This window comes from Camelus bactrianus, chromosome 22 (genome assembly GCF_048773025.1).
Source record: "Camelus bactrianus isolate YW-2024 breed Bactrian camel chromosome 22, ASM4877302v1, whole genome shotgun sequence".
NCBI classification, from domain to species: Eukaryota; Metazoa; Chordata; class Mammalia; order Artiodactyla; family Camelidae; genus Camelus; species Camelus bactrianus.
The window spans coordinates 7,415,089-7,472,390 of NC_133560.1; the positions used below are offsets into that span (position 1 = coordinate 7,415,089).

At 52.4% G+C, this 57,302-nt stretch overlaps 2 protein-coding genes and 1 non-coding gene across 4 annotated transcripts; 1 reads left to right on the plus strand and 2 right to left on the minus strand.

The window, feature by feature from the left end:
- Nucleotides 1-5,865: 5,865 nt before the first annotated feature.
- Nucleotides 5,866-19,402, minus strand: RGS14 (regulator of G protein signaling 14). Of its 2 annotated transcripts, none has more exons than XM_074350229.1 (15): nucleotides 19,191-19,402; nucleotides 12,459-12,480; nucleotides 12,091-12,269; nucleotides 11,657-11,749; nucleotides 11,428-11,571; nucleotides 10,884-11,027; nucleotides 10,654-10,765; nucleotides 10,230-10,339; nucleotides 9,580-9,783; nucleotides 7,753-7,829; nucleotides 7,382-7,526; nucleotides 7,195-7,276; nucleotides 7,042-7,088; nucleotides 6,848-6,962; nucleotides 5,866-6,566 (listed from the first exon to the last, which is right to left on the minus strand). In XM_074350229.1, exons 1-15 carry the CDS (start codon nucleotides 19,233-19,235, stop codon nucleotides 6,364-6,366), a joined length of 1,722 nt encoding a protein of 573 aa, XP_074206330.1. In that variant the 5' UTR covers nucleotides 19,236-19,402; the 3' UTR covers nucleotides 5,866-6,363. The 2 variants fall into 2 exon arrangements, with proteins under 2 accessions (XP_074206330.1, XP_074206331.1); XM_074350230.1 differs by having other exon boundaries at nucleotides 7,382-7,508; nucleotides 19,191-19,400.
- A 4,148-nt stretch (nucleotides 19,403-23,550) lies between these two features.
- Nucleotides 23,551-39,494, plus strand: LMAN2 (lectin, mannose binding 2). The gene is made up of 8 exons (XM_010946196.3): nucleotides 23,551-23,915; nucleotides 24,084-24,202; nucleotides 33,419-33,536; nucleotides 34,149-34,228; nucleotides 34,366-34,527; nucleotides 34,610-34,724; nucleotides 37,502-37,621; nucleotides 38,811-39,494. Exons 1-8 carry the CDS (start codon nucleotides 23,720-23,722, stop codon nucleotides 38,969-38,971), a joined length of 1,071 nt encoding a protein of 356 aa, XP_010944498.2. The 5' UTR covers nucleotides 23,551-23,719; the 3' UTR covers nucleotides 38,972-39,494.
- Nucleotides 39,495-53,445: 13,951 nt separating this feature from the next.
- TRNAA-AGC (transfer RNA alanine (anticodon AGC)) lies at nucleotides 53,446-53,517 on the minus strand. The gene has a single exon. It is a non-coding gene; the product is annotated as a tRNA-Ala (tRNA).
- Between the last annotated feature and the right edge of the window lie 3,785 nt (nucleotides 53,518-57,302).

Below are 57,302 nucleotides of genomic sequence, written 5' to 3' on the forward strand. Positions count from 1 at the left end.
AGGGAGGACAGGGGACGAGGGGCCAGCAAAGGAAACCGACAGGCTCGGCCCGCATCAGGAGGAGGAGTGGAAAAGCAGATGCCCTGGAAGCCAGGGCTGCCCATGTTTTGAAAGAGACACTGTGGTCAACACGATCAAATCCTGCTGAGATGTCAGGTAATGTGAGAACAGAGCGGATTTGGTGGCCTGGGAGAGCCAAGTCAGGGCCGTGCTGGGGGCGGGGGCGGCTTGCTAGGGGTTGGGAGGAAGCAGGTGGTGGGAGCAGACGCAGCATGGCTAAGGTGAATGGGACAGGCCGACAGACACTGAATTTCATCACACCAAGGCTTTCTCCAGGAGTGGCATGACTGCTGAATGGAGTACAGAAAGATCCCAAGAGCAAGTATGTGGTCCAGACAGGGAGCAAGCTGTGGAGGACGGCGCAAAACGGCTGTTCCCACAATTCTCCGTTAAGATCCATTTGTTCCTTGCATGGAGCAAATCTGCGCGGTTTTCTGCATGTGAGTTTTCTGCCAGACCTAAAGTTTGCCGACAATTAAGGGAGGAAAAGCTAACATTCCAGACCATCTGGTCATGCACTGAATTTTTGGAGGGCGTCTGATTAATGACCGCAACTGGGCTCCCGATCAGCGCAGTTTGAAAACTCCTGCCTCTTCTCATCAACGTGTTTATTGATTCAACCAATATATAAGCCCCGCGAAGACGGCACAGTGCTGTCCGTTGGGAATGTGGCCGTCAAGATTCCGACCCAGCACGACTACGCACCGACATGGCATGAGCGTGCATTGCACACGCAAGGACGCATCCTCGCTGTGTCTGTCTTCAAGGCAGCTGCTCTCATCAGTAGGCTAGGTGACACAGTAAGGGTCATCTGTCACCTCCTTCTCGGGAACAGAGCAATCCCTCCCCTGGCCCTCTGGTCTGTCCTCTCTGAAAGAGCCTGGATTCCAGTCTGAGATGCCAGGCCCAGAGCAGGCAGGACCTTGAGACGTTGTCCCATCCGAGCCCCACTTCCAGAGGGGGAGCCCAAGGCTACGTTAGATCCAGTGGGTCCAGCGCAGGGGCGGCTGACCTGAGGACGCTGTGTCCTTGCGTGGGGGAATAAGTTCCCTGTGTAACGATTAATCCTGGTGGCCCAGGCGCCAGTCACTTATTGACTGATGAGGCCAAAGTGTGCAGCCAAAAGAGCTGAGGCTGCTTTGGGCTTTTCTCAGAAATCACCTCTTCCCTTACAGCTCCCTTCCTTAGGTGGCTCCAGCCCTGTGCCCTTTACACTGGCCTCAGGGACCCGGCCTGAGCATGAGGCTATGGACTCCCAGCTGGCAGTCCCAGGCTCTGGTTTCTGGGTTCCAGACCTGAAACTCTGAATTCTGGCTTCAGGCTTCAGGTCCTGGCCTCCGCCTGGGGTTTGTTTCCAACTTCTGGGGTCCTCACTCTGGTTCTGGCCTCCAGGTGGGCTTCAGGAACTGAGCTGCAGTCTCGGGATCTCCTTTCAGTCATCAGATGTCAAGTTTGGGGCTCTAGTTTCAGGTTCTGTGCCCTAATCTCCAATTTCAGATTCCAGACTCCAGGCTGGGCTTCTGACTCTTGGCTCCAGGTTCTGGGTCTGGGCTTCAGGCTCCAGATCCAGGCTTTGTGCTCCAGACTCCAAGCTCCAAGGTCGCGGTCTGGATTCAGGGTTCCTTCAGCACCTCGGCAGGAAGATGGTGACCTCCTCAGCTGGTGGCATCATCCCTGCCCACCCATCTCAGCCGGCCGTTCCATCCCGTTGGCCAGCACCCTGGGCTGGCCTGGAGGTGGGGCTTTGCTTCAGCGGCACTTCTCCTTGGCTTTCTGCCTCTGCTCTACCCTCCAGACAGTTCTCTGGAGACCAGAACTCAGGTGGTCACAGAGTACCCCTCACTCAGACCCTGAAGGAGTCACAGGACACCTCCACATGTTCATGTTTCCAGCTCTTCTTGGACCCCCCAGGACCACAGTGGACATGAATGGTGCCCCCTGCAGTTGTGCAGTGGGTATGGGCCTGTGCCCAGCTCTGGCTGCATCTGAGTCAATGTAACCAAAACCATGTGTGTTCCTCCCCATCTGGACCTTTGTTTCCCCAGGGAATCTGAATTCCAGCCTCTAATCTCCCAGAAATCTGAGTCACCTGATCACCAGGCCAGGCCCCCCTGCAGGGCGCACCTCGTGCTCCCCCCTGGGGGTGGGGGGCTGCCCCCAGGGCACTGGCCCACAGCTGCGTCAGCACTTGCTGCCCAGCTCCAGGGGAACAGCTGTGCTCTGCCTGCCCCCAGCCTGGCCCAGGGCCCTGGTCACTGTGTGCCCTGTGCTCACGCTGTGCCCAGCCCATACCATCTGCTTCCCCAGCCCCAAGGCTGTCAAGGCAGGTGCGGGGGACAAGAGACAGGTGGCAAGATTCTCTCTTGGAGGCTTGGAGCCACATGGGCCCCATGGGTGTCCTGGAGAAAGTCACGCCTGCTTTCTCAGTCTACGAACTCTGTAAGATGGGGTTGCTGGAGGCTGCAGAGTGGTCAGTGGATGTGTGTCCTCTCCCTGCCTTCACCCTGGTCCTCTGGGTGGACAGGCCAACTCCCTCCCAGCTTCCCACCTGCTAGAAGGAGGGGAAGCAGCTCTGTTAATTTTCCCAACCACCCAGGAGTCCAGCTCTGGGCAGTGGCTTTGAAACAGAGCCCTGCGGGTTGACCAGCTGGTGCCCCTGGACTCCCATCCCTGCAGATGGGGCCTGGCCAGGCTGGGATGGTGAGGGCCCAGGGCTGCTTCAGGGGGTGTGCTGGGGAGGAGGTCACCAGGGGATTGTGGCAGAAGGACACACCCAGCCAGCCAAAATAGGCTGAGGGGGCAGTGGACTGGAGCCCTGGAAGGAGGAGTTGGCTTCCACTTCTGGAGAAAGGGGTGGCAGGCCAGCAGGGACAAAGAAGCGGCCTTGGAGAGTTCTTTGTGATGTTAATTATTTTTAATGGCATCCTTTAAAAAACTGAAGCAAAGGCAAAGGTCTTCTTTGACCACTACCCCCAGTCCTGGTCCTTTTCCCATCTCCCTGTCAGTTTGGTATGTTTCCTTCTAGAACATTCTCTGTCCTTTCTGTACATTTATAAGCACCTGTGTGCTTGTTGTTTATATAAGGGTATCATGCCACATTCGTTGCCCTGCTTTCTTTTCCCGAACAGTAGCACGTCTTGGAGAACTTTCTATGGCAGGACACGCTGTCCCCAGTCCTTCATCTGCTGTGTGGTACAGCAGAGCATGGACACAGCACCCTGTGTTGTGTTACCCCACGCCCCACCCCTGTCCACTTTTGCCAGTTGTCAGGTCCTAGATAACCCTGCAGGGATGCACCTCCTTGTGCCTGGAAGTGAGTGATTCTTTATGGCACTGCTGAAGTCACACAGTTTTTAATTTTTAGCAGAGACCCCCAAACTACCCCTCCAGTAGCCATATCAATGTGCCCTCCCCAGAAAGGGCCCTGGCTCTCAAACAGAGGTTCCTACAGCATCTGGGCCCTCCCTGGAGTGTGTCCCTGAGTCAGACAGCCTGTGCTGGTAACACTCAGATGACAATACCCTGCATGATCCTGGGCTAGTCACTTCCCCTCCTGCAGCCTTCATTTCATCCCCAACAGGAGTGTCCAAAACATTGTGAAGACAAAAATGAGATAAAAAAATAGAGAAGGGTTAACTTGGGGACCTCGGTAGGTGTGAATTCTTCCTTGTGCAGGGCCTGAACTGGCCTGTGAACTTCTTCCTCGCAGGACAATCTTGTTGGTCCCTAAGACTAACAGGCATCGTTGCTGGGAATGGGGATGGGGGTCTGCAGAAGGGTGAGCTTGGCCTGCAGGATATTCCAGTTGGGAAAATACCCCAACTCTCATCTGGTGTCCCCACCTCTCTATCCTGGGGCACATGGAAGGTGTCACAAGGGAGAAGCTCCAGGGCCCAGGAGGTGTGAGCGCGGCTTTGCCGCTAAAAAGGGAAGGGACGTGGGCTTGCCTCCCTACCCCCATCTCTGGCCACATTGTAGCCCTGGTGTTACGTGGTCCCCTGCCTGCATCCTTCACTGGGGCTCTCTGCAGTGACAGCATCATTTGTCAGCCTACAGGCCACAGCAGTGACTAAGATAGACAAGGTCCCTGCTATCAGGGCACATACATCACTCTGTCAACGAACAAGGATAAATAAGTAAACAAAATCATTACAGAGTGGGCTGAGCACAGAGAAGGAAAAAAAACTGGCTAAAATGGTAGAGAACAAAGTTGGGAAGCACTTCATATAGGCTGCCTTAGTCCATTTGGCTGCTATAACAAAAATACCAGTGCCTGGGGGGCTTGTAAACAACAATTTATTTCTCACAGTTCTAGAGGCCAGAAGTCCAAGGTCAGGGTGCCAACGTGGTCGGTTTCTGGTGAGGACCCTCTTCCAGGCTGGAGACAGCCAGCTTACCTCTGTGTCCCCACCTGGTAGGGGGTGGGGGAGCTCTCTGGGGCCTCTTCATAAGGGCCCTAAACTCATTCACAAGGACTCCATCCTCATTACCTAGTCACCTCCCAGAGGCCCACCTCCAAACACCATCACTCTGCGGGTTGTTGGGTTTTCAACATATGAGTTCCCAGGGACACAGACATTTAGACCACAGCACAAGGTGAGCAGGAAAGCTCTTCTGAGGGGTGTAAGTGGAGATCTTCAGTGAAGCGGGACTTTTGTGGGTATAAGTTCTAGAAACCACACTCAGAGTCATGAGCACACAGACTGAAAGAATGTCCTGGCTTGCCTAATGAGAAAGTCTAGGAGTGGCTGACCGGGGCGTGGGTGAATTTAGGAGTTGAGATAATTTTTATCAGGAATCTCCATTTGCCTTTAACTCTCCGGAGCTCTCCTGTGTTGGCTTCTTTCACATGTAGGTTCTCTCCCTGCATGTCCTTTCTGCAAATCCCCAAAGGATGGGAGAAAATGACCAGGACTGGGATTGCCTGTGGTCAGAGGATCGTCCCTGCATCCCGCGGAGTGGCCAGGCCTGGCTCAGGAGCCCGCCCCGCAGCTAGAGGGTCAGGCTAACCCAGCCAAACAAAACGGGCTGAGGGCCCCCCGAGGAAGTCTTATGCTTGACTTCTAGAGAAAGACCAGCACCCCCTACTGATCTTTCCCAGGAACTTCAAGGTGGGGGAGCCAGTTACAAGATAGGGGGCAGGTGGGGGAGGTCCTGGCAAAAGGGACAGCCAGTGCAAAGAACTGGAGTGGGGAAGGCAGCTCGACCTCTTTGAGGTGGTCGAGAGGGCCCCTCACTCCCCAGGTGCCTTCTCAACACTCCCACGTTCCCTTGTTTCCTGGGTCACAGCAGCACGGGGACTGAGTCCTGCCTGCAGGCCGGGGCCCTCCTTCTGGGGTCCTCCCTGCTCTCCCTCCCCGCATAGGCTCCGAGACCAGTGTCCTCCTCAAGGCCTTCAATGCTTCCAATGGAGCCCAGTGCCAAGTCTACAGAGACATATTCAGACCCCAGTAGAAGCAGAGGACGGTGACCTAACACTGGACTCAGAGCCAAAGACTGAGGAACAGCACAATGATACCAGCAGAGGCACAGCTCCCCAGAGGGGTCTGCCCCTCCCTCCCTTTCCTCCCTCCCTCCCCCGCTTCCTCCTTCCCTCCCTCCCTCCCTCTGGCTGTCTCTCTCTTTCACACTCACACCCCACACTCTGTGTAGTCAGGAAGAGAGGTTCTGACAACAGGAAGTTGGGGGGCACATCCTGAGGTCCCCAAGAACTTCCTGGCACTGACCCTGGTGACGGAGGCAGCGCAGTATTTTTTTTATGAGGGGCACGCAGAGTAGCCTGGCACACAAGGAACACACCTCATGGCAGAATAATAATTATTATTATAATAACAATATCTTACATCCAGGACAAACCCAGCTGCCCCAAGCCAACTGCAAAATCTGTATGTCCAGTAGAGTCTGTGGGCAGAGGAAGAGGCTGCCTGCCTGCACCCCAGGCCTTACTCATACCAGCTCCCCGGGGAAGGGCCGGCCCCTCCCACTCCCTGCTGAGGCCTGGCACATGGTGGGGAGGCTGGCACTGCCAACGCCGCCCCTCCATGTTGGGCACACCTGCACCTCCCCCTGGTGGCCTGGCAACAAGGGATGGACGAGCAAGCCTGTAAGGGACCAAGTGGTGGCAGCTGAGGAGTGTCACTCCTCTGAGTCCCCTCCCCACCCCCTCCCAGCTCTTCCTGCGGGCCTGCCCGTGGCAGGAAGGGGCCAGGAACACTCATGGCACAGACAGGGCATGCAGAGCGGGCCCATGGCATGCTTGGCCCGCCAGGTGCCATGCAGCCGGCCTGGACGGGCAGGCAGCTGTCAGAGGGCCGAGTGCACAGAGGAGTCCGAGGGGCCCCCCTTGGGCTGGGGCGCGGATTCAGTCTGTGATGGGGCCTCCTGGGAGTTGGGTCCTTGGGCAGGCAGTTGCAGAAATTCTGGAAGCACCAGGTCCTCTTTGCGCAGAAGGCCCCTCTGGTCGTGGGCTCCACTGCTCTGCACCCGGTTCAGCAGCTCCACCAGCCCTGGGGGTGGCCGCAGAGTCAAGGGGCCAATGGGTGCGGACCCACCTATGCTAGCCCCCCATAGTCCCGTTCTCCTTACTGTGGCCACAGCCTCCCTGACGCCCCCACCAACAACCCCTCCTACCCCCTATCCAGCCTTTCTGATGCCCCCAACCCCAATGGACCCTGTTCCAGCCCCAGTGACATCCAAGCCTCTGCCTCAGCTCAAGCTTCTCCGATGCCACCCACCCTCGCTGGTCCCCTACCCCTCTGGTTCCTAGTTCCCATCATCCCCAACGTACCTTCAATGTCACAAGTCTGCCGCTTCCCAGTGATACTACTAGGCGCCTGGGCCAGCGAGTTCAGGGGCAGTGAAGGGTGGTCGGCGGCCTTGTCCTGGATTCTAGGCTGGCCACCCTGCGAGAACATAGAGTCAGAGCCACAACGGGGAGGGGAGACACAGTGGGCAGAAGAGGGCGCCCCGCCTCTGGCTCACCTGGCTGCGGCAAGGGGGTGTGTCGCCAGCTTCGGGAATCTTCACACCTGCGGCAGAGAGCGCCACCGTTCTTGATTGCCTCCCCCTGAACCCCGCTTCCTCTGGGGTCAGGGCAGACCTGGGGGACCAAGCCCCGGGGCCAACGTCCCCTACCTGGGAGAGTGTCCAAAACCAGTCTCTGGGCGGCCACCGAGCTCACTAGCTTCCCCAGATCCAGCGGCTGCTTCTCTCCTGGCTGCGGGGACAGGTCAGCAGGCCGTGGGACAGGCAGCCCCCCCACCCCGGCCGCCCCACCCCGCCCCGCCCCGCCCCGCCCCTGCCCCGCGGCCCCGCATCTCACCCGGTGCAGCGCCACTTGTTGTGGGCTCAGGCCGTGCTTCGCCAGGATGGGCTGCAGGGCCTCCTGCAGCTGCTTGGTGGGCTTGGCGGAGATCCGCACCACGCGCTCCAGCGCCGCCAGCTCGAGCCTGTACGGGACCCTAACGCTGCACAAGGGCTGAGCGCCGGCCCCTCGGCTCCCCAACCCACCTGGGACAGGCCCAAGAGGGGGTGGAGCCTGAACAGGGGAGGTGGGGCGGCTTGGGGGCGGGGTCTTAGCCCAGGGGGCGGGGTTAGCAGAGCGGCAGGACATGGAGGGAGAACAGCCGCCTGAACTGGGCCCCAAGCGAGTGCTGAGACCCCGGACCCAAAGCTGGGAGGACAGACACTCACTCGAAGGTGATTCTGTTCTCCAGCCGCACTTCCTGGTCCGCCAGCACGGTGCAGTCCTGATCCAGGACCAGGGCCTTCTGCAGACAACCAGGCAGGGTCTCAGAATCCCTTCTCTCCTCCCCACTTCCCCCATCCCCAGGGTCTGAGGGAACCACCATCACTTCTTGCCATGGCTGCCGCTGAGACTCCCTAAGGGTCAGAGGGAAGGGCTAATGGACCGGTGAGCCATAGAGATGAGGATGGAGTAAGAGATCAGGTTGGATGGAAGCCTGGTATGGCCAAGGCCAGGGAGAAGGGTGGCAAGAATGCTGGACCGACATGGAAAAGGAACAGAGAGTTATGGGAAACATGGGGGTGAAGTGGGCATGAAATGGTAATGGGGCTGCTTGGGTAAGGGGCAGGCTTAAGTCCTGAATCATGGGGCCACCTCTTCCTGAGCCAGGTCAGGATCTGCCTCTTGAACAGCAGCTCCTTGTCCCTCAGGCATGTGAAACCCAACCAGACTAGCTGGATGAATTTCCTGCCTCATCACCCACCTTTGGTCAGCCACCCAGGGCTTGCCCCTTTTTTTGACACTTGTCCACTTATCTCCATCCCCACCTATAAAGGAACTTCTTGTCTCCTCACTGCAAGAAGGGCTCTCTTCCCTCCTAGAGAGCTGTGAGGCCAGAAGGGTGTAAAGTATCTAGCACAGTGCCTGGCACACAGTAGTTACACAAACGTAGCTGTAGTGATTACCGCCCTTGAGGCCCTGCTGGGCGCAGCAGCCCAGGGCTGGGAGGCAGCCTCTCCCAGGCAATAGGCCTGGGCTGTGCTGCAGGGACAGGTGGAGTGTGGGCGGAAGTTAAAATTAGCAGACACAAAAACCCATCTGGGTTGCGGAGGCTGCCTGGGCAGCCCAAGAAAGTGGGCAGAGCTCCTCCTACTGCTGCCCTCACACTCCCATGCTCCAGACCCCTGTACATGCCCTGCACTTCTTACCCACCTCTGCCTGGGAGGTCCTCCCCCCACAGATCTGCCAGGTGAACTCCTCCTCATCCCCATCAACTGCTGCCTCTTCCATGAAGCCCTCTGGGACCAACTAGAAATGCCCAGCTTGCCCTAGAAACTCTCTGGAAGTTCACCTCCTTCTCCCTGATCACATCCTGCCTGGCACACCTCTAGCCTTTGGACCTGGAGGAAAGGCCTCAGCCTGGGTGGCTCTGCCCACCCACCTGGTAGGGCCTTAGAACTGTCTACTGGGCAAATGAAGTCCTGAGGGGGTCTCTCTGGGATGCAGTTATGCTTCCTTTAGATTCCCCCTTACTGGATGGTTTAGTTTAAGAGAGTTTTCTCCTAGACTCCTCTTTAAAGCTATGCTAGTTTGTACTCAAAGTAAAGTTTCTCATAGGTTAGGTGCCGTTGGGCAGCCCTGGTGGCAGAGGAGGTGAGGGCTCCCCCAAATGGCCATTTCAGGGATGGGCAGTCTGAATCCTGGAAATGATGGGGGGAAACCCCAACTCTAACTGTGGTTTTCCCTGAATCTACCTCCTAGAGACCATCACAGAAAGGATGATGGATGAAGCTGGAAAAGAGGATGGGGATGGGGCCGGGATAGGATTTTAGTGGGATGAGAGTGGATATCTGAGTTTGAGTGAGGTGTTGGTGCTGGGTTGCTTCGGAGTTGGGTGGGGGCTGAAGTTAGGAAAGGGGTGAGAATAGGGGATGCGGTTGGAATTAGGAATGGAATTGGGGTTGGGTCATGGCTGAGCAGACTCAGGAATGGGATTGGGGTCAGGATTAGGATCAGGAAAGGAGTGAGAGTTGGGGATCAGGCCAAGTTCATACCTGTTCATTGCCCACCAGGTAGACCTTGATGTCAGGCAGAGAGAGGCCTCGTTTCTCACAGATGCCTGCCAGCATGCCGCGGATACTGAGGCCAGGTCGGGCCAGGGCCAAGGAGGCTGTGCCATCAGGCAGGTACACGCAGCAGTACTTCCCTGGCCGGCTTTCGCTCTCACCTTCTGAGCTCCCAAGACTCTTCCGGTGGCTCTGATTCAGAACAGGTGTTGGGGAAGGTGATGTGTACACAAGCAAGGATACACAGACAGGTATGCAGACAGGTAAGCTGACTGAGGCACACACACACGCATACACATGCCCAAGAGCACACCTGTAGGCAGGCAAGACATGTCCTCCTACAGGTATACATGTATGCTCACCCAAACTATGGGCACCCAGAGACAGGTCCACCCACTGACTGCTACATATCTGGACACCCACTCGTGCACACACATCGGCTGAAGAGGATGTGCACCCATGACATGCATGGCCCAGTGTGGTAAGGACAGGAGAAAGTAAGGAGGCTGAGGGTCTGGCCTTGTGGGTCAAGCTGGGAGATGAAGTGGGGCCAGCGACTGGGAATGACAGCGGCCACACAAAGGGGCCTGAGTGGTGGCCCCAGCCCACACCTCGTCTCCCCCCAGCAGTTGGCTCACCTCAGATTTGCTGCTAGCAAAGGCAAGGAAGCCGAGGTCCAGACTGGCCGAGGAGTTGAGGGAGCCCTGGGACTCCCGGCGCAAGGAGTCTGCCGCGCTGCCTCCTAGTTCTAAGGGAGAGGGAGAATGAGAAGACAGGCCCCCTTCCTCCACGCCCCTGCTGAGAACTGTCTCCAGCGGGGCGGAAGTAGCTGGAGCCCTCCTGCGGGGGTCTCACGTGGCTAGGGTTCCTGGAAGCTTCGCTACTGAAGGGGCTTCTCAAACTTCTGGGGTCTCGCGTGGGAACGGAACCACCGGGGGAACGTGGGGGTCACAGTGATCTGCATTTCAATTTTCATAGACTTACGGGCTGCAGGACCGGTGTTCTCAAACCTTGCCCAAACTCCCGCCCCCACTCATCTCTGCGACCGGCTCCCGTCCTCACCCCTGCGGAAGGACTTGCGGAGCGGGCGGCCCCCAGGGCCCTCAGCAGGCGGCAGCTGCCCCAACTCCTCCACGCCCAGCGGCAGCGACTTTCCGGGCTTCAGCTTCGGCTTCTGCAAGATACAGGGAAGGCACTGGCACTGGGACGGGCCCCAGCCCGCAGGCTGACCGTGGGCACAGCCCCGCGGATCTGCACCCGGCCGCCTGCCCCCCACAGCCCCTGGTCCGCACCTTCCTGGTGGCGTCAGGGCTGCCGAGGCGCGCGGAGCCGGGTTCCCGCAGTGGGCGACCCTCGGCCTCCGCCAGGAGGCACTCGCGGTACAGCGGGGATTTGACGAAGCGCGCATAGCTGTCGAACTTCATCAAGTTGAAGATCTGCGGAACCCGCGCCGAGGCGGTGAGCAAGAGAGGGCGCTCTGCCCGCCGCCCGAGTCCCAGGACCAGCTCCCGGGGCTGGGTTTGGAGGGGTCTCCAACCTAAGGAACAAGTCCCTAGCCCCTCCCACCCACCCCCTTGCTCCAGTCCCCGCCCTTATTCTTGGCCACGCCCCTAACCCTCCCTTCACCGCCGCCTTTGGTCCATCACCCTCTGACCCGCACCCCTTCCCGTGAAGTTAGCAGGGTCTCATCATCCAGATTTGCTCTCTTCCTCCTCACCCTACCCACGCCGCCCTGGCCGCTCCGGCCTCGCCCCTGGATCTGGCCCCGCCTCTGCTCCATCGCTCTCCCCGAGGCCACGCCCCTCACCCCATGCCACGCCCCCTGGGACTGCTCACCTGAAGCTGCTGTTCGCGGAACATGTCCGGTCGAGGCTCCGCCAGCACCTCCTCGCCGAGCCAGGCTTGCCGGTCGATATTTACTGGGCTCAGCGCCTGGCTGGACAGGAACTCCTGGTAGATGTTGCGGGCCTCCTGAGCTAACTGGGGTAGGAGGGGCAGGAGAAGGTCAGGGTAATGGCTCAGGCCCTGCTTCCACCTCTCTGCCTCAGCTCACCCTTCTCCTCACCTGCTGGGTGTCGCTGGCTGGGATCTGCTGGAAGCGCTCGCAGGCCTTCCAGAAAGTCACGTTCTCCGCACTGAACTCCTTCTTCAGGAACTCCTGGAGGTGGGGGAAAGGAGGAGGCAGTCAGAGACAGACACCCTGTCAGGGGATGTGGTCAAAGAGATTGATATAGAGGCAGGTCCCAGAGGCCAAGCCAGACAGATAGGTCCAGACAGACAGATGGGGTCAGATCCGGAGGCACAGAGAGGAAATAAGAGGCAGAGAGAAGGAAACTTCCCAGCTGGGAAAAGAGCAGGAGAGTGCCAAAGAAAGGCTGGATGAGGCAGCTGACAGGAGTCAGCCTGAGGCTCTATCCATGCCCTCTCCCCTGCCCCCCTCCCTCCCCCCCCCATGGTGGCCACTGCCAGCCGCCCTCCCCATCCCACCCCAGGGCTTACAGTGAAGTAAGCCAGGCCCAGCGGGTCCTGCAGCAGCCGCTCGAAGGACAGGCCCCAACTGGCCACAGGCTGCTCCTCGGAGGGGAAGGGGCTGCTGGGGCCACTGGGGAGACTGTGGATGCTGAGGGAGCTGCCTCGGCCCTCGCCCTGGCCCTGGGGCCCCGCCGTGCTGCTTAGCTCTGCGGGGGGATGGACAAGTGCAGGTGAGCCTTGTGGCCTTCCCCAGCCCCTGGTCCAACCCCATCTGCCGGTACTTTCCCTGTAAAGACAGCAAGTGGCAGGGGTATCCCCACCCTCTTTCCCTTTACACCCCCTCAGCCCCCACCCCCACCCACAGCCAGGCTTCCTTCACACCCTCTGTCACTTACCTCCATCCGAGACGGCCAGAACCTACAAGAAACCCAAGGTAGAAAGTCAGAGTAGAACTCAGGGTGGATTCTCAAGAGACAGTTCTAGGCTCAGTCCCCAGGACTGGAGCTGTGTTCTCTCCTGCGTGGAGGGCCATGCTGGAAGTTCTCAGCCAGGTCACTGCTTGCTTAGGGTTTTGCTCAGGCTGCCCCTGGCTCCCTTCCATCATGTGCCAACCGATGTGTGCTGGGACTTATGCCAGGGACCCTCCAGTCACCTCCTGGTTGACCCCCAGCACCCACTGGCTTAGCCTGGGGGTAGAGCATGCTGGGTAGGAGCACCAGCTTTTGAACTTGTCTCTGCCGCTTACTAGCTGTGTGACTCTGGGCAAGTTACTTGTCTCCATCTGTAAACAAGGGATGGGGATAATAATAGTAACTTACTTCCTGGGCCTGCTGTGAGGATCAAATCAGTTTAATCTATTTGCAGCATCTAGAACAGGGGCCAGCATGTGGTAATTGCTGTATCAGTGTTTGCTGTTGTCTTTGAGGAAAGGAGAATGTGCCTCTGTAGCTGAGGATCTCCTGATTGCAACTGTTTCCTCTTGGAAACACCCCACCTTGGGCAGGGCATAGGGTGCTATATTTTAGCAGAGAGCAGCTGTTCTCAAACTTCAGTGTGCTTTAGAATGACGGGGGTGGAGGGCGGCACCTCCAAAGAGTCAGGTTCAGGGGGTCCAGGATGGAGCCTGAGACCCTCCATTTCTAACAAGCCCCCAGGCAATGCTGATGCTGTTGGTCACGGACCACACTGTCAATCCCATCCTCCCTGCTCCCCCACCCCAGCCCTTCCAGCCCCACGCACAGCTCCGACTTCTCTGGGAATCCCAACCATTAGTGAAACAGAAAAACCCTCCTTTCAAAATGACTCTTGCAGTGGTTTCCCTTGGGCTTCCTACCTTCCTAGCAGCTCCTCCAGCTTCCTCACCATCTCCTACACACACGAGGCAGCCTCCACCCCTCCCTGACTCTGTCCTGGGCCCTTTCTCCCTCCCACATCTCCCCAGCTTCAAACACACGTAGCTGACTTCCTGCTGACATCTCCACCCCAATGTCCCACAAGCCCTTCCAGCTCAGCCAGTCCCACATGGAAGCCACCTCTGCCGCCACCAAAGCAAGGCACTGAACCAGCTTCCCTGCCGTCGGTTTTCTTCCCATCGCCTGGGCTCCCAACACCAGGGCTTGACTCAGCCCCAATTCCTCCCTCCCTCTCACCTCCTACATTTTCACTAGGCCCTTCCACCACCTGTCCCTTCATCCCATCCCCACTGGAATCAGGTCTGCAACTCTCCTCCCCAGAAAGCCTCTCCCTCCCTCTCTGTTCCCCAGTCCCACCTGGGAGCAGCTGGATCACACATCTGTGGGCAAGAGCTGGCCTGCCAATAGGTGGGACATTATTAATATCAGAATGGGGTTTTTTTTTTTAAACTTTCAAGGGGTTTCCCACATTTAAAAGTCAGGAGTTTTACATGAAACCTCAGCTTTCGGCCACAGCTACCCTAAGCTTCTTCCCAGTGGGGCAACCTTGGCTGGCACCGAGCAGCAACTGCTTCCCCTAGAAGGGACTCATGCTCTCCTCAGAGGTCTCTGGGGCCCGTTTGATGCATTTTTGTTATATATGGAAAGCAGGTCAAAATTGTGCTGTGTGACTTTGGACAGAATACTTCACCTCTCTGTGCTTCACTTTCTCCCTCTATACAAATGGGGAAAATAGTGGTCCTGACTTTACAGGGTTGCTGTGATTAAATAAGTCAGATACATGTAGAGAGAGAACTCAGAGCACTAGCTGGCCTGTGATAAATAATCAAGGACCATTCCCATTATTATTGCTGTTGTTGCATTAGCATTGGTGTCTGACCCTGCTCCGGCTTTCAGCTTTGCCGAGCCCTGCCATAGAGGGAAGAGCATAGGTATCAGGTCTATCAGACCCAGATTCAAATCCTAGCCCTGCCCTTTTCTGGTTTTACAAACTTGGGCCCCTCCCAGAGCCTCTCCTAGCTGGAGCGTGGGGATAAGACCTTGCTGTGGAGCAGGGAAAGCTTGTGCAGAGGGTGGCTGGGCTGATTCCTTCATCCAAGACATTTCCCGAGGCTGCAGAACAAAGTCCTAACTCCTGGGGTGTGTGAGGGGGACAAGTTGAAGCTCAAGGTCCTTTCCAGCTGCTCTTTGCCTTCCTGGCATCTCCCCTCTTGCCCCCACCTGCCTGCCCCACGTTCTTCTTCCCCACGCTGCTCTGCGGCTGTTCCCAGCCTCAGAAGTCACCACCCACTGCCCTCTGCCCAGGTCTCTGGGAACCATCCTGACTTACCTCCCCTGCCCTCCTGCCCTCTCCTGCTGCTAGGTGGCTACCTGGCCCTCCCTCCTCCCACACCGACCGGCCTCTCTCTAGTCCCCCTTTATCTTTGGGACTCAGCCTCTCCCTTGCTCAGAGCTCTCCATGGCCCCCCACTTCCCCCAGGGGGACGGGGGAGGTGCGCACGGGCAGGCCCAGACCCCAGAGAGGGCAGAGGGCCCTGGGCTGGCTTTTACTCCTCTTTGGTTTTATTGTTTCCATCATGTTGAATGCATTGTGTCTTTAAGTGGGACGGGCTCCCAGGCCCTCTGCAGGCCCCACTCCCGGCTCTGGGAGGCAGAGCAGTTGCTGGGTTACAGCAGCTCTGCCTGGGCCTGACTAATGAACCCTTTCAAGCCTCCCCTATTGCCCTCCCCCTCACCTCCATCCTACCCTCCAGCAAGCTTCTATTTCCCCCCACCCCTTAACACTCTTGCTTCCTGCTTTGCTGTTTCCTTGGCCTGGGATCTGCTCCTGCTCCCTGCACCCTGCCACTCTCCAATCCCTGCCCACTGACATCAGTCATCCCCAGACACCAGCCGCCCCGAATCCCCCTGCCCACCACACTTCTGCCCACCCATATCTGGGCCTCTATCCTGCCAGCATGGCAGCTCCTGGTGGGCAGGCCTGTACTGGGGGAGGGAACCAGCCCGAACTCCCTCGTCACCCTGCACCTCTTTGCCCAAGTGCTCCCAAGCAGCCATGAGGGCCAGGCAGCCCTCCTCTGCCCTGGCAGGAGGCACTGGCACTCCTTTCGCCAGGGATGCTCTGCCTCTGAACACCCATCTCTGTGGCCCGCCATTCTTCCCAGGCCCCTCTTGTCTCACTAGCTGTTAACCTATAGAGCTGGGGCTAAGACAGGATGGAGATCCAGAGGCGGGACGGAGCAGTGATGGGGCCCAATTCCAGATCCATTACTCCAGGACAAGTAACTTCCCTTCTCTGGGCCTCAGTTTCCCCCAGGGTAGCATGGGACTCAGCACTCCCAACCTCCAGGGGCTGCTGGGAAGGATGAGCGAGGCCCCAATTGTGAAGGCGGAGAGTGGGCTCCGATCTGCCAGGCTCCCGAGTCTGGGGAAGTAGTGCTGAGTGGTGCTGGCCTTGCCCCATCTCAGCCTGGCCTGCCCGAGGAGAAGTGGTGAGTGGATGGGAGAAAAGGGGAAGAAAGGATGAGGAAGGGTGTGGTGTCAGTGGCACCCCCGACCCATCGTCCTGCCTCAGTTTGCCAGACTTTTTTCTTTGAAAATGGGTCCTGGGGGAACTGCAGGTATTTGAGAATACTAAGGTGAGGGAGGCCTGACATTTCCTGAGCTCCAATTGTGTGACAGGTGCTCTCTGACAGTGACAGCATGCATCTGTGTTCTCCCAACATCCTCACATCCTCATCCTGTGTGGCAGGTATTGTTACTTCCGTTTTATAGATAGGGAAGCCTCGGCCCGGAGAAATCACGCAGCTGAGATGCGGCTGAGCTGAAATTAGGCCTGAAGTGTGCCTGACTCGAGCCTGAGGTCTCCCTTCCACTGAGCTGCCTCCCTGGGTGAACAGGAGACGTACCAGGGAGTGGGGAGGCCCAGGGCCTCAGCCCTTGGGGCAGAGATGGGTAAGGTGGGTTGAGGGTGGAGGGCCCAGGGGCTCCTGGATGAACTCTGCCCTCTGGAGGGATCAGACCTTGAGGAAGGGCTGATTTACTGAGAGCATCTTCTGGGCTGAGCCCTCTATACCATCATCTCATTTCCTCCTAGATTGGGGAGACTGAGGCCCTGAGTTCTCTCCAGGTAAACCCACAGAGAGTCCTGGCTGCCTGGCCCTTCAGCCTGAGTCATCTCTGTGTAGCTGACTCCCGACTCCGAGCTGGACTCCAGGTACAGTGGGCTCTACCTTGCAGGCGTCCCCAGGTAGGAAGACTAGCTGGACCTCGGGAGAGCGATGGTAAACGCCCCTTTCTAGGATTTAGGATCGCCAGCCCTTGGGCCGTGTCCCTGTACACACACTGTTTCCCCATATGCAGGCCTCTCCCCATGCCATTCCCTCCTCCAGCTGGTACATCCTTTCAGGACATCTCCCGTGCCAACAATGCTCAAAGTGAGTGGAAAGGTTTGTCCTCCCTCCCAGATCCTCCTCAAGCTTTCTCTGTCCCTGAGCTGCTGCTCTTACCCAAACCGGAGTTTTATGCCGGTATTCGCACCCGTGCATTTTGTGCCTTGCCAGACTGGGAGCTAGAGCGATGGGCCTGGGTCTTGATGCCTGGGAGGGGGCCAGCACTGAGCAGGTTCTAAGGGGGGGTTGTTGAATGACTGAGTGAGCGAACAAATGAAGTAAGTGGCTGTTGGGACTGTGCGAAGGCATCTCTGGAGGGGGGCTGGAGCCATCTCTAAGTGACAGGTTTCATCGCAACTGTCTGACAAGCTGAGTGGCAGAAAGACGAGGCTGACAAATGAAGCTGCCTCAGCAGGGAACGAAGGTGGTGGCGGGTGGGGGTGGCGGCAGGGGGAGGTGGAGGAGGACAGAGCCAGGCAGTTCTGGGAGGTGGAGAAGCCCAGGCACAGAGTCAGGTTCAAACGTGGGTCCCTCTCCTTACCAGCTGCCCTTGGCATGTCATGACTCCTTTGAGCCTCCCTTGGGAGGTAACTCGTGGAAGGAAGCCTACACCTGGCCCACGTCTATGCACATCCCTCTCTGTCCTTCCCCCTCCCCATTCAGCTGAGTGTGGCCTCAGAAAGCTGCACAATGGCCATCAAGTGGCCTATCTGTGACCCTTGGAATTCCAAGGGCTGGCAGAGTTCAGAACGGGCCCAGGCAGGTTGCTGAGAGGAGCCAGAGTGTCGGTGGGCTTGCAGGGACTCGGGGCAGAGACCAGGCCCCCTCCCTGCTCTGAATGAGTTTTGAGCAGAGAAGCCACAGGTTGACATGGGAAGGGCAGGGGCTGGATCTGTCCCCTCAGCTGTCCTGCAGTTTTGGGCACTGCTGAGAAGCATCAACCCAGCTGCCCGCTTGGGGTGGACGTGAGAGTGGGCGTGCTCCTCCTCGGCCTGGATGCCCAGGGAGGGGTGAGCCAAGTGTCATGCCTCCAGGGCGGGAATGGGAGGCCCATGGGTGTTTGCACTTTCAGAGTTAGGTTGATGGCAGAGATAGTGAGGAGGGGGACTGGGCCCGCTGGGAGGGGTTTGCCTGTCTCCCACCCAGCTGGCCTGGGGCTGGGCACTAAAAAGAAGCTGGAGGAAGAGGTGTGGGGACAGGCCTTGGGGCTTGGGAGGAGGAGTGGGGTTGGGGGTGGCTCAGCTTCTGGGTGAAGCAGAGGATGCTTGAAGAGGGGCTGAGAATGAAGGGGAGGTATTGGGCTGACATTCATGGAGCCCCCACAATGGGTCAGCGGCCTCATATTCATCATTCCACTTAATCATCACAACAAGCCTTTGAAATACATTCCAATCTCCTCATTTTATAGATGAAGAAACTGAAGGTCAGAGAGGACCCTCTTATAAGGGACAACAGAGCTGAGGTTGGAACCCAGGTCTCTCTAGACCCATTGGCTTGGTCCTAAAGCACTAGGCTGGGGCTGGGTCAGAGACTAGAACACTGTCCAGCCTTCCTGGGGTCTTTAGGAGGGGCTGGTGTCCTAGGGAGAGAAGAAAAGCCTGGCGCAGCCGCTCTCATCTGCTGGATGAATAAAGACCCTGGACTGTCCAAGGGCAGCTCTAACCCGGACACCAAGCAGCCAGAGAGCGGGTTTAGGGGGTGGGGCAGCTGCTGCTAGGGGCACCCTAGTGCCCAGCTCCCCCAACTCTTCCTAGTAGCCCGGGAATAGAACAGGCAGAAGCTGTACCAACCTGGTCTGTCCCTGCTGACCCATCCCACGCTGCCTAAGGACAGCGAGTTCTGCCAGGAAGCCTCAGGGTGGGAGTGCAGGTCCAAGAGGAGGGCGGTGACCCAGTAAGGGCTGCCCCTTACCTGGCCTTGGGCATCAGGTCATTGGGCGAAGAGGGGAGGGCCGATCTCTGGCCCCCATAGGAGTTTCCGGGGGGACAAAGGGCGTGCCAGATGTCCCTGCTACCCTAGGATGCTGGCACCCCCAGACGGTGCCAAAGTAGCAGGTAGGAGACGAGTGGGGCCTGGGCCAGAAGCCTGTGCCTGCTCTCCTCTGGTCTCACCCTCAGAGTGGCCCCAGGTCCCCAGCAGAGCCATCTGGAAGGTCCTGGGGTAAGGGCACCAGGTCCCACCACCTGCTGCTGTCTGTCCCCAGCTTCTCCCGCCCGCTGGCAGCATGCAGGCTCTTGCCCAGCCCTGCCGGGTGTGCCTCTTGGGCTCCACCCTGGGTGTGCCCACCCCCTCCCCATGGGCCTGGCCTGGAGCCCGCACTCACCATGCGTCCGTTGGGGACGCCCAGGTGCTTGGGCTTCCCTGGCATGCCGCTGCTGTTCACGGGTCCCCGCTGTGGGGGGTGCCCACCATGGGGACTGTGGGCAGCGCCGCCGGCCAGAGCTTGCAGAGCGACAGGCAGGCGGCGGAGAGAGCCCAGCTCCGCTCCTGCGGGCCCTCACATCCTGAAACACCAGCTCACTACCTCTTTTCTCTGCCACAGGAAGTGTCTCTATAGAAACCGAACCACAGAAAGAAGCAAGGTCTAAGAGCGAACGCTTCTTCCTACACACACGCACACACACGTTCACGCTCACACACTCATGCTGCCAACACACCCTTGGCAGTGTCCCACGCGGGCACCAACACATGGCAGAGGCCTCTGTGTGCCCAGCCTCGTCTGGTCCAGCCCAGAGGGTTCCAAGTTCATGTCTGGGCACACAGAAGTGCACGTTCGCACACCTAGGCACCTTTGTACGCCCTGCAGGGGCTCCTGTGGACGTAGGAACGTGTCCACTGGGACCTGAGTGTTCACTCACGTACGTTACTGAGCCCACACCGAGCCCACACCTGCTGGGTGCTGGGCGTGTGCACACTCAGCACCCCTCCCCCGGCAGTTGTGCACGGGCAGAGCACTACTTCTGTCCCGAGACACCTCCAGACTGTCCTTCCTAGGCCTGTGCCTGGGTGTGCAGACAAATGGATACACTGCACGCATGGTCATGCACACACAGACCTTTCAGGTGTACAGGTCAGAAACACACAGGTTCTCCCTCATCAGGGACAACAGGGCATTCGGTCATATGTATGCACTGTCCCTTGGACTGGTACATGTGACAGGCACACCTGCACACAGGCATGTATGAACTCAGACATCCCAGTGACGTGTGCAACCAGGGATGCACACGCTCACCCACTGGGCAGGGAACAGATCAGGTGCCTCTGTGTCCAAAAGCAGCTGTGCGTTCATAGTCACTCACGTAAAAGTCCCACCTTGGTGTAGTGCTGTTGACTGAAAAGGGGCCCCCTGCCTTCTCAGCCCTGGTCCAGTCCCAGATGGACTCATGCCCTTTAGCCAGAGTCCTCGGTTGGCCTCTTTCTTACGTGAGCGTACGCCTGCTACAGGACTTGCATCTTGCCCGAATATGGGGCTACTTGTAGCCCTCAAGTCGCCCATTGCTCCACTCTGGGCCCCTCTTTCTACAAGGATAAGATGACACCCCATCTTTCATATGCTACCCTCTATTTCACTGCCCCCTTCTTGGGTCATGACCTGAAACTTTAGGAGGCAGAAACCGAGTGACTCTTCACCTCAAATTCACATCCTCTTCCTCCTGAGCACACAGCTAAACTTTGATTTCCCAGCCTCCCTTGCAGTCAGGTGTGGCCATGTGCCAACTAGTTCCCAGCCACTGAATGTGAGTGGAGTGATGTGTGCCGAGGCTTTTAAGCCGTGTATGCCCTCCCCTTTAGCTGGCTGGATGGAGAAGATGAAGTCCTAAAGGATGGTAGAGGCACAAGAAAGAAGGAGCCTGGATCTCTGCATCAGCATAAGGAGGCAAGCCACTCATCAACCAGGAACACCAGTTTTGGACTTCTAAGTAAGAGAGAAATCAACTTCTTGGAGCCATTAGACACCTTAGGGTCTATTTGTTATAGCTACTAGCATTGCCCTAGTTAATATACCTCTTCAACCAGTCCTAACTCACCTCTTTCCAGACACCTTGCTCTAGGCCACCCAGAGAGAGGGATTTGGTCATACTTGGGGTGTATATTGGGGGTTGCTTTGGGGCCTGGCACATTGTCAAGAGGGCCTTAATAAGATGTCTGACAGCGTCAGTATGCCTGTGACAGGTTGATACGGTGTGTGATGTGACTGGAGACTGCCTGCCTGTCTACTGTGCTGTGGATCCAGGCCTAGCTTCATAGGGTCTTTCCCACACGTGACCTCATTTGATCCTCATAACCTCTTTGTTAGTGGTGCTCATTATTCCCATTTTACAGATCAGGAAACTGGACTCTGAGAGAAGTGAGTCACCCAAGTTTAGACAAGTTAGAGATTGCCTTGAATGTCTGTGCTTGGGATATCAGGAGCTGAGCCTGGGCCACCGCTGGTCCCGTCTCTAACAGCACTTCTTCCTCTCTGCAAAGACCCAATCACAGGATCTGCCTGGGAACTCCTCCTAAGCGCATCCTCTCCTGCTGCAGAAGAAGCAGCAGCTGTCGGCCAGCCTCAGCAATGGGTTCTTAGGAGAGACAAAAGCAGCAACCAATCATGGAACAGCACGTTCGGCTTGTGGGCCAACATGGAGCAGAGGGAGGATTTGAGTCGGTGAGCAAGGCTTTCTTCTGCCTCTCCCTACCACTCCACCATGGATGCTAGTTTCAGCTCTGACCACATCTTTACCCCAGGGACTCCAGCCAACCCTGGGACTTACTATCTCATAGCCCTTGTTTAATTTTCTTCACTCCACAGGACACTTCTCAACTTCTCTTTCTGTGGCTTCTCACAGGGAATTAATTAGTTACTGATATCTAGTTTTCCTGTGGGACTTAAAAAATATATTTATTATTTTATTTTTATTTATTTATTGGGGGGGGAGGGAGTAATTAGGTTTATTTCTTTATTTTTGATGGAAGTACTGAGGATTGAACCCAGGACCTCATGCATGCCAAGCACACACTCTACCACCGAGTTATACCCTCCCCCACCATGGGACTTCTGATGACCCTTCCCTGTGGAGACCTCCTTGGGTCAGGCACCACTCTCTCTTATCTGGTCACAGTGACCTCTTATTGGCTCCTTATCTTATCTGGAGCCAGAGAAACCCATATTGGTCACCCCCATGCTTAACACCATCCCATTGCCTTCTGGGAAAAGGCCATGTACCTTAGCTGGGAATTGAAGGCCCTTAGAATTCTGGCCTCAGCCAAACTCTCCCTACCACTCCTCAGCCATTCCAAACTGCTTGCATTCTTTATGCTTTCAAGGATCCCTCCTGGCCTTGGCATTTCCTGTTTTCTTTGCTGAGAGTGCCTTTCCTCTTTTTGACAAACTACTGCTGATTCTTCATGACCCTATTCCAGGTTCTAGAACAAACATTCATTCTTTCACCAATTATTTATTAATCACCTTCTATGTGCCCAGCACTGTTCTAGATGCTGGGGATTCAGTAGTGACTATAGCTGATAAGTATCCAGCCCTTACGGGGGTCTAGTGGAATGCTCATGTTCTTGTTTGCTTAGATATAGACACATCTCTGGAAGGGTATACCCCTTGGGCTTTTGTTGTTGCACGTATGTTACATATACACATATATATGTGTGTGTGTATATATACACATATGTATATATATTTGTTTGTGTTTGTATATAAAGTCACATTTTAAAAAGATGACTCAACACTTAATCCTGAGTAAGTTAATTCACTCAAAAGGGCAACTTTGTAAAGGAACAAGGAACCAACTCTCCCACCTTGTGATCTGTAACAGGAGTCATTAATCCAAGTGGCTAGAGGGGCCAGGCAGGTGCTGTAAATTACCGCTAAGAATGGAGACTAATTTAGAAAAGGAAGGCATTTTCATGGGGGTAGCCCTATGAGCTTAGTGTGGTTGGATCTTCCAATTTTTCTTGGGAAGCTGGAAATTTGAGTTTCCACTGCGAATTTGTCTCCTAATTAAAATATCAGTAGTTAAGTCACTTGCTTAAATAGCATCAGCAAGAGCTCTGTTTGGCTGCGGGCTATCAGTTTTCGACCTATGATCCACAGCCAGCTTTCCTGGACCTTTCACAGACGCTTCTTGCTGCACAGGGCGGGGGCTACAATCGTTTGGATCCGAATGGGTCCCAACCATCACTGGGACAGTATCCCGGTTTGCTCCTCCTGCTGAAACCCGACTGGGTCGGAGGAACTGGAAGTAGTGGACGCCATCAAATAATTGTGGGAATTCTAAATTTCCAAAGACGTGGAGCTGGGGGCGGTAAAGCCGGAGACGGCTAAAAGCTCGCCAGTGAGTTCTAGGCGGAGCGGGAGTTGGAATTCAGGTCTCCGCCTTCGGTTCAGAACTCCTTTCTCCTGGGATTGAGAAAGGTTACTCCAGGGACGCGACCAGTGACTAGAGGCCAAAACTGTTGAAGGCTTCATTCCCTTCCCCGCCCGCACGAGCGGCCCACAAAAACTACAAGTTCCAGCATGCCCCACTCCGCAGACGACCCTCGCACTGCTCGCCGACTCAAATCATCCCTCTGCTCCGCGTTGGCCCGCAAGCCGAACGTGCTGTTCCGTGATTGGTTGCTGCTCTTGTCGCTCGTAAGAACCCACTGCTGAGGCTGGCCGACAGGCGCCTCGCAGCAGCCAAGGTACTTGACTAGAATGGGGAGCTGCTCAACAAATAAAGCCGCCGTCCCATCAGCACCGAGGATTTGCTTTTGCTGGGAGTTCCTGAGAGTTGGAGGGCTTCCGGTCGGAGGCCATTAGATGGAACACCCGGAAGGCGGAAGTCCTAGGACGGAAGTGGCTGAGAGGAACGGAGAATGGCGGCGGCTGGCTGTATTTGGCGCAGGGGCTGGGGCCGGCGGTGCCTGGGGAGGCCTGGGCTTCCCGGCCCCGGCCCTGGCCCCACTACACCTCTACTTCTTCTCCTGTTGCTGGGGCCGGTGGCTGCGGATATAACTGACGGCAACAGTGAACACCTCAAGCGGGAGCATTCGCTCATCAAGCCCTACCAAGGTGAGGCCTGGGGCGGGAATGAGTGCAGTGAGGGAGAGGCTGGTCGGGGTTGGGGAAGGGGTGCCCTTTCTCCTGATCAGAGCAACTCTTCGGGTTTCCTGCCTCTGGCAAAGCCAGTCCTGGCCTGGCCTCTTGTGCACCTGTCTGTGCCCGTGTCTCTGCCCACAGGGGTCGGTTCCAGCTCCATGCCTCTTTGGGACTTCCAGGGCAGTACCATACTCACGAGCCAGTACGTGCGTCTGACCCCTGACGAGCGCAGCAAAGAGGGCTCTATCTGGAACCACCAGGTGAGTGGTTTCCAAGAGACTAGGCAGACCCTTAAGTAAGCCATTACAGCTAGCCTTCAGCAGCCCAGACCTGAGCTTGGTTTAAAAGCTACATCTCCGTCCCCCGCCCCCTTCCCCACCTTGGTCACACGCCAGTAATAACAAGTAATGGCTGTTGGAGTTACCTCGTGTCCGGAGCTGTGCTTGACGCTTTGTACACCATTCTCACTTCATTCCTTCGAAAGCCATGTGAAGTAGCTCCATTTTACTGACTAAGAAGCTAAGACTCAAGAGTTGAAAAAGCCTTCCCCAAAGGCATTTTCACATAGCCAGTTAGTAGTGGAGCTGTTGACCACGTGAACTGAACTCTCTCATTAGTGGGATAAATTAAACGAACGGGATCTTTATTGAGTGTTTTGTGTGTTAGGCACTGACTTTAACATGCCTTATTACGTTTAATTCTCAGACTGTTTGATACTCATGGCTATCGTGACTTTATTCAGAGCTAACATTGATGGTGAATGGCATAAGCAGCAATTAAACCCTGATCTGTCTCATCTCCAAGCCCAGCAGTTCGCTCACTACCCTTGACCCCCGTACGGACAGTGGAGGAACTCCTCAGAAATATTTGCAGACTCAGCCCACTTCCCCAGTGCTTGATTGAGGGTCTGGTCGTCAGTGGTGTGGAGGGGCTGGACTCGTGGGCAGTTTTAGTTTTCTGTGACCTTTGCTGCAGAGGTAAGGGAGCCTCAGGTGTCACGCACGTGTCATACATAAGGAGTGGCCAAGATTAGCTGCTACACAGACTCCACACTGAGAAAGGTCAAGGAAGGGGTGACAGGGGAATAATTGGGGGCAGAACCCGCTCCTCCCCAAGCCTGCCTGATGCCAGTCCTTCCCACGGCTTAAGCTTGGGCCAGTGTCCTAGTTTCCTCCATCACCCTGCCTTTTGGTCCCTTCAGGATGACTTCTGAGAGCCCAGAGTGTCCTTGTGTTGCCTCATCTGTCTGTTCCCTCACCTCCTCTCCTTCCTGCTAGGGGCATCTGGAGATGCTTTCTTTAGCTTTCACCCTTATCCTCAGAGCCTGGGGAATCCTCTAAGGGGATAAACATGCATTATGTCTGGACCGTCTGGCCCCTGGTGCCTGGCATCTGCAGTCATTCGCTGTGTTAATTTTGTTCCAATCTCTCTGGCTGCCTTCTTGCCTCAGGACCTTTGCACCTGTTCCCTCCACTGGGACACTGCCTCCTGGCTCTTCAGGCCTCCTTGGTTCTTTCTTATCTGTTAAGTCCTAACTCGAGTGCCACCCACTCAGAGAGTTCATGAACTACCTTGTTTCCTCCGAATCACATTCTGTTGCATTATTCTGTCTTAGGGGTTTCAGATAATTTTTTAAAATGTTAACGCAGCCTTATATTTTTCAAGGAAATGAGCTCAGCATAGCATTAAAAAAAATTTATTTTAATGAGGTACAAGTAGTGCCGGAACTGTTAGAAATTGATTTCGTCACAAGTCACTTAATTACAGTTGTAGGTCGTTGGTGGTCAGTGATGTCCCAGGGCTGAAAGGTCTCTTCACTTAGCCTCCAACGAATTTTCACCGTCTGAAATATAACTGCCTTGTCTTCCTCCACCACCTGGTTGTTCAGCTCTAGGACCTTTCCCTTTAGGCCCCGCAGATTTCCCCTAAAGGGTTGGATGGAGTGTTTCCTTCTCTTTCCTGAAAGAAATGCTTGGAACTCTTAGGATTTTCTGCCCAGTGTTTCTCAAGAACCACCTTTTCCTTCACTGGGTTGGAGAAATGCTTTCTGGAGTTTTCTCTTTTTTGTCCCCTTCCCTCGCTCCACCTGGGAGAGGCATCAAGTTAGCAAACACTCCCAAGCACCTGCTGTCTTCTAAGCAGCGATAAGACACAGCTCCAGCTGTGGCATGGGCGTGGGAGGAGGGTGCGGACCAAGGGGTGGCCCAGCCTGACTAGAGCTCCAGGTGGCTGACGGCTGGAACGCAGGCCACAAGGGGCTGGGCTCGAGATGGTCTTGTGTGGAGGCTACAGCAGTGGTCTTTAAGCTTTTTTTTTTTATTTAACTTTTAATGGTCTGTAAATTTTTTTGCTGATGTGCTGTCTGAAAGTATATATCCCCTTGAACTTTTTAAGACTTGATACTGAAAAAAAAAACCCCACACAAGACAAAAATACAAAAAAAAAAAGAATTGATATCCAAGATTGCTTATCATAAGTTTAAATATTTGCAAAGGATGCAATTTCCAGCATATTTAAAGTATTGTTTTAGAATAAAATTGTTCAGTACTCAAGCGTACTCAGTGGAATCTACATATAGCAGTTTGATATCCACTCTTAAACACGATGAATAAGCCGAAATTGTACATCAGGTTTTTTAAAATCCAACTTGTATTTTTATTTCATTTCCTGCACTGAATTTTATCCTAGTGCAGTGTATTTATTGCTGGGAAATCTCATATTGATTAGCCCATCATATTTCCTTTGCAACTAAAATGAGGGTAATTTAAGCTTTTTAACTTCATTGGGAGCTTGAAATTAAGTTTTAATATTTTCTTTGGGATTATTATAGTTATCATTGGTAAACAGTTGATCAAAAGAAATGCACTGCACACTTTTTGAATGATTATTACACAAAAGTAAACATGCATTGAAATGCGTCTCATTGAGCTGTCATCTCCCCACCCCCACCCGGATGGACGGCATTGTCAGACTGAGAAGCTTCAACACGACTGGTGTTCTTTGTTTTAATTCACGTGACTGCTGAGAAACTGCTTAAATAGTAGCTGGAGACGGGGGTTTCATTATTGCAGGGCCACTCAATATTTTGAATTTCTTTGGTTTAGCAACCCCAAATCATGTAGTGATCTTTCATCAAAAATTTTGGTGTAGCAGCTGACTGTTGGATTCGCTTTGTTACAGGCCGAGACGTGGAAACCACCTGACTGTAAAATGGGCCGTGGCTGCCAAATGATTGATTCTGATTTAGATGGCCTGAGGGGGCGGCCAGGGCATTAAGATTTCTGAGCTCCCCAGGTTTCTCAGCTGTGCAGCCGGGGTGGAGGATGATGCCCATGTTATGTTCTGCCCCCCAGAGCAGCTCCTGCATCAGTTCCAGCCCGTACTTCATCTGCTTCAAATCCTTCAGAGGTTTTATATTGTCCGTGTCGTCGTAGTATTTCTATCCTCTGATCTGCAGTCTTGTCTGCAGTACGTGGAGACTTTCTAAGGCCTGGATAGTCTTAGAGGTGTGGGTTTCCAGGTCCTCAGCTTCCGTGTGTACTCTTTCCTGAAACTGATCTCCCTGCAAACATGCCAGGGACCTTCCTGTTCACAGTTGCCCTTATGCTGGGAGGCACACCTCATGCGCACCTGCTTGGGGTCTTATCTGAGTGCATTGTTCCCACGCACAGAAAACTCCTGGGCACCAAAGAGGCCATTTGAAATCTTGCTTTCTGGGCTGACCTTTGTGTACATGAGATTTGTTTTCAATTTTTTTTTTTGAAATATATGAAGGCTTTCTAGTTATCTTTATTTTTTAAGTTATTACTGATCTCTGGTTTAATTTCCTCATGGTCAAGGGACAGACTGTGATTTCAGTGCTTGGAGATCTATTGAGACTAGTAGATGGTCCTTCAGAGGATCAGCTTTTTGGGGGAACATTCCATATGTGCTTGCAAAGGATGTGGATTCTGCTAGTTGAGTGAAGGATGCTGTTTAGGTCCTTAGGTCAAGATTGCTGATTGCGTTCAAATCTCTATATCTTTCCTGACATTTTTCCTCATTTTTATCAGTTAGTAGGAGAGGTGTATTAAAATTTCTTTGTGTGCATTTGTCTTTATCTTTCCAGGTGGTCGGTTTCTGCTTTGTATGTTTTGAGACTGAAATTATCCTGATAAAAGGAATCCTTTGTCATGGAGAAGGGTCCCCCTCTAAACTTGATTACTGACACACCTAGCTGCTTGAGCTTGTTTTTGCTTATGTTTGCATGCAGTATCTTTTTCTATCCTTTTCTTTTTCCCATTTCTTTGTCTTTGAGAGTTGTCTCTTGTAAACAGCATATAATTAGGCCTTTGCACAGTTATTTGTTTATTTTTATGAATTTTAAATAATTTATTTTATGAAGCTATTCTCTTCAGTAGGATACTCATTGGATTGAGAAAGTATTTAAAAATATAATGGCCATCAACAAAAATCTGATTACTGTAAATATGTGTCTGCATGAAAAAGAAAATAAAATTCCTCAAACTTTTTCTTTTATTGTGGTAAAATATACATGACATAAAATTTACCATTTTAACCATTTTTGAGAGTGCAGTTCAGTGGCATTAAGTACACTGACCTTGTTGTGCAACCTCACCACCATCCACCTCCAGAACTTTTCCGTCATCCCAGGCTCAAACTCATTACACGCTAACTCCCCATCACCCCTCCCCCAACAGCCCCATAGCCACCGTTCTGCTTTCTGTCTCTTTATTTGATTCTTCTAGGTGCCTCCCATAAATGGAATCATAGAATATTTGTCTGTCTGACTTACTTCACTTAGCATAATGTCTGCAAGGTTCATCATGCTTCATTTCTTTTCATGGCTAAATAATATTCCTGTGTGTGTGTGTGTGTGTGTGTTCGCGCACGCGTGCATGCGTGCGCACACGTGTGTACGTACAGATCACATTTTGTTTATCCATTCATCTGTTGGTGGACACTTGGGTTGTTTCTACCTTTGTGAGTTCCTCTTGCGAACGGTGCCGCTGTGAACATGGGTATACACAAATGTCTGAGTGCCTGCTCTCACTTCTTTTGGTATGTACCTAGAAAGTGGCATTGCTGGATCATAAGGTCACTCTGTTTAACATTTTGAGGCCCACCAAGCTGTTTTCCCCAGTAACTACACCATTTTACATTCCCATCAGCACTGCACCAGGGTTCCAATTTCTCCAAGCCCTTGGAACACTTATTTTCCACTTTTTGGGTAATAGCCATCCTAATGGATGTGAAGTGGAATTTTGTGGTTTTGATTTGCATTTTTCTAATGATTAATGATGTTGAGCAACTTTTCCTGTGCTTATTAGCCATTTGTAAAAATGTCCATGCAAGTCCTTTGCCCATTTTTGGATTGCATTGTTTTTTGCTGTTGAGTTTTAGGAGTTCTCTGTATTCTGGATGTTATCAGTAAATGGCTTGGAAGTATTTTCTGCGATTCTGTCGGTTATCTTTCCGTTCTCTTGATGTTCTATGATGTGTAAAAGATTTTAATTTTGATGAAGTCCAGTTTACCTAGTTTTTTTGTTGCCTGTGCTTTGGTGTCACACCCAGGAAATCATTGCTAAATCCAGTGTTATGAAGATTTTCCCCATGTTTTCTTCTAAGAGTTTTATAATCTTAGCTCTTAATTTTAAGTCTTTGATGTATTATTTTTTAAATAAAACTTTTAATTTTGAGATAAATATAGATTCACATGCAGTTGTAAGAAATAATAGAGATTAAGAGGTACAGACTTTTAGTTACAAAATTAATAAGTCACAAGGATGTGATGTACCGCATAGGCACTGTGGTCTGTAACATTGCAATAACTTTCTGTGGTGGCAGTTACTAAACTTACTATGGTGATCAATTCATAATGTGTATAAATGTCGAATCCCTATGTGGTACACCTGAGACTGATATAATATTGTGTGTCAACTATACTTCAACTTAAAAAAAGATAAAAAGTAATGCAGGGAGATCCTGTGTATCCTTACCAGCATTTATCTACATTTAGTAAAATTACTGATATATTTGGGTTTAATCTGCCATCTGACTATTTACTTTCTATTTGTACTGAGTGTTCTCTCTGGTCTTGACTTCTTCTGGGTTGGTTAATTTTTATTCCACTTTTACATCTACTGGCTTGAAAGTTCTGTGCTTGTTTCCCAATATTTTAGTGGTTACTCTGCAGTTTAAAACACACATCATGTTTTACCAAAGTCTAATAACATGTACTTTCACCTCCGTGCAGGACAGCGCAAGGTTCTTCCAACGCTTTAACTCCTTTTATCCCATTGTTATCTTTCTGTTTTGAATCACACAAAACATGATTGTTTTATGCAGCCAAATATTTACTTCGATTTCTATTTTCATGTTTACTTTATTTATTGCTCTGCCTTCCTGAATCTCTGACTTTACGTCTGGTTCTGGATCACTTTCCTTCTCCCTGAAGAATGAAAGACCGTTTTAAGGATTTTGTCTGAAAATGTCTTAACTTCACCTTCATTCTTTTTTCAGTTGTATAAATTAGCCTACTCGTCCTAGGCCAGCAGTGTTTCACGTGGTGGCGCTCCCGCTGGTCCTTCAGTTCCTTCAGGCCTCTGATGGCGGATGGTACTGAGGGCAGAAGTGGTGCCGTGGGTCCAGGTGCCACCGGCTCCCGTTTTCACGTGGGAATCACAGTGCCAGATGCCCACAGCTCGCCTCTTCATCTTGGTTTTGCCCCAGAAAGAGCAAATGTGGTTGGCGTGCTGGCTGATTTCAGTTTTCTTCCCTGTCTTCCTGAGGGAGGCATCATAACAGGGCCCGTATTTACGGACGGTCCCGACCTCAGCGCATTTAGCCACGTTGGTGGAAACTGGGTCCGAGCCCAGAGAGCACCTTCCTTCTTGAAGGGTACATCTGCTAAGTATAAAAGTCTGTGTTGATTGTTAGCTCCTTTCAACTCCAAATGTATCAGTCTGTTGCCTTTTTACTCCTAGTGGTTCTGTTGAGAATTCTGGTGTTAGGCTAATTGTAGCTCTTTTGAAGGTCATCTGTCTTTTTTCCCTTCTGGTTGCTTTTAAGAGTATCTGGGGTTCTTTTGCTTTGTTTTGATTTTTTTTTTCTCCCTTCCTCTCTTTTTAATGTACTTAGTTATGATATTCTTTTTATTTGTCTCCTTTTGTTAGTAAGACTTAAGATGTGTGGCATAATGTCTTTAAATCATTAAGTGCTTAGATATCTCTTTAAATGTTGTTTGTTTTTTTTTTTTGCCCTGTTTTCTTGCTACTCATTCTGAAACTTCAATTATATACAATGAGGACCCTCTCTCTTTCCTTTCTTTCTTACCCACAGTGTTGTATGTACCATGATTTTGTTTTCTCTGCTTCATTTTGAGTATTTTAATCTGACTAGACTTGAGTTCACTAATTCTCTTTTCATCTATTTTTAATCTGTGATGAAACCTATTCATTACATTGTATTTTTTTAGTGTGATTTTTGAAAATTTCAGTTACTACTGAAATTCTTGATCTTTTACCTCCTTGAATACAGTGAACTAGTTATTTGAAAGGCCAATATCTGGAGTTCCTCTTGGCCTCCCTTCTTCCCTACCTGCCTATGTTTCTTCCTTCCTACCTTTCTCTGTTTTTTGTTCGTATCTTGTCTCTTTGATTCCTGGTATTTTTGATTGTGCACCAAATACTGTGTTTGTAAGACGTTTTGTTAAAAAATGTGAGGCCTAGGTGAGTCTGTTTGGTCTGATTTCAGGGATTGTGAGGACTCAGAGCTGCGCTGCAGCCCCTGGGAGGGCCTTTCTCATTCATTCTTACTTTTGGGTTGTAGTCTTTGTGGTCTCAACCCAATCAAGACTGCTTCACCAGGCATTCCCCCACCTCAGTGGGTCTTGGTCTCCGATTCCTTGTCCATCTGTCCTTGAGAGCTGGTTGTCATCACCTCGCAGCTGCCCCCTCCAGAATCTGTGGGGTCTCCCAGAGCCAGTGAGCTGTCGAGAACCGGGAAGGCTGACGTCACACTGTGTGCAGCAGGCTGTCATGCAGGTCCTAACCCTGTGTCCTCAGGGGCTGGGTCTCCTCACCTGCCTTCCTGGTGCCCAGACCTGGAACAGTGAATCTGAAAAATCAGTGATGCACAAGCCAGATCACCCATGGTGGGACAGAGAACGTTTGGTTTTTATTTGAATTTTTTCTGATTATAGGAGTAATACGTTCAACATGGAGGACTCACACATAGAAAATAAACATTCCCCTCCCAGAGTCAGCCGTCAGTAACGTTGGCTCTTGTTCCTTTCATTTTTTTCCTTTCTCTTTCAAAAATGAGAACATAGCACTGATACTGTTTTGCAGCTTACCTGCCCTTTCTCGGTGTCTCTGACTTCTTGGTCTTGACGTGCCTCATTGTGTTAAACAGCTGCAGCAGCCAAACTGCCCCCCAGGAAATAGGAGCACCCGCAGTGCCCCAGGCCGTCGGGCCGCGTGTTCCTCTCCTTCCTTGTCTGCGTTGCTGTTAATGGTCTCTTTAAGAGTTGCCAATCCAAAAAGTCAGGAGTATCTGATGGGCCTTTGATACCTGCTCACAGCCCTGTCTGCAGACGTCCCCTCAGTGGCTTGTCATCCAAGTGTGTGTCGACACCATAGTTTTCACAAACAACTTCCTGGTAGGGAGGGCCAGGCCCTTCTAGCTGTGAGCCGGGCCCAGCTCTGCACCTGGTGTTCCTGGCTGCTGGGAATCCGCTGCCTTCCCTCACATCCCATTAGCCCGAGGCCCCGGAGCTGACCCAGCCCCCGGCCCTGATGCTGCCGCCGCCGCCCTGGGGCTGGGCTGAGCCTGCAGGAAGCAGGAGGTGTGCTGGCTGAGAGCTGGGGGTTTGGAGTCAGCCAGACCTGGGTTGAGTCCCTCAGTGCGGAAGGTTGGTTAGGAGGGAAGACAGTGGGGGTGGGAGGCCAGAAAGGAGTTGGTGCAGTTTGTGTTACAGGCCTGAGTCCACGTGCGGTGTAGACAATAGATGAGCTTCTGAGTCAGACAGTCCTGGGTGTGAACCGGGATCATCCACTTAACCTGCTGTGGACAAGTTGTTTTGTCTCTGAATGTGTTTTCTTTTTAGTAAAATATGTGACAAGTAGGGGTAGTGACCCTTCCACAAGCTCGCAGGGCAGGAGCGGTGGGGTTGGAGAGAAAACAGGGCTAACGGGTTTGGCTGGTGTTGGGAAAGTGTGAGAAAGTGAGAACCCGCCCAGGAGACGACTGGGGCGGGGGTGGGCGGAGTCTGGGCCTGGGCAGCCTTGGGACACCGTGTGGCCTCCCCCCCGCAACCTGCGAAGCCCAGCAGCCCCCTCCCTTCTTCCTGAAAACACTAGGGGGTCTGCTGGTCAGTGGCACTTCTGTCCCTGCTGCCTGGCCCTGTTCCTAGTGCCCAGTCTCCTTGGGGGCAGGGCCTGTGCTCTGAGCAGTCCTCTCTGTTCTCCCTCTAGCCTTGCTTCCTCAAGGACTGGGAGATGCACGTCCACTTCAAAGTCCATGGTGCAGGGAAGAAGAATCTCCACGGAGACGGCATCGCCTTGTGGTACACCCGGGACCGCCTGGTGCCAGGTAGGGTGGTGCTCACGCACGTGGCAGCGCCTGCGGCCAAGGATCCTCCATCCTCCACTCTCCCCCCCCCCCCGTTAGGGTGCTAGGGTGCTGCTGCTCCTCTTCGAGGAACCCCGGGCCCTGGGGACGGCTGGGGGGATGTCCCTTTAGAAGACAGCCCTGCAGCTCAACTCTGTGCCCCCTTGTGGTCTGTGGTCTACACCAGCTAATGGTATTTTTACCATTTTAAAAAAGCAAAAACAAGGAAGACTGTGTGACAGAGACCATATGTGGCCCATGAAGCCTAAAATGTTTCCTCTCTGGCCTTGGACAGAAAGTTGGTGACCCCTAGGTTAGGAGGTGGTCCTTCCCTGCATGGCCTATTGTCACCTGCCACCTTGGAGCACATGGGCAGCTGCTGTTCCCTGATACCTCAGGCTTCAAACTTGAGTCCTCTCTGAGACCGCCCCCCAGGCCCCACCCCACACCCACTCCAAAACCCCTTCTCTCTCCTGGGAGAACCACCACGGATCAGCCTATCTTGGCTCTACCCACCCTAGCATCACTTTGTCCTTCAGGTCCCCATGGGACAGCTCCAGTGTCTCCCATTACAGGAACATCTTCTAATTCCAGGGCCTGTGTTTGGAAGCAAAGACAACTTCCACGGCTTAGCCATCTTCCTGGACACGTACCCCAACGATGAGACCACAGAGGTAGGCGCCTGCTGCCCCGCAGAGCAGGACGGGGCTTCTTCCTGGCCCTGAAGGGCACCTCCAGGGATCGGGGTGGTGGTGGCCCTGGGCCCCCCGCGGGCCGGGCTGGCCGCGGAGTAACCGGTGTCCTGTCTCAGCGCGTGTTCCCGTACATCTCGGTGATGGTGAACAACGGCTCCCTGTCCTACGACCACAGCAAGGACGGCCGCTGGACCGAGCTGGCGGGCTGCACAGCTGACTTCCGCAACCGCGGTCATGACACCTTCCTGGCTGTGCGCTACTCCCGGGGCCGCCTGACGGTGAGCAGGCGTGAGGGGCAGCTCTGCGGGGGCTCGGGGGGGGGGCGGCCTGGGCCGCGCTTGACCTGCTGGCTGGCCGCAGGTGATGACAGACCTGGAGGACAAGAACGAGTGGAAGAACTGCATCGACATCACGGGCGTGCGCCTGCCCACCGGCTACTACTTCGGCGCCTCGGCTGGCACCGGTGACCTGTCGGGTGAGTGTGTGGGCTGAGCAGGGTGTCACGTCTCAGTCCCAACCTTCCCTGGTCTGTCAGGGCGTGTGACGCGGCTCATCCCCTTCCTCCTTGACCTTCCTTCACTTGGTTCCACACTCGCCTGGTTTTCTTCCCCCCACTTCCCATCTCCGTGAGCAGTCCCTTGGCCATCTTCCCTCTCCATCATCTGGGAGCTAGGGGACTTTGAATCTGGACGCAGTAGACCCCCAGATTTCCATCTCCAGACCCGTATCACCAACAGCATCTCTGCCCAGTGCCCAGCTGGCCTCTCAGCCGTCACATGCCCACAGCTGGAGACAGAAACGCACCTCTGTCCTTGTAGTTGCTCGGGTCCCAACACCTCGGTATCGGGAAGGGTACATCTCAGCAGCAGAGCGCCTGCTTAGCGTGCACAAGGTCCTGGGTTCAATCCCCAGTACCACCATTAAAAAAAAAAAACTTGTGTCATTCCGGCCTCTGCTTTTTCTCTCACATGCTGCTTCCCATCCGTTGGTGGGTCCTGCTGGTTTTGTCCTCACCCTGCAGCAGACCACTTCTCACCCCTCCTTTACTGCCAGCAGGTCCAGGCCACTGTCCTCCATCCCTTGGGTGACTGCAGGAGTCTCCCGAGGGTCCCCTCCTTCCACAGCAGCCCCAATACAGCAGCAGAGCCAACCCATTAATGCTGCTCCTCCCGCCTCACCCAGAGTCAGGGCCACCATCCGTCGCAGCGGTGGTCTGCCAGGCCCTGTGTGCTGGCACCTCCCTACCCTGCCCCTCCGACTCACTACTCCCTGCTCCCTGGTGACACTGCCGCCAGCCACTCTTCAGACCCACCACTGCCCTCTTGCTTCAGGCCCCTGTGCTTGCATCTCACCCTTGGCTTCTCGAGGTCTTACTTAGATGTCACTTCCTCAGTGGGGCCTTCCCAGATCCCCTCATCTAAAGTTGCACACACACCCAGTCCCCTGCACACGTACTGTCACCTTTCCCAGCTTTATTTCTCCTCATGGCACTTAACCATCCTGGAGTCTGTCATGTAGTTTATTTCATTGTCTCTGTCCCTCTCACTGAATCATAAGCACAATAGTGTCAGGGCTCTGTCTTGTCTGGCCCTCGGCAAGCGCTGTAAGCATTGGGGTGCTGCCTGCCTGCGCTGGGCCACCAGGCCTGGGTGGCACTTGATGGTGGCCCTTGGCCTTGGTCTTCGGTCCCTTCTCAGGGCCCTCAGAAGGCACCAGGCCCAGGGACAGCTTCTGACACCCAGAGCTGGGAAACAACGTGGAGGACCAGACAGAGGGCTTGTTTGTTGTCAGGATAGATGTTTCCAGGGCCTGTGAGCCATCCAGGACCTTCCCCCTCACCTGGGAAGTGTCTGGGTCCACTTGGACCCCAGTGTCTATTGTTCAGGGGTTTTGTTTTAAAGTTTGTAATATGGAAATCCCAGTTGTATGCGCAGAAGAGGGGAGAATGGTGTGGTAGGCCCCTCGTTGCTGTTCCCTGGTGTCATTCGTTACCAGCTTTTGGCCAGTCTTGTCCCATCTGTGGATCCACTGCAGCCCCTCCCCGGGTTACCTGGGATTCCATCTGACCAGGTTTCAGTGTGGGTCATGAGAAGGTTCTGGGAACAGAGCCAGGTCTGTGGCAGGTGGGCGTTCTCTGTTCTCTAAGGCTGTTTGGAGAGGCCAGGAAGGGTGATGGCGGGGGCCGTGCATGTAGTGGTGTCTGGCCGTTAGTCACAGGCTGTGCATGTTGGCCTCCTTGCGGGCATCGCGTGGGGAAGGTCGCTTCGTGTGTTCTTAGATAGGTAGCGGTCTCTCTCCCCTTTTACACAACTGAGACCGTTGGGCATCCGGACGTTGAAGGGATCTCGTCCAGTTCCCACATCCAGGAAGCGCCAGAGCTTGATGGGACCTGCAGTCTGACCCCAGCATCCGTGCTTTTCCCAGCACTTCTGGGGGCTGCACACACTGGGCCGTCTGGTACCGCTGGGCTCTGCCCTGCACGACCCGGCTGCCAGGTCTTTGCTCTTTAAGCTCTCCCTTTTCCGGGCCTTTCCTCAGATTCCTGTCAGTTAGCTGAGCTGATAGCTGGAGTCAGGCTGACCAGGACGCTCCTATTGGCTCTGAGCTTCAACCTCCCTGTCTCAAAAATGGGCTGATCAGTTACCGTCAGTGTCAAGCAGAGGCTCCCTCCTGCCCGTGCTGATTGGACCGAGGCCTTTCCCAAGTCTCCTCAGCTACGGTTGCTGATGGTGTATCAGTGCCCAGCTCTCAGCTGGCTGCCAGGTCTTGGGGTTGCATCCTGTACTTGGGTATCTGTGACGGGAACATCTGACGGCTGCCTGCGCTTGGGAGGATCAGGTTTCTCAACCAGCCTTAGAGCAATGTGTAGGTCCTTATCTGGTCCTGTTTGCAAGGACACACCGTCTGCAGGCAGGACGCCCTCTGCCTTCTATGTGCTTTCTCATTTACGGGCCTCGATAACCACGCAGGCTGGAGATTATCACCCCCATTTACAAACTAAGCCTCATAGAGACCGCGGAGCTAGGATTAGACCCAGTGAGTTTGATTGTGTAACCTACGCTTTTTCCTCTCCACTGTGCCTTCTTCCAGGTTTTTACTGCTGAGCTCTGGAAATATTCCAGCCCCTGCCTGCTGGGGGCTGCTGGGTTCTCCCCAGGGGACGTGGCCACTTCGTGTGGTGGGGGCTGGGGGGCCGGGACCACGTGCCCTGAGGCGGCCCCAGGCCCCTTACGGGCTGACTCCGTTCTGCAGACAATCACGACATCATCTCCATGAAGTTGTTCCAGCTGATGGTGGAGCACACGCCCGATGAGGAGAGCATCGACTGGACCAAGATCGAGCCCAGCGTCAACTTCCTCAAGTCGCCCAAAGGTAGGCGTGCCCAGGCCCTCTCGGCTGGGGCCTGGGCTGGCTTGGGCCAGTGCCTGCGGTCCCTCTGCCCTTCCCTGGTCCAGCTAGGCCCTCGGCTCAGCAAACCGGGCTCACGAGAAGGCGTGAGCACCTGGCGTCTGTGTCCCCTGCGCCTGGTGCTGGGATAGCGGCCAGTGAAGCCAGAGGGGCAGTTTGTTGGTGTGGGGGGGCGCGAGGCGCTCGGATTCCATGCGTGCATGGCCTCAGTGAACAACTTGGAAGTAGGTCCTGCCGCTGCTGGGGGTGCTGATCCCTCAGGCTTCCTCAGCTAGAAGAGGTTAAAAAGGTGGGATGTGGCAAAACCCCAAGCCTGAGCTCTTCCCAGGGCTCTAATCAGCCACCACTCCGTCCTCACAGAGCGAGGGTTCTCGTGGGGGAGATGAGGCCGCTGTGTGTGGGGGAGTCGTCTACCCAGGATCCCGAAGTCACGTGTGTGGGCCTGGCGGGTGATGGAGCCCGTGGAGCCCAACATTTTACTTGACAGCCCACGTTTTAAAAATTCAAGTTGCTTTTAAACGTTTTGGGGACCAAACAAATCCTACCATAGACCACCGTTTTGCAACCTCTGGTAGAAGGCTTTCTGCTGCCGAGGACTTCCAGAGACATCTTGTGTTCAACCCACCAAGCAGCCCCATGTGGCTAGCCGGGCAGGGGGTAACTCGTTTTCAGACTCACAGACCCACTGGGTAGAGAGGGTCAAAGCAGAAGGATGGAGGTTGGGGGCCCAGGGCCTGGGAGACCCCCCTCGGAGCCACTAAATGCATCCAGGTGTGAGGGAGGGCCGCCTCTGGCCAGGGCCATGTCTCTCAGGGACCTCAGACCCCTGCACCGGGGCGAGGGTGGGCTTGTGAAGGCAGGTCCTGGGGCCACCTCAGGCAGACCCAGGCTTTCAGGGAGAGCCCGGGAGTCCAGTGTTCACCAGCTAATTACAGCAGAAGGTACCCCAGGCCTCAATCCCTGGGGGCCTCAGTCCCTGGGACCGAGGCCCCCAGGAGCTCATCCCTCTGCCCACACCCGGCGTCTCACCGGTGCGGTGTCGCAGGCCGCTGCTTCTCCGCGGGGTGGGTGTGGGGCCTCACCGGGCCGCTGGCTGCTCCCCGTCTCCGGGGAGCCCACCGGGCCTCTCATTCCCCCTTTTGCCCTCCCTCAGACAACGTGGACGACCCGACGGGGAACTTCCGCAGCGGGCCGCTGACCGGGTGGCGGGTGTTCCTCCTGCTGCTGTGCGCGCTGCTGGGCATCATCGTGTGCGCCGTGGTGGGCGCCGTGGTGTTCCAGAAGCGGCAGGAGCGGAACAAGCGTTTCTACTGAGCGGCCGGCACTCGGCTCGGGGAAGGGCCCCGGCGCTGATGTGAACTATTTTTTACTAGGATTGTAAAAGAAAAACCAGACGACCTTATTTCTTAACCATTTCAAAGAAATAATTAAAGTATTTTCATACATTTTGCTTCTTGCCCAGTGGGGACAGGCTGCAGGGCTGGGGAGTGAGGGGTTGACAGCCCCACAGCCAGGGGGGCGGAGGCCCTGGGTGGCTGCCGGCCCCTCTGGAGCAAGGGGTCTGTGCCCGGAGCTGGGCCGGGACCCGGCAGGAGGCTGGTGAACACTGGAGGCCCCCAGCCCACGCTGGGGTGGGTGCCTGAGGACACGAGCTGTGATTTTGTTCTGTGCTGTGTGCTGTGTGTGGCAGAAGAGGAGGCCGACTGGGGAGCCTGGGCCCCTTCCTGTTCATCCTCCAGCTCCTTCCCGAGGCGGACCCTCCATCGCGGCTGGAGGAGCAGTGAGGTGGGGCGCAGAGTGTGACCGTTTGTTAAATAAAGTGAAATAACCAACCTCAGCTGAGTGACTGTCCTCAGAGGCTTGCTTTCCTTCAGGTGACTCCCCGCCGGCCGTGCATTCCAGCTCCTGGCCTGGTCCCCTCAGGCCTGTGGCACAGCCTCCAGGAGCAGGTGCTGTGGTCCCCATTTCCCAGCTGGGGAATCACAGCTCTCGGAGGTCAAGCCTAACTCGCCCAGTGTCACACAGCGGGTGGCGTCGTGGGGACAGGACCTGCCCTGTCCCCACGCGCTCCGTGTGGAGGGATCCCGTGGGGAGGATGTGGGTCTCACGTGGAGGACTGACCTCCCCCCAGGGGAACTCTGGGGGCCCTGGGAGGGGCTGCGGCTGCAGGGGCAGGTTGGGGTCGGCAGTGGCACTCCCATCCGGGCTGGTCTTGGGACTGGGTTCCCTCAAGCATCTTTGCAGTGACTCGTCACCGGGACCCCGTCTTAAAGCAAAAGCAGCCCCTCACCTCCTGGTGTGGCTGGGCTTTCTGTAGCTGCCGGTGTCAGCTGGTGTCAGCTGGGTTCTCGCTGTAAAACAGACAGTGTAGGAGATGGGGTGAGGCGGGAGGGCCTACCGTCCCCTCTGTCTCCCAGGCTCGCTCCCCAGAGCGCTTCACCCATCTACCCTTACCCGTCTCCCGTCCCTCGCGCCGTCCCCTGTGTGCATCCAGGTTAGACATGAAGGGACTGTTCCCAGGCTCCTCTGGGCTGCGTTTCCCTCACGCGAGTCTGGGAGCCTGTTCATGAAGCCGTAAGAGTAATTAAGCATGATCCTCCTGACTGAAATATTTGATTGAGCACTTCCCTCGAAACAGTTTCTTTACTCAGAAAGTAGCTAACACTGAGTGCCTTCTACGGGCCAAGTGTGGTTGCGAGCGGTTGACATGGACTAACTCACTTCACTCCCCGCCACTTAACATGGATGCGAGGATCCCACTAGGGCAGGTGGCTCCCGCCTCCCGGCCCGTCTCCCTGGAGGGGAGCGCCGTGTCCGCCGACCCGCACAGCAAGGCCTGGGGTCTGGAACCCTCCGCGGCTGCAACAACCGTGCCATCAGCACCACACTCGCCATACCTGGTTTCTCCTGAATCCCTGAACTGGGCAAGGCGGCATCTTGGGTTGAGTGGGTCTCACCCCTGGCTGTATGTTAAAGTCACCTGGAGAATGAAAGTGATCCTGGCTCTTTTCTCCAGTTTAAGAAGTCGGTGGGGCCAGGCAAGGGCGGTTTTAAAAGCACCTCCTCTGAGCACCCGGCCCTGGCCTCGGTGATCATCCAGGCTTGAGAACCCGCCAGTGTTTTGGCTGCTGATTTGAAGGCAGAGCCGAAAGTGCTTGTGCTGGTCTGCGCTTGGCCGTCAGGGTCTCGTTTGCGTCCCCTTCAGAGTTCACACCCCAAGGTGCTTCCCCAGGAGGTTAGACAGTTACGTGTATTTATACCTGCCGTTTCGCGCACATGGGATTGTGATGCCATAATCTGTGTTTTTGCCACGTGCATTTAAAAACGGAGTTAGTTCATCATGTCAAAGTTACATATAAACCTGTGTCCCTGGACCTGCTCTACCACATGAGGAATAAACCGTTGCCCACAGGCTTGCATCCCTCTCTGTCCCCTGCCCTGGACGTGTGTACGGGAGCTGCTGTTGTAACCCACGTGCGTTTCAGTTTTACTAGACGTCAGGGTGCTCTGTGAAGGGGGTCGTAGCCATTCTGCTCCTGCCTCAGTGACTGCCAGCCCCTCTGCCCTCTTCTTAGCATTTGACGTCATCAATACTTCATCTTTGATGGTCTAATGGGTGCAAAAGGTTTTTATTTTTTATTTTTAAAATTGAAGTATAGTCAGTTTACAGTGTGTCAATTTCTGGTGTACAGCATAATGTTTCAGTCATACATATGCATGTATGTATTTTTCATATTTTGCATTAGAGGTTACAAGATATTGAATATAGTTTCGTGTGCTATATAGTATATAAACTTGTTTATTTTATATATAGTAGTTAGTATCTGCAAATCTCAAACTCCCAATTTATCCCTTCCCACCCCTTTCCCTTTGGTAACCATAATTTTGTTTTCTGTGTCTGGGAGTCTGTTTCTGTTTTATAAATAAATTCATTTGTGTCTTTTTTTTTTTAAGATTCCCACATATAAATAATATGACGTGATATTTTTCTTTCTGTCTGGCTTACTTCACTTAGTATGACAATCTCTAGGTCCATCCGTGTTGTTGCAAATGGCATTATTTCATTCTTTTTTATGGCTGAGTATTCCATTGTATAAAATGTACCACAGCTTCTTTATCCAGTCATCTGTCGATGGACATTTAGGTTGTTTCCATGTCTTGGCTATTGTAAACAGTGCTGCTGTGAACATTGGGGTTGATGGGTGCAAAAGCTTTAATTTGCGTTCCTCTACTAGTGAGTCAAGGATCTTTGTATCCTCAGAGATGCGTCTGTGTTTCCTCTGTGCTGGTTCTGTTTTCTCCCTTTCCTGTTCCTGCTGGCTGTGTAGGAGTTCCGGGTCCTCAGGTGGTGCGCTCTGCAGACGTTTCCCAGGACGCTTATCTTTTTGCTTTTCTAGAGGTGTCTTGTGACATGCAGTCTACATTTTAATGTCATTTTCTAGTCTTTTCCAGAGATCTTTTCCCCTAAAAATTTAAAAAGTTTGCTTTTCTTTCCTTTTCTTGTTTTTTCTCTTTCTCAGTTGATTGACAATGTTGTTAGTGTCTGGTGTGCAGCATAGTGATTCAGTTATACACATATATATTCTTTTTCATATACTATATCATTATATATATTATAAAATATTGAATATAGTTGCCTGTGCTAATAAGATTTTGCTTTTCAAATTCGGTATTTAAGCTACGTGGAATGAATTCTGTGCAGGTGTGATGTAGGGATCTGGTGCACCTTCCCTCCCCCATGTCTGGCCAGTTGTCCCAGCACAATGACTGACTCGTTCATTGCTCCGCACGGGCCGCAGCACCACTGAGTCGGGCGCTCAGCCGCAGTGCAGCTCCAGCCTGACGAGACTGCCTGGCCTTCCTCTTCTGCAGCCGGGGGGCTCGGTGCTCAGCTAAACCTCCCAGCTCCTCCTCAGCCCGTGTGACCCTGTGAGAGCTGTGCCCAATGCGGTGCTGGGGACAGTCTGCTGACGAGCTGCTCAGAAGCAGCAGAGAGCGCTGGTGTGGCCGTCTGTCCACCCCTTCTCCCTGCAGGAATGTGGTGACCCCCAGAGATGCAGGGGCTCCCGTGACCCTGGGGCAGAAGCAAGCACCAGCCCTGAATTGCTAACCACTGGGCTTTTATGTGAAAAAATAAATCCATATTTGTTCAGACTGCTATGAGTCGTGTTTGCTGTTATTTGTGGCTAAAAGCAGCCCTGCCTTTTGTACCCCCTGCCTTTCGTGTCAAGGTTTCTAACAGGTTCAGGTCTGCTCTGGACTGAAGGTGACCTTCACACGCCCCTCGCTGTGCCGCACAGTGTTTTAGGCACTGGGACACCACAGAGAGCAAAAGGGACAAAAATCTGCGTGCCCTGGAGCTCCCAGCCTCGTGAGGAGATCAAGGGAAACAAATAAACCAAACCCAGGCTGTCAGTGCTTGTGTTCATCTCTTAGAGTTCCCATGACAAAGGACCACCAGCTGGGTGGCTTTAAACAACAGCAGTGTGTTGTGTCCCAGTTCTGGAGACTGGGAATCTGAAGTCAAGGAGTCGCAGGGCTGTGCTCCCCTGATGACGCTCAGGGAGAATCCTTCCTGGCCGCTTTTTAGCTTCTGGTGACGCCGGCCATCCCTTGGCTTGTGGACACTCCAGCCTCTGACTCCGTCATCGCACAGCTGTCCTCACGCCATCTTCGGTCTGTCTCCAAATGTCCCTTGTTGACAGACACCAGTCATAATGGATTAGCCACTCCCCCAAGACCTCATTTTACCCTGGTTAGATCTGTGCAGACCCTGCTTCCAAATTAAGTCACAGTCTGAGGTACTGGGGATTAGGGCTTCCACGTGACTTTTTTTTCCCTTCTTTTTTTGGAAGACAGTTCACCCCTTAACAGTGGTTAAGGAGGAAAAAACCTAAGGAAAGGGGATAAGAAGAGTCGGGTGGAAATGGAGAAAGACCTGTGACTTGGCTAACAGCCGAAGGAAATGGGATGAAAATCCCTTAAGCTGTTCACTTAAGAGTTGTGTGTGTTTCCGTATGTAATGTTTTGATAAATGTTCTGAAATATATGCGTATAAAAAAGGCTGCTTTATTGTGAGAATCTCATGATCGGGATTTGGCATTTCTTGATTTCTGTCAATAATACTGACAATGCATATGCGCTCTGAAGTAATGTTTCGTGTGGTTTTGTCATGTTTCATTTGACTTTTAGTTCCATCGTGGACTCAAGGCTAATTAAATAACTCAGCAACTCTTTTTTTAAAAATATTTTTTGAGAGTTTTTGTGTGTGTGTGTGTGTGAGGGGATTAGGTTTATTTATTTGTTTGTTTAATGGAGGTACTGGGGTTGAGCCCAGAACCTCGTGCATGCTAAGATGTGCTCTCCCGCTGAGCTATCCCTTCCCCCTCAGCAACACTTTAAGAAACTGCTGGTATGAGCTGGGCAATAGGGATGCAGAGGTCTGCTTTCTGCCTTCATGAAGTGCAGCTTCCGGCTGAGAAGACAGGTCATATGATCTGGTCTAGAAAACACATCCCACCAAGTATTTCAAACGGAGGGGGTTTAATACAGGGCACTGGTTACAAGGGTACGGGAGGGCTGAATGAGCAGAAAGGGGCCCTGGGTGTCCCAGAAATTCAGTGTAGGAAGCAGATCCCTCCCAGAGGGACCAAAAGGAAGAGGTGATGCTACTGAAACCCCCGGAGCGCAGGGTTCCCTGTGGTTGGTGCTCAGACTGAGAAGGTGGGGCCGGGCAGGTACTTGAACTTCCAAGGGAGGCATGGCCCTAGCGGGGAGGGAGCGCGGGACAGCCGGAGCCTCCGCCGACGCTGATGGACAGGGCAGGGCCTCCGTGAGTGCTGAAGGGGCTGGAGCCAGCTGGCTGCTGGCCTTGGGCAGAAGGACATCAGTCCCTTCTGCCTTCCCCTCAAGTCTCCATCTAGTGCCTTCCAGCAGCAGAACCCAGCAGGAAGCCGGCTGGCCAAAGAGCCTGGCAATCGTAGTTCACAGAGTTCCAGACCCAGCGTCACACAACAAACAATATAGAAAGGTGGGCTTGTGGCTTAGAGATGATGGCTGAGTCACCCACAGGCGGCCAGGCACGCAGCCGTCTGGAGGCCGGCACGCCAGGGTCCCTGGACTGGCCACCAGTGCAGATGGCATTCATGGGGAGAGAGATAACTTCCGGGCCCGCGGTTGCATTGGGGTTTCTTTTGCTCACGGCTGAACCTAACCCTACCCCGTGCAAGGGGGGAGTAGCGTCATCAGGGGGAGAATCTACTACGCAAAAGGAGGAAAGACAGATAAATGGCCAAGGTGGGGAATTTAGGAGAAACTTCACAGGTCAGCGGGAACTTAGGAGGGCACAGGATCTCACAGAGAGAGAGTGTTAGGAGGGAAATGGGCAAACCCTGGACTGATTTGCCTGAAGCCACGTGGTGGAGGTGATGGTTCATAATGAACCGGGTGACTTGGGCCAGATCCTCCCAGTCTCAGCTGATCCGTTTGGGCACCACTGCCTGGCCGAGAACCCCGGACTCCTGGAGCTCTCTCGGGATCCCTCGGGGCCAGTCCTAAGTAGCCGGCCCTCATGTCCATCCTGGGAGGGGCTGACCAAATTATTTGAGGTTTTTGTTCCAAATTACTATTGCTTCTTATTTTTTGAAAAAACTTTTGGTGGAGGGGGAGGTAATTGGGTGTATTTATTTTTGGAGGAGGTACTGCGGATAGAACCCAGGACCTCATGCGTGCAACGCGTGCACTCTACCGCTTGAGCCACACCCTCCCCCTGCTGTTGCTTTTTTAAAATACACTTTTTAAAAAAACTTGCTTTCCTGGTTTTGTTGCTTTTCACTTCTTGGGTCACCAGCCCTCCTTTTGTGTTTTTCAGTTTTGTTTTGTGGCACGTGCCCTTTAGAAGCTCTCCTAGAGACAGTTCAGGAGAGGTAATCGTTCTGAACTCTCCTCTGTTTGGAACTGGATTTGTTTTGCTCTTACATGTGGAGTTAGTGTTGCCAACCAGGGTCTGAGATCATCTTCTGATTGTTGCTCTTCTTGAGTAAGTTCTTCTTTCTCAAAGTTCCCAGGAGTAGTTACTTGGGTGATTTGAAACATCATCAGGATTATGTCCAGGTTTGAATCTTCTCTTTCCTCCTCCTTGGTGCCGGGGGTGGGGGGGGATTCTCTTTCCATTTGAAATTTGTGTCTTTCATCAGCCCTGGGAAATTTTCCTCTGTTATTATCATTTATTATTTACTCTTCTGATGACCTACTGTGATGGTTTTACACTGCCCCAAATTCTTTGATACCATCAAGAGGTAGGGTCCATGTTCTCTCTCCCCCTTGTCGAGCCTGGCAGGTATGTGATTGCTTCCATTAGTGGAGTGTGACAGAGGTGACACGCTGTGACTTCCAAGGCTGGGCCAGGAAGACCAGGCAGCTTCACCTGGTTGGCTGAGACATTGGCCCTTGGAGTCCTGCGTCACTGTGGAAGCAGGGCCACCACCTGAAGCCCCAGGCCAGGGAGCTCCGGGCAGTTCCCCAGGTGACAGTACCAGCTGGTCCCATTCCTCAGCCGTCTGGGCTCCTGGGCTTCTACATCTCGTCAGGCCATCTCAGCAGAAGCCCCAGACGTGGTGGAGCGGGTGTGGAGCAATCCTGGTGCTCTCTTCACATCCCCGACCCACAGAATCCAGGAGCATAAAAAGTGGTTGCTGTCTCACACCACTGAGCTTCGGGGTGGCCTTTTATGCAACAATACTTGGCCCCCCACCCCTCCTCACCATCTCCTGGTTCTCTCCTGAGCTCCTGTTGAGGAGAAAGGACATTGAAGTGGCCTTGGCCTTGGTCATCCCGTGGTCTTTTGCTTGCAGTCCAGACTGGTGATGTTTGGACTAAGGGCCCTTGGGGACATGGCGTTCCCCTCCCCCACCCCTCCATTTCTTGCACTGCAGCGGGCCAGGAGGGGCGGTCCCTGCACATACAAGGCCACAGGGGTGCGCAGTCAGGAGAGGTGACTACTGACCTTCACCCACCTTGACATACAGCAAGCACGCTGTGCAACTAACTAGTAACCAGAGAAGTTTCGCAGAGCGTTGGGTGCCGAAGCCCAGGTCTTTGAAGTCTGTGAGCAGTTCCCCTCCAGCCTCGGGGGCGCAGGGTGCAGACGTCCACGTGGTTGACAAAAGGTAGACCACGGCCCTCAGAGTGGGGGCCGGGGGGCGCCGGGCCTGCTGACCCCACTGCTGGGAGTGGAGCCTGCGAACCTGCGTTTTAAATAAGCACGTGAGGGGAGGCCTGCGCAGCAAACCCCCGACAGAGCATTTCTGAAGACCCGGGATAATAATAAAACAATCCAGTATCAGTATTGTTTTATCCGTTCTAGACTGAAACGGGAAAGCTCAGTATTCGTCGTCTTGGCCACAAAACGCATTTGGGAATGGTATTTCCTGCTTGCCCGCCGCAGGGAGCGGACAGGCGCAGTATGAAGCTCCGGAGCCCTAGCGTCCGTCTCCTCAGCCAATCTCTGCTAGAGGGGGTGGGTGGGCAGAGCAGGGTCAGAATAAGCCCCAGGAGGCGCCCCCTGGCGGCTCGTCCCTGCTAACACTCCGAAGTCAACTAGGGAGTCATTTAGTAAGAAAATTCCCAAACTGAGGCCAGAATCCAGTTACAATTTTAATCTCACATTCTCAATCTCAGAGACCCAGTGTCCGAGTTCTCTCATTCTCCAAGAGCATGGCTGCCCCCGAAGGAAACTTCGTCCGAGGAGGAGCCCCCGATTTTTCCTGGGCTGGTTTTGAAGCCCCAGAGTTGTGGGTTGGAGCTAAATTTTAAACCAGCCCTAGGTTAATTTTTTTACCCCCCTCTTCAGCCTTGAGCGATCTGATTCAGGATTTTGATAAGGAGACTCTCCCTTAAGTCTACTTACAGAAATTTAGACCTAGAATGCAAAAATAAACGTGTTGAGGATGCAGTCTAATTCTTAAAATCATTGCTTGAGTTGCTTGCGTTTCTGCTCATCTCTGCAAATGGTTTGAGAACAGATCATTATCACCCAGAGTGCACAGCAGTAGTCCCTGAAATAAGCCAGCTCACCATTTAAATCAGAGGGTGTGATCCCCGTGACAGACGTGCCCCAGAAACATTTATGACTCTGAAAAAGGAGACCTCAAAGTAGAAACTTAGCACAGCAGGAGCTGAATTTTTCACCAAGGAAAGAAAAGAGTTTGCTAAAAACAAACAATTGTGTGGGTTAATTGAAATAATTTATAGGTAGTAGCCATTCTGTTCTGCATTTATTTAGAAACACATAAAAAATACACACAATGATTTAAAAATTAAATACACTAAAGGCCATAGCAACAACAGCAATAATGCTCACTCTCCCGCGATCCCCAAATCTGTTCTCCAGCGGCGGTGGTTTTCAGTTCTTTTAGCTTTCTCCTGGCAGTTACTTTTGTATTTCTAAATTCTATGCCTCTTTTGTCTTAGCTTGTGAGTGTTCAGCATTATGTATTCACTTCCTTGTAAGATACTTAAGATTTAGCTCTTTTACATCCGCCTTCTCTCCAGCCTCCGAATATGATTATGTTCCTATTTTTAGCTAAACAAATGATCTTTATCACGATGCAGATATATTCCACTCTGGAGCCAGGTGGAGCGCCCCAGTTTCCGCGCCCTGATCATGCAGGCTTGAACTTTTCCTGGAGTTTGCTTGAGTTTGAGCTTGCCTCATTTTTAACTTGGATTATTTCCCATGTTCAAATCCTCAGTTCTTCCTAAAGCTCCATCACCTTCGCATTGTCTCCTCCTCCTCCTTTCCCGGGTGGTCCTGCTCCGGCCCAGGGTGGCCGCACACCCACACCCGATGCCTGGGTCTCAGCTCTTTGCCCTCCTGACCTGGAGCCACTTCTCCTGGGCCTCTTCCCAGGCACAGCTGCCTTGTTTTGCTAGAATCTAGACTCTGACCCCTGGCGTTGCCTTGGGTTCTTTCTTCTCCCAACTGTGGAATAACCCCAGACGGAACTCTCATCCAACGGCCACCTCAGCCTGTTAAACGCACCCGACAGCTCCAGGTCACGCCTTCCCGATCACACCACAAACAAAGTACCTTCGTCTACGCAACATTATATGTCGATTATATCTCAGCAAAGCGGGGGGGGGGAGGGGGGATTAACACGAAATTTAAGTAGATTGAGGTAGTGGCAGTGCAGTGGTTGCAGGCATCTGTCTGTGCTTGAATCCTTCCTCCATCCTTTTCCAGATGCTGGAAAGGAGCAAGTTCAGCTCCTGGGTGTCTCCGTGTCATCTTAAATAGGGGGTCACGTGAACGTCTGCCTCGGGACTGCTGAGAGGAGCGCGAGTGTGAACCCATCACACGGAGAGCTGTGTGTCTGCCGCAGACCGAGTCCCCAGTGACTGTTCCCATCGTTACAAACTATTCTCGTGCTAATTCTTACTGACAGAGACTCTCCGTATGTGTCAATTAGTTTTGTGTCCCTCAGTAAAGTTGGTGGTTTTCTGTCTAAAAATGCCTGACTGTTTCTCATGACTTTTATTCTAATTATTTTATTGTATGTTGAACTCAATCCAGTTTACTTATTAAAACTTTTCTGTTGTATTTTCTGCTCCCTCTTTTAGAAATAGGAACATTGTGAATTCATTGGAATCCAATAGCTTCCTTACTTTCTAATCAGAGTAAATATATCAGATAAATTGTACCTGTAAGATTTTTTAAAAAATTTATATCACCCTCAAACAATAAAGGATTTTCTATCCTCTCTCACCCCCCCCCAAAAAAAGAGGGAGGCTCAGTGGTAGAGTGTGTGCTTAGCATGCATAAGGTCCTGGGTCTAATCCTAAGTACCTCTGTTAAATCAAAAAATTAAAATAAATAAAACTAATTACCTTCCTCCACCAAGAAAAAGAAAGAAAGGAAGGGAGAGAGGGAGGAAGGAAGGAGGAAAAAAAAAAGTCCCTGTTGGTTTCATCCATTCCCAGCTGGGGGACTGTTAGCTGCCCCCCAGTATATAACATCTCCTTCTCCCCTCCTGTCAAAGCCCAGATTTAATTTGGAGTGGCCTTTGCAGCTGTCTTGCTGGTGGTGATTGAGAGTTAGTGGGAGTCATGGGGTTGGTGCTTCTGGAATATTCTTTGAAAGGACTGGCTCAGCAGGAAGATCTCCCTTCCTCCCCTGCCCTGTTCCTTCCTGGGGTGTCCAGCTAATGTTTGGAAGTGCAGGGGCCAATTCAGACAGTGAGGTGAACTTTAGGACAACATCCCAGGCTTGGGATGGCTTGGCAGGAAGGCAGAAGGAGCTGCAGCCGTCCTCCCAGCCCCGCACACCTGGTGGTGAACTTCCACACGAGGGAAAAACAGCCTATAACAAGACAAACCGATGCACAGATACAGGGAACAAGCTAGAGGTTATCATGGGGGAGCAGGGTGGGGGAGGGGATTAAGAGATACAAACTGCTACGTAGAAAATGAGAAAGATACAAGGGTGTGACGTACAGCCCAGGAACCACAGCCAGCGTGTTACAATAACTTCGTATGATGTGTAATTGATAAAAATACTGAATCGCTATGTTGTACACCGGTAACTAGTATAATTTTGTGAGTCAACTGTACTTCACTTAAAAGAATAAAAAGCCCTTCGTGATTAAGTCACAGGTTGGCCTCTGTCACCAGTAGCCCAAAGGATGCGTGAGAGGCTTCAATTATTTCATGAAACGACTGATTTCCCTAAACGATGAACTGATTTACCATGAAGTGATTTACATTTACCCAGAAATGTGTCCGGGACCTAATTCTTAGAAAAATCAAGCCCTGTTTGAAAGTAGAAGAGGAGGAGGCAGGTTTCCATGGGGAGCGTTCACAGTCCTGCTGGTCCCCGCTCGCCCCAAGGCTCCGGCCTTTCACGCCCTGCGAAGCCCGCTCCTGCCTCCGGGGCTCCGGGAGACAACGCACCTGACCCCGCCGCCCTGCAGCTGTGCGGGCGCAGAAGCTGCCGGCATTTCCGCTTCCGTTTCCCCTGCCTTTTATTTCCGGGAAGTTTTCAGTGCTCTCTCTTCCACTTCCCGGTAATGTCTGCGGCCCGGCTAACTCTGATCCACCCCAGGATCCACTCACTCTTTGTAGAGCAAATTACACGCCCACCAGCCCAGACCACACAGATGAAAACCAGTGTCTTATTTTATTCTCTGTCCTTGAGCGCCAGCCCCTGGAGTCACCGCCTGCTGATTCTCCCTGCCTTGCACTTAAGCTTTGAACAATCTCATCCTGTGGGCTTGGGGTTTTTTGGGGTTTTTTTCTGCTTTAGTTTTTCTGTTAATCTGGCAACGTAAGATGGTCCAGGCTCATCTTGTATATTCCTACAGGTGGCCCTCGAAGCAGCCATGTCTCCAGAGAGCCCTGTTCCCTTCACTGGAGAAGGGTATTTGAAACCAAGATCTCAGTACTAGATTTATTCAGAGTTTTTAATCTGATGAAATTCAGTTTATCTATTTTTCCTGTTGTACTTTTGGTATTACATCTAAGGAGTCTTTGCCTAACCCAAGGTCACAAAGGTTTACTCCTGTATTTTATTCTAAGAGTTTTATGGTTTTAGCCCCTTCATCTAGGCCCATAATCCATTTTGAGTGTATTTTTTTTAACAGTTAAAAAGTTTTTTTTGGAGTGTAGTTGATTTACAGTGTAGTGTTAGCTTCAGGGGTACAGGGAAGTGATTCAGTTATTTTATACATATATACATAATATATATACATACTATATATAATATATATACTTAAATACATATAGGTTCTTTTCCATTATAGGTTATCATAAGATACTGAATATAGTTCCCTGTGCTGTACAGTAGGTCCTTGTTGTTTATTTTATATGTGGTAGCATGTATCTGTTAATCCCAAACTGCTGATTTATCCCTCCCCTATTCCCCTTTGGTGACCACTAAGTTTGTTTTCTTTGTCCGTGCGTTTATTTCTGTTTTGTAAATAAGTTCATTTGTCTCATTTTTTTTAGATTCCACATATAAGTGATATCATACGGTATTTGTCTTTCTCTGTCTGGTTTACTTCACTTTGTATGATAATCTCTAGGTCCATCCATGTTGCTGCAAATGCCATTATTTCATTCTTTCTTATGGCTGAGTAATATTCCAATGTGTGTGTGTGTGTGTGTGTGTGTGTGTGTGTGTGTGCGCGCGCGCATATATATATTATATACACACACCACATTTTCTTTATCTTTTCATCTGTTGATGGACATTTAGGTTGCTTCCATGTCTTGGCTACTGTAAATAAATATAATGCTTTGAACATTGGGGTTCATGTATCTTTTTGAATTGGAGTTTTCCTCCAGATACATGCCCAGGAATGGGATTGCTGGATCATATAGTAACTCTGCTTTTAGTTTTTTAAGGAACTTTCATACTGTTTTCTATAGTGGCTGCACCAATTTACATTCCCACGAACAGTGGTTCCCTTTTCTCCACACCCTCTCCAGCATTTATTATTTGTAGACTTTTTGATGATGGCTATCCTGGCCGGTGTGAGGTGATACCGCATTGTAGTTTTGATTTGCATTTCTCTAATAGTTAGCTATACTGAGCATCTTTTCATGTGCCTGTTGGCCATCTGGGTGTCTTTTGGAGAAATGTCTGCTTAGGTCTTCTGCCCATTGTTTGATTGGGTTCTTTTTTGACATTGAGCTGTGTGAGCTGTTTGTATATTTTGCAAATGAATCCCTTGCCGGTCACATCATTTGCAAATATTTTCTTCCATTCCGTAGGTTGGCTTTTCAGTTTGTTTATGGTTTCTTTGCTGTGCAAAAGCTTTTTGAGTTTAATTGGGCCCCGTTCATTTATTTTTTGGTTTTGTTTCCATTAGTCTAGGAGACAGATCCAAAAAAAGATTGCTGTGATTTACATCAGAGTGTTCTGCCTCTGTTTTCCTCTAGGAGTTTTATAGTATCTGGCCCTACATTTAGGTCTTTAATCCATTTTTAATTAGTTTATATATATATGGTGTTAAATAATGGTCCAATGTCCTTCTTTTACATGTAGCCGTTCACTTTTCCCAGCACCATTTATTGAAGAGACTGTCTTTTCCCCACTGTGAGTTCTTGCCTCCTTTGTCATAGATTACCTGACCACACTTGCATGGACATACTTCTGGGCTCTCTATCCTGTTCCACTGATCTGTGTGTTGAGTTCATTTTTGTGCGTGGTGTAAGGAAGAGGCCCAACTTCAGTGTTTTGCATGTGCACCATTTGTCCAGCACCATTTGTTGAAAAGACTGTTCTTTTCCTGTTGAAGTGTCTTGGTATCCTTGTCAAAAATCAATTGCTATTTCTTCAATTCTTGAAGGTATAATTGGAAAAGCCGTACCTGGCAACTGGACCAATGCTTGCACGCACTGGCTCTCCAACCCGTGGAGTGAAAGCCACTGTGGTAGGGAACTAAGTGTAAGCTCCAGAAACTTCCCCTCTGCACCAAAATAGGAACCCGACACAACACTGCATCCCAGGGGGGATTGCAGAGGTCAGTGCCATCATCTGAGACCTTAAAGGGGGCAGTGGCATCTATCACATCTGCACTTATTTGTATTAAAAAAAAACCCTTTTTTTTGGTGGGGAGGGTATAGCTCAGTGATAGAGCACATGCTTAGCATGCGCGAGGTCGTGGGTTCAATCCCCAGTACCTGCATTAATATAATTAAATAAATAAATAATCTAATTACCTCCCCACTCCAAAAAATAAATAATTTTTTTGGAGGGGGCAGGTAATTAGGTTTCTTTGTTTATTTAATGAAGATACTGGGGCTTGAACCCAGGACCTTGTGCATGCTAAGCACATGCTCTACCACTGAGCTATACCTTCCACCCATCACATCCCCATTGAACCCAGCTGTTTGGACTGTGCAGAGGTCAGGTGGAACTTGGAGAATGACTCTGGCCTGAATCACGTGGTGACTCAAGTCGGAGTTGCTGTCCCAGATGGAGACTGTTCCCAGGAGCAAGTCAGCGTGGCTCCCGGCTCTTCGCTGATAGCTACTGCTCAGGCTAATGCCTTTTTCTCCACACCCACTTGTGAGGACCCCCAGAGGCAGTTTGTTTTCACCTGCTGGGACCAACTTCTCGCCTTGGGTCTTGCGCCGGGGCTCTGTCCGTAGGAACTTGGCCGCCGTCTCATAAAGCACCACGCTGATCTTCCACGCTGACATCGTGCCGATCAACCTGCTCAATGGGAAGGAGCAAGGACTTTAGATGTCTTTTCTTTTGTATTTAATTTTTTATTTTTTAACTGAATAGTTAAAGTAGTCGATTTACAATGTTGTGTTAGTTTCTGGTGTACAGCATGGTGATTCAGTAGATGTCTTAATAAGATGTACGAAAGTCATATGGTGAGCAACAAACCCTGTAACACTTCAAGGGTCCACCGCTTCCTGATTTGGGGGAGTTTGATGGTTTGGAGGATGTCAAGATGTCTCTTCCAAGATAAAAGACAAATGTACCTTCTACCACCTACCACACACACACACACACACACACACACGAAAGAGGCATGAGCCTTGGTGAGTCTTTTCAGACTGGGGAGACAACACACACCATGTCTGTGTGTGATCCTTTGACCAACTGAGAGTCACCTGGAAAGCTGCAGCTTTTGAGTGGAGGTCAGAGCAGGGGCCGGTTGTGCAGCAGTAAAGGCAGCTCCAGCTCTGGGGCCTCGTGATCCAGCAGAACCAGAGAGACCTGCAGTGCCTGTGGCAAAGAGGAGTGCCGTGCGGGGCTTCTGGGAGGCACCAGGAGGAGAATTACAGCGCAGACCTCAGGATTTTAGAGCAAATCCATCCCCTCCTTTGCATACAACTATTCTCCTTTTGAGCACCAGCTTCTGGCTTGGGTCAAAGGCCTCACCATGGGACAGCCCGAGTTTCCCGTGATGAGCTGGGCCTTGCTTTCCTTCTGTGTAAGGCTGGGTGCCCCAGCAGCAGCAGGCTGGCAGTGGCAGATTAGAGAATGAAAGCAAAGGAGAGGACTGGGGACAGATCCTGAGATTGGGCCAAGCTTGGATTGCAGCTGTTCTGAGCCACAGACACTGGTCTCAGGGCCACCGTCAAAGGGAAAAGTGATGCTGAAACAACAGACAGTGATGACGGCTGGAATGAGTCACAAGGGAACAGGAGAAACAAAGGGAGAGTGACGAGACTCATCCCAGCAGTGTGGAAGTCTTTCAATGATTATTAAGAAATGAGATAAATAAGGCGGACATTTATGGAATCAAAACAAAGGTTATAATCCAGCATTCTTGGAAGTTCTGTAGATTGATGAAAGCCCCAGTGTTGAAGGGCCCTAAACAAGTCTGCTTTATTTACCCTTCTGTGGAGGAATGTAAAGAGCTGGAAGGCAAAGATGGCTGGAGACCTCCAGTTACTTGGGGCAACGGTCCTGCAGCGTAAGCAAGCCGCTGACTGACCCCTGCGGGGACCCAAGGCCACATGAGCTTGAGCGGGTGCGAAGGTCAGAGGATGCAGGAGAGACTTTTCTGGAACTCCTTGATAGGACACCCCCGTGCACTGTGATGCCAGAATCTGTACAAGAAGTCCTGCGGGTGGTACAGCTCGATCGGGAGGTCATAGGAATGCAGTGGCTGGCGAGTTAAAGGCAAAGGTTTGGGTGAAAACTGGAAGGTTTGAACAGACTGTGTGGAGTGGTTGCACCTCCTTTCCTGGACTGTATTGTGGGGGTGGATGTTGTGCCTGCCTGGGTAGAGCTTCCCCTCCCAGCATTGTAAAGCAAGAGGCGTGGAACTCTGCCCTTCCTCCGACAGGGACTGGACACAGCGAGTGGGAAGCAGTGAGGCTGCAGGAACCCATACAGGTCGTTGGTTTGCTGTATCACATCCCAAAGTGGCTTGCGGACCGGAGTTGATGGCAAAAGCTTGTGAGTGCCACCTAGTGGCAACTGCTGGGATCTGGGGCCAGAAAATTCACACTGGAGCGAAAATTAGTACTAACTAGCTTGCTATTGGACTTTGAGATTTCCTCTGTGCCTGAAGGACATAAAATAATCTTGAAACTTGAAATACACACAATGCTTTGGGTGACGTTGGAGAAATGCTCTAGTGGGGAGAGCCGTGCCCAGGAGTGTTCCTTCATAACATGGGAATAGTTTATACAAGAACACACTGCTAGTTAGCAGCGGGGGGTGGGGGTGGGGGCGGCGAGGGTACTCAGTGCTAGAGCACATGCTTAGCATGCATGAGGTCCTGGGTTCAATCCCCAGTACTTCCATTTAAAAAACTTAAAATAAATACATGAACCCAATTAAAAGAACACACTTAACACGGGAGGTGGGGCAAGGGATGATCCCCACTACAAAGATTCCTCTTTTTTTGGCAGGGGCATTTGGGGAAGAGTGGGTGGGAAGGATGCTGGTATAACTCTACTTTTTTCTCTTTTTTTCCCTCACATCACCTCAACCTCTTTTGTGCTACCTGATGCAGTGGTCCCAGGACCAGGGCTGCAACTGACCGGTGCAGGAAGCAGGGATGATCCTTAAGAGACTTTTTTAAAAAATATTTTTTAAGTGGAGGAGGGAGGTAATTAGGTTTATTTATTTATTCACTTTTTAGAGGAAATACTGGGGATTGAACCAGGACCTCTTGCATGCTAAGCATGCGCTCTACCACTCTGAGTTATACCATCCCCCTCCCTTAAACCTTTATGCCAGGATTCCTAAGGGTCTGACCCAGTGGGTTTTGCCTTCATCCCATCTGGCAAAATTGGGATGACAGTGGATGCGGCTGTATTGCTTAGTGTTCGGGACAGCCCACCAGCTCGGCACCCGTTTAACCAGACCCCCCAGGAATGGGAGTGGCCTGAGGGAGGGCAGGTATGAGACCGCACTTGTATTGCTCCTGGCAATCTGGACCAGCACAGAGGCTGAACCTAACACCCCTTCCCAAAGTGGGGAAATTAGTGTATAAATAGGAGGAGGAAAGGTAGCTGAATGGTTTATGCCGTGAGAGAAATCCAGCATTCACTGGTGCCTCAGGAGAGGCTCAGAGTGAGATGTTACTGTCTCTGAGCTCAGTGACACCAGATGCCTGAAAGGGTGATGATGCATCGCTAAGACCACTCCTGCTTTTGGAGCCTAAAAAAAAAAAAAAAAAAAAGGAATGGAAGCCCGCAAATCTGAATGACATCTGTCACTCGGGGGGACATTCCCGTCAGTGGACTAATTGTTAATATCTGAGTGGGGCTCTGGTCATGTGCCAGAGCTTTTCAGGACATACCGACCGCCTCGCTTCGATAGGGGGTAACACTGGCCTTCCTGTGATGTACCGGGAAACTGAGTGAGCGCCCCCTCAGGAAGTAAAACAGGTGGAAAGTGACTGACGTGGGAAAGAACTAGATTTACCCAGTCATCAGTTAATTTCTATGCTAAATAGTGCTGCACAAGTATATCATAAGATACAAGGGGGGAACTGAATAATCGAATTAGTACCCAAATATGAAAATGGATGTACCGGCTTTGTAAGGGCAGACGAGTTGTTTCTTTAAGTCTAGCCCTACCCTGACAGTGGTCCCTCCAGATGTTAGACAATAGGATCATTTTGCTGTAAGAATAAAAGTCTTGGCCAAAGGCAAGGGATGGCTGTGT

Coding starts and splice junctions, on each gene's coding strand:
- LMAN2 (XM_010946196.3), top strand. CDS start 23,720: ATGGCGGCGGCTGGCTGTATTTGGCGCAGGGGCTGGGGCCGGCGGTGC. Junction 23,916..24,083: donor GCTCATCAAGCCCTACCAAG/GTGAGGCCTGGG, acceptor CTCTGCCCACAG/GGGTCGGTTCCAGCTCCATG. Junction 33,537..34,148: donor CCGGGACCGCCTGGTGCCAG/GTAGGGTGGTGC, acceptor TTCTAATTCCAG/GGCCTGTGTTTGGAAGCAAA.
- RGS14 (XM_074350229.1), bottom strand. CDS start 19,235: ATGCCAGGGAAGCCCAAGCACCTGGGCGTCCCCAACGGACGCATG. Junction 11,750..12,090: donor TGGGCCTGGCTTACTTCACT/GTAAGCCCTGGG, acceptor CCCCACCTCCAG/GAGTTCCTGAAGAAGGAGTT. Junction 9,784..10,229: donor TTGCTAGCAGCAAATCTGAG/GTGAGCCAACTG, acceptor GTTCTGAATCAG/AGCCACCGGAAGAGTCTTGG.